Source organism: Sturnus vulgaris, chromosome 2 (assembly GCF_052056855.1).
Source record: "Sturnus vulgaris isolate bStuVul1 chromosome 2, bStuVul1.hap1, whole genome shotgun sequence".
In the NCBI taxonomy this organism is placed as follows: Eukaryota; Metazoa; Chordata; class Aves; order Passeriformes; family Sturnidae; genus Sturnus; species Sturnus vulgaris.
In genome coordinates, this window is record NC_142244.1 from 57,167,521 (window position 1) to 57,234,016 (window position 66,496).

Genomic DNA, 66,496 nt, shown 5'->3' on the forward strand with positions numbered 1-66,496 from the left:
AACTGAGATAATGAAGTATTTGTGAATTGCATCACAGTCCTCTATTATGCCAAAGTTCTGGGTTTTATTGCTGAAGAGAGCACCAGTAAAGGTGGCTTTAAACTGCTTTACGCTCCTACATTCTCTAAATCTGCTGAGGATGGAAAGCAGGGAGCAGCATTAAAGAATTTCAGGACTATTCAGCAACCAGCAAGGGAATTTACTTCTTCCCTCCTGCAATCTATCCTCAAACTGCTTTCTTTCTGTGTTTGAAGCAGCTTTTTGAGTCTTTGGGTTTCAGAGGTGTTTGGTTTGAGATTTTTTCACAGGAGAGTTTGCAATCTCCCTCATAAATTAGCAGCATAGGTAAGAGCCTGTTCTAGATTGAAGAAGATTCAAATCACTTATCCTGTTCAGAAAAATTTAAATATTCTTCCTCTTCTGAGGAGTGGTTACTGCATTCCTGAATTAGGATTGAACTTCAGGGCTTCCTCATGGTTCCTGGAGGATCTTTAATTTTTAGTTTAAGTAATTCTAGTCACTTAGAACATACAGATAACTTGCAGAGCAGTTATATTGTGATCCCATTATTTTATGCTTATTCAGGCATAAAGTAAGCCTGAGGAAAGCAACTACCTTTTGCTATGAATGTATCTCAGTTTCTTCTAGAATTGCGGGTTATTCTCTTTAGCTGTGAGCAATTGTCCAGAGCAGTGGACATTTTCAATCATAATTGACAGAATCCTAACTTCATCTCTAGGTTTTTTTTACGTTTACTGCAGGATTCTTTTAAAAACAGCACCTGGTCCTGGTGGTTTATAGTGTTCGAGTTTCCCAGGCTTTCATTAGGCTCTTCTTTAAAGACATAGAGGCCTGGAGAAACTACTATGAATCCCCATAAGACACATCCTTGAGATACGAATTTCTCTGTCACCCTTTATGTTTAAACCAAATAATTTATATTGAACTTTACCTGTGACCCTTTCTTTCATCTTCTTCTGGATATTACATAGAAAAAACGATAAAAATATCCTCCTGAATTCTAACATCTTTAAGAATACTTGTAATTCTTCTGTGTGTGTGTTGTGCATTGATACAGGGGCACTGCATGCAGCCATTGGTACCCATGAGTACCAGTAGAGCAGAACATTTTTCAGCAGCACCTGTGAAAGCAATAACTGCATTCCTTTGTGCAAGATTCAGATTACCAGTGGCTACAGAGAGCTTTTCATTAGCCAATGATAGTAATTTTATTTTTCAGTAATCTTCATTAGTTTTTTCTTACTTTACTTCCTTATTTGTTTATGTTAACACTTAAATAACTGTTAAGATGTGGTTTAGTTAAGAAACGATAGCATTTCTGGTTTGTTGGGTTTGGGTTTTTTTTGCTTTAGTTGGAGAAATTGCTTCAGCCTAGGACGAATTCCATGTCTGCGCATATCCCATGAATGAGCACGACCTCCCTAGCATTCAGACATTTACTGTGTAATGTAGTGGTGTCATTAAAGACTGTCTACATAAGATACACTTTGAGTTGATGAGCATCACATGAATCTTCTAAGAAGGCTGAGCAAGTGAAACATCTTGCCTCAAGATGTCACAAGTGATACAGGCACCTGGGCTCTGGTTCTAGTTTGCCTGAGCAGTAACACTTGAGAAAGACCAGAGCTCTTTTGCTTTTCTAACTTCTTGTCCTAGGCTGTCATCAAGTCTCCTAACATGGCTAGACCTTGATTAGATGGAGACAAGGAACAGAACATTTGCAAAACAGATCCTGATTTTATCCTACATAAATTCTTCTGGAGAAGTTAAGCACAGCTCAGACCTAGGAACACCAGGCACTCCAATGATACAGAGCTGGAATTTTCATGGCACAGTGGTTTACAGTTCTTAGATTCCTTGGAAGCTGTAATTCTAGAGAAACTATCAGTAACAATATGGTACCAAAATTAATTATAGCAAGGTTGAATCACTTTTGAATCCTTGAGCTTCTTCAGAGAAATCCAGCTCCTCAGTGTCAAATCAGGCTCAGAATCACCCCTCCATAAACTTCAGTGGATGTCTGGCCTTCAGTATTGATTCAAACATTCTCTACTCTGCTGGTACACAGAGAGAATTTTTCTGGCATCCTGTAGGTCTACAGTTCTATTGAGCTGGACATCCTACACCAGTAGAGTGGTAGGTGTGGTTCACACTAAGTCAGCTTATAGAGAGGTTATGTGAACTTCCTGTATTTTTCAGCATCCCACAGATTCAGAAGCATTAAGGTTGGAAAAGACCCCCAGGATCTCTAGTCCAACCATTAATCCAGCACCACCATGCTCACCACTAAGCCACATCCCTAAGTGCCACACCCACATGCCTTTTGAATTTTCTCAGGGATGATTTTCCCTGGGCAGCCTGTTCTGATGCCTAACCACCCTTTTCAGTGAAGAAAGTTTTCCTGCTATCCAGTCTAAACCTACATTAGCACAACTTGAGGACATTTCCTCTCATCTTGTCACTTGTTATCTGGGAGAAAAGACTGACACCCACCTTGCTACAGCATCCTTTTAGGTAATTGCAGAGCGCTTGTTTGTTCTTCCAGGTAACAAGCAATAGGATGAGAGGAAATAGCCTCAAACTGTACCAGGGAAGTTTACGTTGGACATTAAGAGGAATTTCTTCTCGGAGAGGGTGATTAGATATCGGAATGGGCTGCCCAGGGCAGTGGTAGAGTCATTATCCCTGGAGCTGTTTAAGAAAAGATTGGATGTGGCACTTGGTGTCATGGTCCAGTTGACAAGGCGTTCAGTTAGTCATAGGTTGGACTTGATCTCAGAGGTCTTTCCCAAGCTAATTGATTCTGTAAGAGTTACTTCCAATAACAGCAAATATTGACACCTAGAGCAAAAAGATGCTGAAGTTTTATCTCTGCTGCAGGAATAATTACCTTCTGAAAATGAGGGTCTCAGAGTATTATTACTTAATTTTGCAAGTGCTAATTTGAAATGGTAAGCATTGCCACACACATATAGAAAGGAATTTAGATATGGTGCAGTAGAGAGCCTTTATGGCAGTAGTGACATTTCCAGAGACAGACATCTTGATAAAAAGTATTTCTTTATGAGTTTTCTGAAGCACAAGGACCTATTCGATGCTTTGCATTTTCTTTATGTAGGGAGGGTTGTACACACTCTTCTTAGATTCCCAAGACATAAACACCAGTTGCCAAGTACAGGCATCACAAAACCATAGGCTTTCCAACCCTGCAGGCCTACAGGCCCTCCAGCAATGCAGCACAAGACTTAGAGAGGAAATAAAAAACTTCATTGTGTGTAGCAATTCACCTGCTTCTTTCATCTACATGGCAGTGGATGTCACGAGTGCAGGGCATCCAATGTTCTGGTGCCACCACACATGCACCAGAACATTTTGAATGTTTTAAAAGTTGTACCTCTTCCTTTCAAGCATTGAAATGGTTTTATAATGTGTTAAAGCCTACCAGCTGTCACAGAGATTTGTGTCTTCTATTTTAGTCACTCATTGACTCCTTTTGGTCACAAGGTATTTTATGAGAGCATGTTAGATCGTTAGTAACACTGCTTCTTTTCCTATGGAAAAGAGATCCCCTTTTTATCTCTTAAAAAGGGAAGGGGAAAGATGGTAGTGAGCCAATTCCAATTCCGGTATAGTATTCACTTTGGCTTTTCCAGATCTCAAGAAATGTAAATACATATAGCTGAAATATCAGATACAGAGAAATATTTTCAGCCAGTTTATCACTACCAAGTTAGAAAGCCCTGAGAGCTCTGAGCTTTCAAAACAATTATTTCCACACTGTTGCCCACTCTGCTTGAAGGAAGTGTGTGGTCTTTCTAGCAGGCATCATTGCCTCCAATATAAGACCTGCATGCTTGTCACTGCCTGTTTCAGAAGAACAAAACCTCACATATGCATGCATGTCCTGAATACTCTATAAGTGATCTAAGAACTGTCATTACATCCTTCACTCATAGCTTTGTCTTGGTCCTGAGGGTAGACAAAAAGTCAGCATAGATCCTTCCACAGAACAGAGATGATCCAAACCATAGCAGTCTGATGTTCCATTAGTCTTCTGTGACTTCACACAACATTCAGCTTTTCTATTAAATCTCAGAGCCTACTTCCGAAGCTCATTGAGAGCATGGATCATGGGTTAGAGGGTGGTGAGGCACTGGCACTGTGGAAACCCCATCCCTGGAATTGTTCAAGAGCAGGTTGAGCAGGGCTTGAAGCAATCTGGTGTAGTGGAAGGTGTCCATACCCATGGCAGAGGGGTTGGAACCAGACTGTCTTTTAAGGTTCCTTCCAACCCAAACCATTCTGTGATTCTAGGGGGCAGACTTTCAATAGCTTAGCACAAGACACTGTTACAGCACAGCTTATGAGGGCAAACTATAGCCAAAAGAGGAGTCGCTCAAGTGTTCCTGTGCCAGCTAGGGCATTTTCCAGCAGGGAGTCTCCAAAAGATCAATTTGGCAAAAAAGATGATCGTTTGCCCATCATTGTTCCATCCTTCACATGACCATATTTAAGGTATTCATATATTCTGGGAATCCACAGTTTACTGAGCCATCTTCAGAAGATAATGTTTTGAACAACTATAGGTAGCAAATTAATATTCTATGAATTAAGGATAGAATTGCGAATGGAGAGAACAAAAGATAAACCTGTCTGTTCCAGGAGATACTTCTCGAGTTTATAGAAAATTAGGAACTTACTGATAGGGTTAGTGCTCACCATAGTGCAACTGGCATTGAAACAAAGAGGACATACCCAGTAAGTATCTAGGAGGCTTATCACCCCAGCACTACCAAAACAGTGATGTTATTCTGATCTTCAAAGTTTATCTATTTGACCTCCAAAAGCTTAGCTTGTTTCCAGATGTGAGGTATCGACATGACTAATCCATCTGACATCTGGATCTTGCAATGTTGCACTTCACAGCACATATGCAGGAATTACCTCCTAAAGAGAATTTTTCTTCTTCAGGTATGCTAGCTATTATTGGAAGATATTCTATAGATGCCTTAGCCTAACACATTAGAAAAAAAAATAAAACATCAGTATAGTCTCATGAACATTTAAGTCTCCTGTCCATGTTATTCTGTGCCATTTCCGGGTTTGTATAGCAGCTATTACCCACTCATTTGTTCACCCCTGTGAGATCTGCTTTCTCTTGTCCAGTGGCATTGACATTTCTGGCAGTTCTGTCCTCTCTTCAATACAGTAAGTTGTGTCTCTTTGGTCCCACAAAGGCCATGACTCTTTCCAGCCTAATTTTATTCCTTTACTTCCTCTCCGTAATGGGAAAGAAGTGAGTTTGCTGCCTTCTGTGGATCTCTGCCTGCTCTTACCATGTAGCCCCTTCCTCTGTTCCACCAGGACCTGGCTGAGGAGGAGGCTGAAGACACAGTAAAAACAAAGATTAAAGGATGGAAGGATCAGCATGCCTTCTGTTTATTGTTGAATACAACATTGTAAATAAACCAGTATGTCAGCAATTATTTTATTAGTCAGTTTAGATATCACTGGGGAACAAAAACAAAAACCATAAACCAGCCTTGTCAGAAGGCCTTCAATGAAAGCTACAAACTGCCTTTGAAATTCAAAGAAAACTCAGTTCCTGACTCCAAAAGTACTAGTAAAACCCCAGACTTGATGTTTCCGATCTATTGCCTTTTTTTTTTCCAATGGAGAATCAGGATGGAACAATGTTGCAATGTTTAATTCCTCAGTTTCAGCAAGCACTCAGCTGACTGCTGTAACAGTAACTTGCTTAGAAAGCAAAGCCCTAAATTAATATTCTACAGCAGACTTGTACACATTACTGTTTCCAACCTTTAGGGCTACATTCATCATCCTTCTGACCAGAAAGAAGACACCAATTATTGAACCATTCCATTAGTATGAAAACAGAGTAGAAATGGAGGAAGGATTCTTGGAAAAATTTACACATCAGATCACACTTCAGGAGGTTATTTCACAAGAAACTACATGATAGTCTAAAAAGCTGACATGCTTTTTTAAATTATTTTTTTAATAGAAGTCAGATTTATTTGTATTTTATATGATGACTAGTGATTTACATCTCACCCACCCATTTGAGAATATTCAGGGCTCCAGGCATATCTCCAGCCAGAACCAGACTATTCAAATCATTGTTGGTCCATCCATTTACTAGTTATAACAAGATCTTCTGTGACTAATTATGGTCTAACTGCAGCAGGAAAGGCAGCTTCAAAGAATGGGAATCTTCAGACACACTAGCAGTTCCCTTGGTTCCCAAATTCGTTATTTATGTGGATTACATTGAGTTGACAGATTTAACTGGGCTGTTGAAGATATGGTCAAAGAAGCAGAGTCACTCCCTTCCCTTTTATTGTCTTCTGAAGACATAACAGTCATATGCATCTGTCACTAGAGAGAGGAAGTTCTCCATCACTGGACTTCATTTGGGATTTTATAGGCTGTTTCAGTAGCATTTGGGAATAGATCAATATAATATTTGGTAGGGAGTTGTATTTCTTCATGATGCACTGTAAATCTTTTATTGAAGATACTCCCACTGTTTATTGTTAGAAATCAATAAAAATAAACCTTGTAAAGTTAAAGCTTGGCAATGGTTCAGCACAAATCAGAGGGAAGGAGTAAAAGGCCAAGAGCCTCCCTCCCCTTCTTGGATAATTCCCAGCTTGTTTCTCAATGAATATTTAGTAACATTTTCCAGCAATCTAAGAACAAATTAAAAAAAAATTATTCAAAGTTATGAACGCTTCATTGTGAACTCAAGCAGGACTTTTGATCCACTCTGGTGGCTTTCTGGTACTGAATTAAGCTGTGGATCAAAACAAAATATCACCAGGTTGTGTTGGATGTACCTGAGACTTAGCCACGCAAGGGACTGACAAAAGCACATCAGCCTTGTTCGGGTCAGATTAAAGGAGTTATTTTTGAGTATTGTAAAGCTGGAAATCAAACAAAATAGATGTGAACTGGGAAGAGTTCACTGGGCAGAAAAGTTTCTCCAAAGTTAACAGAAGTTACAAACACTGGGCGTGATGTAGCTACTCCAGCATCATTGTTTTACCCTATGGCTATTACTTCTTCATATACAGCATTGTAGGGAAGATCTTCTACTACTTCCATGAAATTCAACTATGAAGGTAAATGAAAAATGGTTTGGAATTATTTAGTAAAGGGGAAAACTTCCCAGTACTATTGCCAATGCGAAGAGATTAGTCTTAGTCTAAACAGTATCTTAGTCTATTGTATAAATTTCTAGAGGTTTATTTAAGCATCTATTCTTAATCCTTTATACAATCACATGAGTGCTGACTGCAGAACCTATAAGAATGCAGTGATTGCACTTCCCAAAGAAACAAAAACCCTCATGAACTATCATTGAAATCAATAGCCAAAGAACAAGAAGGTATTTCAAAACAGACTGTCCTTCCTGGTCAGCAGAATACTGAACAATTCAAGTGGTAAATAAATGATATGTCCCTGAAAGGAATAAGATCAAGAGAAACTTCCCAGTGTGTGTAGAAGCAGGCAAAAGTTACTTAAAAGCACAAAAAATGTCACAAATCACTAGAAAAGGAAGTCAACATGGTGCAAGAACAGGGGGATGGAAAAAGTGTGTGGTACTTCTATCTTGTTGGGACATCCAACTGGCACCACAAGATTGTACCAGCAAAGTCCTTGACAGTCTTGAATAGAGAAACACAGGATGAAACCCAACTGTAAAGGAGGGGAAAGTGATTAAAATGAGAAAGTGTAAAGCAAATGAGGCATTTTTTCTGAATTATCTGCCTTTTGCAAGTCCTGCAAACTATAACCTCATTTTGGATGATCTCCTTCTGCCATGTAAACTGAGTCCCATGAGTGGGACAGGATGATGGTACTGCCTCACCATTCAGTTTCTCTTTCCCCTAGGGCTCTGTCTGCTTGCCTATTACAAAGCCACAGAGAGCTCACTGTGAGTGAGTGAGTGAGTGAGTGAGTGAGTGAGTGAGTGAGTGAGTGAGTGAGTGAGTGAGTGAGTGAGTGAGTGAGCTGCCCCAGCACTGTGGCAGTCCCTTTCTAGCATCACACAGTGGAACAGTTTGCACATTTCTGCTGAATCCAGTGAAGAATAAAAAGGCAAATACAGCAGTGAAGTTTACTGAAATCAGCAAATTTTGCATCTTCACAGGAAAAATAGGAATTCTCTTGAAAAAGGTGGCAATGACTTGAATAAATGGATTATGTCAGGGATAACAAATTACTTTATTGGAAAATAAAAGTCTAAATATCTCAAAAACCAATCCCTATTTAATCAAGAATAGAGCTAGATGTGAGAAATCAGAGTTTTTGGTTCTGTCATATATCAAAGCACAACCAAGTCACCTACAACACACTGCTAGCCCAGCAGAGATCGTGTTGTGAGATACCAGAGTTGAATTGCCTGCCAAGGTTTGGGTGGAAGTACTTACTTTAGCACATAATCTGGTTTTGACAAAGCAGCTTTTAAAATCACTCAGACTCATAGTTCCTATCAGCCAAATTCACTTGTACAGCTGTTCCCTTCTGTGTGAACTACTCTGCTGAGCACACACCACACAGCCTGCTCTCTGCTGCATCCTTGCTTTTTTGGGGCTTCAGAAGGGAAGATGCAGTGAAAACACTGGCCACTACTTCTAAATTCCTGCCTTGGTGCCTGCAGGTTACTCTGCATACCACTTCAAAGAGGGCACAGAAAAATTGCCATCCTGGCTCAGCAACACTTTACAGTTGTATAAATAACCTCGCAAAGTAGAGGCCAGCTGAAGATCCTCCTAGTAAATCAGCGCTATTTTTATATTAATTCATCTGCAAATGAACATAATTTCACCTGTTCCTCCATAATTACTGCTATTTAGTTGTAGCTTGGAGCTACACAACACCTGTAGCTCTACCATCACTGCTTCCTTTTTCTGTATAAAGAAATCCAGTATGGTGCTTTCCTTGAAGAACCAGCTTCAATTAAATTAATTTATTCAATCAATCTTCCATTAAAGTCAGGGGTATTTTACTGGCATCAGTCAGACACTTTCAACAAATTTCTATCAAGTTGTTCACACACATGCTGTCAAACTTATTTAAGGAACTACCAGTTAAAAAACAAAACAAAACGAAACAACAAAGTGAAAGCATTGTGTAAGAGCCTAGTCATGTTCTCTGCAGGAACACAAAATAACAGAAGGTGAGACTTCTCAGTTCAGAGCTAAGTAAGAATAAATGCTTGAAGAACTCTGGGAACCCAAGCTTGTTGATGGTCATGTGCTTTGCTTCCAAAAGAAGCACAGAGTCACAGCACACTGCTACCCAAGGGCAAGGTAAAGCACATATGGCTCTTTACATGACATCAACTTGCACTGGTATATTTTCCAGAGCCAAATATTGCATTCATAAAATGATGCTGGTGCTAAATAAAAATTAACCCATGAGGGGAACCAGAAAGTGTTCAGCCCATCATAAAGTGTTACTGGAACGGTTGTATCAAACATTCATTTTGCCGAAGACATGGAACATGGATGATGGCATAGGTTAAAACTTCAGGGCTCTTTAAAAATTGAAGTATTTTGTTTTTTCTTTCATTTTATTAAAAAAAAAAAAAAAAAAAAAAAAAAAGGTTGGAATCCAAACTTCGTTTTTCAAAGTTGCTGCTGAAGCAAGGAAAACCAAGTGCCTACTTTTGTGGCAGGTGAAATTGTTACTATGAGGGGTTCTGAAACTTGTCTCAGCTTACATCATTGCTATTGGTGATCATTTAGGGCATCATCTCTAAATACAGCCTCGAGTCTATTTTTTTAACTTTCCCTGTGTTAAGAAGTTGCTTTTTTTTTTTTTGTCTCATGCTTCACATTATTATTGGCTAGTCCCTCCACCTACAATATCCACAGTCAATGACTCACCCAATAATCAACATTATAGTTTCCAAACAAGGAGTGTTGTCTCCAGCAGAGCAACTTGTGGGGACAGTCATCCCACACAGCTTGTCTGCTCTATCACCCCACAGTGTCTGACCTCAGAGCCCACCACGATAGGCTTTCTAGCACAGACCTTCACAGAAGGTCTCCACGGAATCATGGAATAGGCCAAACTGGAAGGGAACTCAAAAGATCATCTGGTCCAGCCTTTCATGTGAAACAGAGCCTCCATTAAATCATTTAGCATCCTCTTCAAAACTTCTAACAATGGAGACTCCACCACATCTGTGGGGAGGTTGTTCAGTGAATGATGGTTCTCATTGTAAGAAATATTTTCTTGACAAATAGGAACATATTGACACTATTGACCAAAAAAATCCCATTTGAAGTGAAAGCATTCACTCTTACATGCCTATTTATTACATTACATAACCTGTAAACATCTTAGGAGATGTAGTCCCATAATCATATTCTCAACCTGAACAGCTCTAGAACAAGCAAAGAGGACCTCACTGTTTCTGCTAAGCTTCTGAACTTGGGTAAAGCTAAAATGCCCCAGAGCAGTAGCCAAAGAAAAGAGGTGTCCGACAGTGGCACCACCAGTCTGGGAAGATCCATTTCACTGAAACTCAGGGCAAGAAACATATGGCTGAGTCCCACCCCCATTATCAAGTGCTGCAAATAAAGTAATGTGTTCACATTTTAAAACTAATGAAAATCCAGATCTAATTGGTCAGCCAAGAAAGCCCAAAGTGGTTCTCCTGGGCTGTTTGAAGCCTTGAGAAGATGGTGTTTTACCAGCAACAAAATTGAGATGCAACTAATGAATCCCTGAAGTTATTGCTATCTTCTTTCCCTGCCTTGATGGAAGGACAAAAGATTCTCAACTTATAAAGCTTCATTAACTTACCTCTCTAAGTACCTGAGCTGCTTTTGGCATCTTTACAAAGCTTTGTACAGGACTAACATTCCCAAGGCTCTTAAAGCCACTTCTGCTAAGCCTTCCAACTGTGTTGTACTTAACAAGTGCTAAAAAATCCTTTGCACTATTTTGTTTGACACTGTACAAACTCTTTGATCTGAAGGGCTATTTATCACATTTTCATCCTTTTTATGGTGAAAGCACTAAAAATTAACTGACCTTCTGTTCACAAATATCTTTATCATTTAATTCTCAAACCGAAGAGCATCTTAATGTCACCAGAGTGGGAGGAGAGGACAGAGGAGTGTTCTGCAAGAGGCAGTCACATGTTATTTCACAAACCTCAGTGACAGCTTTCACAAAGCCACACAGCAGCACAGCTAGGGATGTTTGCCTTACACTGCTCTCAGCCAACTGCAAGAGAGTCAGTGAGTGGAAGCACTAATCAGTCATTGGGGTTTGCATTCCTCCTCCAGTCACTTCTCCAAACTGTTGGGATGACAGTTGCATCAAGATGTTATTTCTTCATGTATTACTATGTTTTTAAAATCTATTTGCAGATTAGCACAGAACATAAAAACAATTTTCTAGAAGAGATGGCTGATGCGTTGTGAGTCCTCATGTAACTTTTATCCACAGAGAAAAAACAAAAACAACTCTTGGAAATGCTGAAATCTGGTGGGCTTCTTTTACTTAAAGAGGGTGGAGCACTAAAAGGCAAGAAAGCCATTTTTCCCCCTAAATACTTGAAAGAAAACATGTTTATTACTTCCCTCAATAGCTGCAGTTTCAAACAAGCCAAAACAACAACAACAACAACAAAAAATGGCCACTAGTGCTGACACATGCCTCTTCTACATTCAAAAGATGGAAGAAAAAGCCTTTATTTCCCTTTCTGTATTTGGCTTCTCCTTGCCTGTGCTACCCCGGAGCTCCCTGCAGTTTGGTTCACCATGATGGCAAGGCCTGCTGCCTTCTTCATCCTTTCAAAAGTGTAGCATTCAACCTTCTCTTCACTGGCAACTGTCCTGGTGCTTATGAGGCGAAATCCATCTTTGAGTAAACTGTCAAGCAGCAGGCCTAGCACATTAGTACCATTAATCAGCTTTCTATTATCAGGCTTTATGGAAACATACCTAAAATCAGAAAAAAAAAAAAAAAAAAAAGGCAGTTACAACACACTTGACTACTTCTTGACAGTGTAGATCAGCACAGCTGCTCTGTGTTTACAGCAACCAAGGCTCCAGATATTTTTTTCCTCCTTTAAGGACAACTGGACTCTTTCCTTCATTAAGAGTAATTCTCAGTTCATCCAGTTATGTGCTGGGGAAGAAGCACTTCTCTTTCACACCCTCCCCCGCCACAAAACTTAATTTCTTAAGAAATATCTGTGACAACCCCCATCTTGTCTCACTTAAGGAAAGGGAGCAGCAGGCTCGGCAATGCTGCAACAATTTTTCAAGTGGGAGTAAATGATGGACAGCAGAGTCACGTTCACCCCAAGAATATCACTCTCCAACACACAGGATCTCTCTCTCTCCAAATAGTGACATTTATTACAAAGTTACCTTGTACAGCAGGTTGTGTGGTAACAAATATGAAAATCATTTTCACATGGCCTCAAAAGATTTTATTTGATATAAAGTACAGTGTAAGAATCTATCCAGATGTCTATACGAGACATTCTCAGGAGCAGAAGTCAGGTAAAAATACTATTACAAAATATATAAACTGATGGGTGAAACTGTTCCACAGTTCACAGGCAAGTACACCAAACATTCATGGAAAGCACAAGAAAGGCAAAAAAGTCCCATGTCACCACAAATATGAAGATGATAGAAATTCAGCAAGGCAACATAATCAAATTTGACTTGTTCCATTACTCAAGATAAGCTTCTCTATTGATCTGCAGAGGGAAATTTTTACCAAGTCTGAAGAAATGAATTAAAAAATCAGAAATATTTTCCCCACTACTTAAGTTGCCATAACCTACTCAACAAATTGCTAGTCCATTAAAATTAGTAGTATGTTACAAAGTTAAGGTTTGGCACACAAACATATCTATTGCTCCACAAATGCAAAGTAGTTTTTATTCTACTTGCCTAGCCAAAGAAAGCTGGAAGAGATATAAACTTTATTTTCTTTACAAAATAATCGAAAGACTGCTGTGTTGTTCCTTATATTCAAATAGAATAACACTTTTGGAAATATTTCAGCGAAATTTCCATAGAATTCCAGATGTTCTAACAGCCACAAAGGACAAATTAGGCTAACATTTTCTTATACAGTAAGAACATGTCTCCATGCAATAGAGACATCCAGCAAAAGATAGTTTAAAAAACCTAAGTAGTCATTAGAATATGATACTGGTATCACAAAGATTACTGATACGCAGTTACCTTAATAAAAACAGAACCTGGCTCTGAATTCAAAGAAAACCCATTGTGAAGCATATAGTTAATAATCTGTCTCTTCTCCCTCCCCCTAATAAAAAGCTCTACAAAAGCTTTCCAGCCCCTGAAATGGTGTCTCAGTTCCACTGGAGTTTTAAACCCTTCTTGCCATTCTCTGTTTCCTGCTTTCCATATGAAAGCCTTTTCACCATAAGCTAGTGGAGATTTTAGGCTTCCCCTCAGTACTTTACTTCTTTACTTTGTTTCCTTTGCTTCATTTTACTGTGTTTTTCATTCTGTCTAGAAGGTGATACTGTCAAATTCTAAAGTGGAAAGCAGAAAAAATGGCAGAGAGAGAGAAAAACCCAAGAGAGCTCATAAACAAACATCAAGAACAGTATTTTAGAAAGCTGAAGAACACACAAATCAGTGTAACAAATTAAGCTCTATGTTTCAGAACTAGAAAAAAATAACATTGAACAGAAAGAAGGAAACACATTTCTTTCAGTTTCTTTAAAATGAGGTTTGCTTGCACGTAGCGTGCACTTCATGAACTGGGAGTCACAAAGACATGTTAAGAAGTCACTCTATGGACAGTACCTGGCCACGACCTGGTCACCAGCAGAATACTCAGTACCACACAGAAAAACCATATCATGATGAGAGGGTCTTTCCAAAGGAAGTGGAACAAGTCGTTTCTGAGAAGAAAAGGGGCTGTTCCAGCCCTGTCCTGACTGCTGCCCTGTAAATACAGTGATCTGCTCAGCTAGTGCCTCAATGGTGGTACTGCAGGAACCAAAGATCCGGAAAAAGGCCTGCATTTCTTGAAGAGAAAAACGCACTTCCAAGATCTCCAGCCTCGGCTTCAGCAAATGTTCTTGGCTCAGGAGGTCGGCCAGGGGGTAAAGTCCATAGTATTCTGCTTCTCTCTGCAGCCTCTGATAGTCTGAGAAATCAGTTGGTAAGGACACCTGGAGAGTCCTCAAGAAGTCCATGATGTAACTAAACAAAGCTCCATCTCTGTCCACAAAAAACTCTCCATTCACCAGTTTAAATTCTGGGTCATCATCATTCACCATCCGTGCCAGCCTGGACTCAGGGAACTGCTGCAAGGTAGAAGCCCGGGTTACAAATCTCACACCTCCCACACTCAGAAAGACCAACTCCCGACTACTCATGGCTACCTCAGCCACTCAGGAATAGCAGCTCTCTGATCTACATGTCTGTGACTTGATCTTTCCTAAACTGCAAGGCAGCTGCAAGAACCATTGTGTGCATTTAGGAAGTGTTTGGAGTGAGGTGTGGAGCAGCAACGGGATTCCCAGGCAACAAAGGTGTAAATATCATGTACAATAGTTTTGTTTGCTGGGTTTGGTTGCTTGGAAACTTTGATTCTTGGGATTTAATGTTTTATTTTTGAAATGAACAGCTTGCAAGGGCTACCAGAATACAGTGAATTGAAACCTTGAGAGAGGAAAACAAATATTCCCAAAGTATGGCACACGTTATGTTTAATTTCTAGAAATATCAGTTCAACGTTTTCATTCTGTATGCTGCTGTTCACAGGACCACTGCAAAAAGAGGTTAGATGTGCTTCAGGCAAGACATTTCAGTACCATATGCTCCGAAAGAAGGGCACTTCAGAGAACTCAAGCTTAAGGTTCCCTTTAAATCACTGTTATCTAAGGCCATGTCAATACAACCAGAAAATTCAACTAGCTCCTGAAATGAGATACTCAAAAATACAGTAACAGCAGAAGAATCTATACAAGGTTCTTCAAAGACCACCAACATCCATATACCTGCTGCATCACAAAATCTCTTCCAGGAATCATCCCATCATTTTTCCTGGCTTTTGGAATTGCAATCTGCAGAGGCAGAGAGGGACAGGAGAGCAGCTGTTGTACCTGGCACTTCTGGAGGGCTAGAGCCCAGGCTGCCTTCCTGTCGCAGACCCCTGCATGCCTTTCACTGCACCAAGCACTTTATGTTAAAACCAGTTTTTAAGAAAGTATGGCTTCAGAGAAATATGGATCTAACAAAACAGCTGAGCTACCCCAACAATTTGATATTGGAAAAGTAAACTGCAAGGTATGAACTATCTTCAAAGCACATATCGTCTTGCAGCTTGTTCTTATCATTACCTCTAGAATTTATGCTTGCCCTGAAGATGCATTTTTTAATAGGACATGTAATCTGAATGCACAGGGTAATTACAACATTTGGTTATACAAAAAAAATAAGAACACAAAACCAAACCAAAACATACAGAGAGAACTAACATCATCAGATAGAAGCAGGTTCCAGAATGTGAATAATGCATGCTGCATTTTGCAGTGGAAGGGCAGTCCTCAGCAAACCTGTCAGCACAGTGCTCACCTCAATCACAACACTTCTTCCTCTTTCCAAACGATCTCCCAGTTAGAAATTTTTTTTAAACTACAATCTTTTTATCTTATTCTACAGTTACATCAACATCAAATTAAAGATAGTTTTGCTCTATAGTTTGATAAGAAAAATGATTTACAGTGAGTAATATTCCCATAATTGCCACTGAAAGAAGAATCTACAAAGTGTTTTTCAAAGCTCCATTTCATTTTCTGGTTTAGCAGTGCTCAAACTATGTGAACATTAGGAATGTTTTGGAATAATTTTGAATCTTTGTATGTTTTCACTGGAAGTCTGAAAAGACCAATTAATTTAAGAAGTTTCGTGTTTTCTTCCCCAGATCTCTCTTAGTTCTTATATTCCAGCAGACACTTCACAACAGTTTATATTTGCACACAAACTGTGCGACGTTATCCAGTACAACCAACGTATAGTTTTTACACTTTTCTCTTAAAAGTGAAGCTCCATCTGTCATCTGTTCCCAGTAAAAGACTGCATGATCTGCTATCTCCACGGTATCTGCCAAATAGGACAAGCTAATTGTAAGGAACTGAGATTTCCAGCACTGGAGATTGTCAATGACCGACTCCACAAAGGACATTCTGGTGACAGCAAGAATGAGCAAGAAAATAAGGGAGTTCACTATAAATCTGCGTGAAAAGACTGAGGGAATCTTGAATTTAAAAGTGTTGCTTTCCTGAGGCAAGGAAAGTTTGTCCACATCAACAAGTTTTATTCCATTCCACTGGCTGGTATCAAAGCTCTTCATTGTGGGACTGATGTCCACTGTGGAACAAGGTAAAGGGGTCTCTTTGAGCACCTTGATTTTTTCCCTGAACTCCTGCATCTGCTGCAGAAATATAATGGGTTCAGACACATCTTTGAAGGCCTCTGCAATGTTAAAAGCCATCCGCTGCTCCTGCAGAATCGTGTTCAGTTTATTGATTTCCGGATCATAGGCCTGCATCACTGCAAGCTTCATGGTCTCAAAGTCAGACAGAATCTCATTTCGCTTCTGCTCCAGTGTGTGCTGCAGCTTCTCAAAGAACTCCTTCACTTTGTCAGAATCTTTTGTGAGCATCTGCAGAGCTTTTCTCTTACTGGTCTCTAAAGTATCCAGCCGTGAGAGGGCATCTCCACAACGCCAAGTTTCAAAGCCCTGAAACAAGGTTTCAAAAGCCCGCTTCTCCTGGGAATAAGCTTCTTCAATGGAACAGAAAACATGCTTTGTGTGGTCACCACGGGTGGCACAAACCCCACAGATCAGCTGCATGTCTGTCCGGCAAAAAATATTAAGGGGTTGCCCACTGTGCACTTTGCACACAGGCATTTTTGGAGTCACTTTAATTTTGTTGTACTTCTCCACGATACCTTTCAGGGAATAGTTGACCTGCAAGCTGTTGACTCCAGTGACAGGAGTCTCCTTCCTGCATGTGGGGCACTTGAAAGGGGATGGCCTCCAAAGCACATTCCGCACATTTCCCTCAAGAATTCCTTCCAGACACTTTCTGCAGAAATTGTGTGAACAGGGCAGGACACGAGGATCATCAAACAGGCTACAGCAAATGGGACAGGTCAGATCTTCCTCTAGGAGCTCCATCATATCCTAGGAAAGAGTAAAAATACAGTAACAGAACTTACAAAACTCATTTCTCCCTCAAGGAGACCATACAAAAGTCAATCTCCATCTGAGACACATCTCGGTGAGAAAAGGATGTATTTTTTCCTCCAGTATCCTTAAGACAGAGCCTCAGCTGGGTTTTTTGCTGCCAGTCCCCCTTGGCTGTGGTATCTGGCCAGCAAATGGCAGGCACAAGAATGGTGTAATGCTCAGGCAGAGCCTTTTTTTTGGACTCTCAACTAGAAATGCTGGAAAAGAAAGCTTGCCAATTCCAGCAAGGATTCTGAAAGAAAATAACTCATGTACTCATAATAACAGTGCAAGACTTATATCTTTCCTTGCTGATGCAATACATAGAAAAAGGATTTGCACAAAAGATACCCAGCCAATACATCCTGCTGAGATTTGATTACTTTCTACTTGCTCCACTCATCCAAAGCTTCCAGTTTCAAACCCCACGCACTGGTACTGTAGACAATACTAAAAATGACTGAAAAAGCCCAGCTGCAGTATTTCTGCTGCTACAGAGCACATGATGTGTCTTTTTGCTCTATTTGCAAGGCCAAAGGAGAGTCACCACTCACTTTAAGAATTACCTTTTCTCTTCCTCCTGCAATATTTTTAAATAACCAGCTGAATGTGTTACTATTCAGCTATTCAGCACAAAGTTAAAATACTTTAAATAACAGCTACCCATAATCCTTGATAATTCATCATGAAACAAAACTGTTAAACATTTTTATTCATCAATTTCTATTTCCAATTCCATTCTCACAGCATTCATGCCTCAGTAATTCCTTTCTGTGGAGAGAACCTACAGGAAGAATATTTATCATGTAATCCTTCCTACTGGAAAGTCTCAGTGAAAGGACCCAGCACACTACCCTCCCCCTGCCTCTAACTAAAGCCCAGTTCTCAGATGCAGACACCTTGTAACTTACAGCATGCTCTAAGAAAACAAATAGCTAATAAAGACCAAAATAGGTGACAATCTATATCATTCAAAGCTCTCATACACTTAGTTTTGAGCTATAATTGGAAAGACGCTTCCCTTGCATAAATTCCTTCCAAATTATACAACATATATCCATATATATGTAATAAAATTCCTTTTATAAATTGAAAGACATCACAAGAAAGTGCATCAAAGTACTGCTGTGGCATCAAGGCATGTGAATGAGCTTCTAATTAATGTAATTTCTAAGGTTTTTGTCTCCTCAAAGAAATATGAAATGGAAAACGTGGGAGCCAAGAAGAGAGCTGCAAGGGAAGATCCACGCTGCACAGGACAAGAAGAGCAATAAAATCAATACCACTGATCCAAGGAAAGAAAAGTTCACTATCAGGAAGAAAGGTGAGGTCAGTCCTGACTTTCCTTCACAAAAGGGCCAATAGACCCAGTGAGACTTCACAGTAAAAGCCATTCTTGGGAAGTGTAAGCAAACCTCCCATGCTTCTCAAGTGGAGGGGTTGTCACAACCTGGAAATTCAGTAGAAATTAGCCACCTTAACTCTGACAGCTATCCCACTATTTATTTGCTGAAGTGTTGGCTAGCAAGCTCTTAACTTTTACAAAGAACTTTACCAAGCTCCCAACTCTCCCAGCAAACTTCGGCACAGAGCAAGGGGTAAGATCCAATTGCCGCCCTTGCTGGGATAGAACAAGAGAGAAGAGAGCAACGATGGAAAATAGAGAAAGTGAAGGAAAAAGACCACCAGTCCTTAGATGCCAAATGGTCCTGCCACTGTGTACAGTCGAGATCTGGGATCAACAAAAGCCCCGGCCTGACCCACTCCCTTTTAGTTCCCCTCATTTTTTGCGCCCTTTGCTGCTGCTTTTGCTGCCCTTAGAGCCCTTCAGGAAATGAGTGGGGGCTGGGGCCTGTGGTGGGCTGGTAGCCCCCTTCAGTGAGGTGCCCGGGGCTTGACCCTTCTCTTTCCACAGTCACACTAAATGCGAGCCTCCAGGCTGACTTACAAGCCCAGCAGTGAAAGGGAAGCTGGCTCACAAAAGCGCTGCCCTGCCCCAGCAGGACCCGCCCTTCCAATCCCAACTTTCCTGTCACAGCAGAATGTTTGAGACAAGCATGCTTATGTGCTTATGCTCCTCCACATTCTCTGTGCCTGTTGGAAAAAAGAGACTTTGGAAAAGTTGCCAGCTTTTTTTACTCAGAACTAAAGTCAGGAGGCAGAAGAAGCCACTACTACAACTGGGGACAAAGTCCCAGAGAAAAGGCCTAATAACTCTAACTAATGGGTTTCCCATACGCCCACAGATCCCATTCAGATACCTCATTTTCTGCAAGGAGAATGTAGTTTTGAAGCACCTTTCATGCTCTCAAAGCAACGTTTCTCTTCCGTCTTTTTCCTAGTGCTAAAAATAATGGGATGACAGGAAGATGATAATTTCATCCCTCCACTCGAGTCTTCCTCTTTGTGAGCAGCTCTCTCTTTCCAACTTGTACTCATAGCTTTTAGCCACTGTAGCAGCACAAAGATCAGTTTTGCTCATGTGTCAAGAGGATAATAAGTACAAAACTAAAATGACAGTTTTCCATCTCTTAGTAAATGGAAATGCACAGAGCAGAAAATATTTGCTCTGGTCCATCTCCTTTACCAGGGAGGATTTTACTTCCCAGTTAGGGAGCTGGAAAAACAGCTTTGCATGCCTGACAGCAAGAACTGCAAGCCAATGCAGAAAATGCTTACTATAACACTTTCCATCAAAATTGCAGGACAAACATTGAAGATTTTCACACTCTTAAAAATACAAAAAACATACACAAAAAGGCTTCATGATCCAACTAAAACTGTCCTGTTGCATTCCAACCCCACTTACGGAATTACATAATTACGCTTTATAAATATAACTGAATTTCAAAACCTTTGTACAACATCATTTAAAACATTGGATTTTTAAAAAAATTAATGGGCAGGTCTACAAACTTCCTCCCTCCCCCTCTTACAACACCAGAAATGCCAAACCAAAAATACTGAAGACTTGTATGACTGGTTGGACAGATTAACTTCTGTCTTCTTTAGGATATTTATTTCAGACAGTAAATCATTTGTGGATTGAAACACTCTTTAGCAACCTGGTATTTGAATGATGAGCTACAGCGACATTTCAACTTTTCCACTGGGAATTTCTCTGTGTTACTTCTGACCCACGTTTGGGTGGCTCTGGAACTACTTGTAGCACACAGAGCAAAAGCATCTCTGGGTACAAACCCAACATATGTCACCCATCAGCAATAGCAACTTGCATAATTTTATCATTAGGAAGAAGAACGGCAAACAACATCAAACCATAAAAGCAAAAAGAACCACAGTAGCTTTTTCCCACACTCCAGAAATAAATTCATTTAGCATGCTTCTCAGCACAGAAGTTGGGTTTATCAGCCAGCAGCATGCTGAAAGCAAAATTAGAATTTCACCAGGCTTCAAACAAAACAAAAAGGTAACTCCTGAAGTGCAAGTTTCCTGCAATGACGTGTAATTATTCTTAATGAGACTTGACCAAGTTCAAGGTACATTTCTACAAGTAGTTGAGATAGTCAGGAGAGATCTCATCACCCTTTCTTGGCAAGTATGTGTCAGGACCCCCTATGAGCAATTTCACCAGCCTTCTGTCAGACTGGTGTGTTGAATCCACCCTAAAACGAGTCCCACACAGAGGGGAAGTGAGATGGAAGACCCTCCTTCCAGCAGCAATGATCTTAACCCTGCTCATCCCACTGAGAGAAACTCTTACCTAATGGAAGGCCATTGTATACATTTTAATTTGGAACAACTGACCTCCATGAGCATAGGTAATATAGGATCATAGAATGTTAAGGGGTTGAAAAGGACTTTGAAGATTATCTTGTCCCAACTCCCCCTGCCATGGGTAAGGACTCCAACCACTAGACCAGGTTACCCAAGGCCTAACCTAACCTGCCTTGAACACTACCAGGATTCAGGCATCCACAGTCTCCCTCGGCAACCTCGCCACCCTCACAGTAAAGAATTTCTTCCCAATAACGAAACAAAACCTCTCCTCTTTCAGTTTGTACCCATTACTCCTTGTCCTGTCATTATAGTTCCTGATGAAAAGTCCCTCTCTGGCTTCCCTGTAGGCCCCTTTCAGCTCCTGAAAGGCTGCTATCCAGACAACCAAAAAAGACCTGGGTAAATTGCCCATGCTTTAATCCTGGTATTTCATGGCCAGAAGTTTTTCCAGGAGCACCAGGCAGATCCAACCCGTTCAGACTCTAGAAAGGCAGGAAGGCCTGTAGAAATAAGCAATTTGTGCTCAGTGCATTCGCAGCCCCACGAGCACCATTTCACCCCCAGCCCCAGGGTCTGTCGAGCGCAGGGGCTGCCCCAACGCTGGCCCCCGCGCTCACAGCCATTGTCCCTTGACCTGGCAGAGGTTCCCTGGCCGCTCCTGGTTACAATCCCCCTCTCCAATTCCACCGGGGAATCGCCCCTAAGCGATGGCACTACAGCCAGCCGCCGGCCCTGGCCTCCGCGGGGGTCACGGCGCTCCGCGGGGCACCGCAGCCCGTGGCAGGGAGGCCCCGCTGGTCCGCCCGGGCCCCGCGAAGCACAGCGGGGCTCACGGCGGATGGCAGCTGACAGCGGAACAGGCACCTCCGGCCGCGGCGTCCCCTGGGCCGGCGCTGCCGCCGCCTCTCACAAAGCCGCGGCCTGCGCTCGCCCGGCCGCGCCCGCCCGTCCTGCCGCCCCCGGGCCCCGCCACTCACCATGGCAGGCCGGGGCCGCGGGGAGGACCCGCCGCCTCTGTCACTCGCACGGCTCCGCTCGGCTCCGCTCCCGCCCCGGCCGCCGCCCGCCTTCCGGGCCCGCCACCCGGCCCCGGCCCCGGCCCCGGCCCGATCGACAGGGAGCTGCTGCCCCGCCGTCCCACCCACCTTGGCCCGCGGCCCCCGATCCAGCCCCAGGGCAGGAGCTGCTGCGGCTCTTCCCTTCCTCCGCTTGCCTGTGAGCGGCCAGGAAAGCCTCCGGAGCTGCCGGGAGAGAGGGCGGGCGGTGGATGCTGCTGGCCTAAGGCGGCGGCCGAGGCTGCAGACTGTGCCTCCGCCGAGATATATGCGGGTTTCTGTTGTTTGTTAACTCTGTTAAATTACACTTGAGCCTGCAGCTTACAGGCGCACGTTGAACAGCCTAAGGAGGGGCGCTGCTGGGTGGCAATCCTGCTGGGCATCTGCCACCTTCCGAAAGCACTTACGAGGAAAAATAACATAATTTGAGACAGACAGCCTTGTGTGCTTCATAAAAGAATAGCGACTCATTCTTATTTGCTTGAACACACTAGTTATACTATTTCCAGCTGGTGAGTCTCTTAGCGAGTTAACGTGGCCTGTAAAACGTGCAAGTTTTCCACAATAACACTGACTAGTCCCAGGGAGATGGAGCAGAACAGATCCCATGTCCACTTGAAAGAACATTCTAGTTACAGGTCTATAAAACTGAGTCTGGAAGTGCTGAGACGTCAGAAGACATTTATATTTTGCAGTTGTTAGTTCTCAGTCAATAGAACAGGTCTCACATCAAACTGAGCTTTTTTTTCAAGTCAGACTTTGTGAAATACTACATCACAAGTCCTTCACAAATGTACATACTCTGCCTCCTGCATCCCTTCACTCCCCTACTCTGCACCCACTGCAGTCACATCATTCACCAGCACAGGGGAGACTCTACACCTCCAGGACTACCTACACAAGGAACCTCACAAATCAGACTGTATTTCTAAAAAATGAAGCGTCCTCACGCATCTGACATATTTCTTAGTATTATTCAGGAATCTGGATCTTAAAAGTCATTCAATAACATGCCAAGGTTATGCTTCCCCGATTTACTGCAGTCAGTTACTCCTCACTTTCTCTCCTTGCTGCCCCACCCAAGCTGGCCTGCCTGCTCAGCTGAACTCAATGGGAACAGTCTGACCAAGGACAAGCATTTTTGAAAATCCCTTTCAGAGTTCCTACACACTGAGGCAATTCTTCCACTATCCACTGGAGAATAGCCCCAGGAGGTAGAGTTGCTGCACAAAAGCAACTGAGACCTTTGGATGTATTTCAACATCCTGCTTGTTTCTTCTTAATTGTCCAGCATCTTGTTTGCTGTTTACTAAAAACAAGTAATTCCAGGTAGTTTCCCTCAGCCACCTAAACTGCTTTCAAGTGATACCCCAATGCTTGTGCATTTACATTTACTGAGTACTCCTTGTCTACACTTTCCCAACAGTCACCTTTATAACAAGCATTTCTGGGTCCTATTGATCTTCTCTGTAATTTTATGGTTAAAGATTAACAACAACATGGCACTTTAGATTTCTCATAACATTTTTCCTTGATATATTTTTATTGTATGTTTTATTCTCTATTAATTCTTCAGGCTGGTCCAACTCTGTCTCCTTATAAATGAAGAAGGAGCTGAATGGGTGGAAGAGTGGTTGCCTGCCCACCTGGGATAATGCCTCTTTATTAGGTCCACTTGTCCCTCCTTGCCTTTGATTTCTTCTGTCAAAGAGGAAAGTTTAAACTTCTGGGCAAACACACAGCACGATTTCTGTGCTTGGTGGATAGAAACACTGCCCAGCCAGCACCCTACTTAAGTGTCCCACAGCTGTCCTGACCATGATCAAACAGAATTTGGACACTCTTCTACTTCTTATCTGACTGATAGAGTCGCACACAACCGTTCTGCACACATACAAGTCCATCTTTCTATACTTTTTAACTCTGGTTCAGTAACAGCACTTTCAGTAGCAGTTTGTTTATGAGCTTGCATTCCTGCATCCGAGAGCACAGTGTCTTCCCAAGGCAGCATCAAAGGCTAGTTGTGGAAACTTCAGAAAAAAGCTCTGTCTGATGTAAAAGAACATTTGTAGATCTGTAGAGTCATAGATGAACAAAGCCAAGGGAAATCTAGGCTTAAAGGAGAGGTCCAGCTTGAAAGGAGGTGTAAGAATAAATGCCACTTATTTATGGGAGGGTTGAAAACACAGGGGTAGAAATTTGGAAGGAATTATACGATAGTAGCAATTTCCAGAATTTCAAGACAAGCACCATATTTGTTTTAAGAGAAAGGGCAATTGTCTACTGTCATCTTTAAACTACAGAGAGAACCCAGATCATGGCTCTTCCAATAAGCACTATGCCCGGAGACTGGAGCACTGTTTCTGAAATTGAAGCTCTGTATTGTGGTTCAGTCAGCAACCTCAGAGCTGACAGCTACTACTCCCCTTGCCCATCCCAGCTCTGCCAGCCTCTGCAGATGCTTTTCCAAGCTGATTCCACCCACTCAGCCAGCAGAACACTATTCCCTTTTCTTTGTCGAGGTGAGTTTTGTGCTGATTCAACAAGTTAAATCAGTTCAATGCAAGATTAGACAATCACCAGGTCTAATATCAGAAGAGCGAGGAAAAGAGGAACAAGATTTTTCTCATTCAGTGGAAGCAAGCCATTAATGTGACTCAAGCTGTAACAGGTAACTCTACCCTGACAGTCAGATTCTCAGGGGGTTAAGCCAAGACGAGACTGTGCTACTGGCAAAAGTCATCATTCCATCCTTTCCCCTTTCCTTAGTCATGCTTTCCTGATGCCTCCTCTCTGCTGGCTCAACACTTCATGCAGCCACACGTTAAGCCAGATCAGCTTGCCAACAGAGCTGAAAGCTAATCCAGTTTACAAAAAAAAAAAAAAAAGTTTCCAGCAGGATCAATTTTGGCAGCCAGCTGATCCTGCAGCCGAACAAACACCAGTGCCAGGATGAGCCAGTGAGAGGGCCTGTTTCAGTGGCAGCCTGCACACACGTCAGCATAAACCAGAAGTGCCCCCACAGGCCATAATTTCACAAATGCTTCCAGCCAGCTATTGCCAGCACTGCTGCCAAAAGTAACACAGCCTTGCCCTCGGCCACACCAGCTGCTCATTCCAGGCTCCAGGCACCCGCTGTGCTTTGCTGGAGAAGAACTGATTGATAAATATAGCTGGAGTTAAAAGCAGCATTTTTTTTCCTCCCAAATTTGTATTCCACATCAGTAAAGCACCTCTGAACCAAAGACCTGTTGGATTGTAATTGTCTCCTGGGGCGAAGCTCCAAGGAAAAGAGGTGAGTTGAGGGCATTTTACAGTCTTATCCTTGGCTGCAAACCTGCCTTCCCACTAAGGCTAAGGCTTCCCGTCCCGTTACAGAGGTGTCAGAGCACACACAGAGTACACTCCAGCTTCAGGACAGAGACTTCTTGAAGGACTCTGCTTTATTCAGCTGTACTGGGGTGGATAATGTTGTCACTGTGGGGACCGAAATACGGACAAAAATCTGTAAGAGCTTAGAGCAGCTTGATAAGAAGACACCGTAAGGTAACACAAATAAATAAATAAATTCAAAACAGCTCCAGGTATCAAACACCTTACTGATGTATAGATGTTTCACAACTATATTGTATCTGACTACATTTCTTTTCAACAGATACATCTGGACTATATTAAACACTCGAAACAAGGGATCAGAGAAACCCGTTTCTTGTTATTGTTCCATAAAAGCTACTTTTAATATGGACTGTAGAAATACCAGGCATTAAAAATCCATGAAGGATCATCTGCGATTGAAATTATCAACTCCTGTTTTGAGGTCTGAATTTCAGAAACTGCCTTGGTATCTGCAGGTTCTCTTTAGCAATACTGAAAAGCTCTGTAGTTTTGCATACAGAACTTTGACCCATAGAGCTAACTAATATTCAACACTTTGCCAGACTTTTCTGCGGTGGGACATGGGGGGGAATCGATGATGAATTCAGTCAGCTCCTTAGCGAAATCCTATTTATTTACAAAGAATGTACAGCCACGTCCCATTTCCTTGCACGCAGAGGAAGCAAATGGGAGGGAGAACTGAACAGCAGTCCAAGTTTGCTGCTCCAGCCAGGATGCTTGCCCAGAAGAAGCTGTCCCTTGGCTTTTTCTCAGGGCCGTACACCACTGCTTCTCCCACTGTCTGCTGGCTCTTGCGTGGTGTTTCCGGTCCCGGACATGCACACAGGCAAACACAGCTGCAACCAATCTGTGCTCTTGCTGCTGCGCTCACAAGCAGTCCCTAGAAAAGTCTCCCTGACTTTCCTCAAATTAGTGCTTGTTCATACAAGTTAGCTCATCTTAGCACTTGGCCATGCACCCTGCACCATGGGCAGCAGTTTCTCGGTTTTAGCTATCTTATGCCATAAAAGAACTTAATTGCTCCTTCCTGAACAAAGCATGGCCACTGTGCCTGTCAGTTTTAATGAGGTTTGGGATTGTCTATAGATCAAAGTTCTGCTCCAGTGGGTTTTGCTTGTATTGCATAAAGAGGAGAGGAGAAGTGACTCCAAAGCAAAGAGAACAACAATGAACAAAATTAATTTCCATATGTAATTTCTTCTATGATTTGGCAAGTGCCAGAATAACTGTGTAAAACAGACGACTTCCTACAGAATATAAGTCCTCACAAGAACTACATTATGCTGAAGATTTCGAAAGTACAAGCACAACCTGTTTTTCATCTGAGACCTTGTCTGTATCATCTTCCAAACCACAGGCCTGACCCTGGGAGTGGAAGGACTGCTTTCAATAAACAAACCTTGATTTTCCAGTCCTGCAGCATCATTTACTTTTGTGCAAGCTGCATAGAGACATTACTAAATCCATTCCAACATACATAATAACTACTTTTTTTCATTGGTTTTCACAGGTGTAAATGCCTCCACAAAGCATGTGGCAGTGGAGAAGCAAGTCCGATTGGTTTTGATTTGCAGGACAAAGAGGAATTCTTTTTCTGAGAATGGATTACTCATCTATTACATTGTTGTAATGTGTGCTGCCACAACAGGAGAGAGCTGCCCTCTCCTGCAAATTTGGCATATCAAGGAACCTTTCTGAAACATACATGTCTGAAGCCAGTAGATGTACTTTGCAGGACTAATGGGAGACAGTTGTATTTTGTGAAAGAAGCTCTAAGCCAGAGAATGAAACAAGTCAATAACCATCATTTTCCTTCTGCAGGTCCTCCAAATAAATCTGTATTTGTGAAATGGATGGGAGTGGTTGAGTTCTACTAGCATGGTTCCCAGACAAAATGTCTCTGCTGCTACTGTTCAAAGAAATAAAGTTAAAATGCTCCAAGCAGCAAACATGTCTAGGCATGCTAAGCATAATTTTGCATCCAGTGTGGGAGGGTCCAAAATACTTGGCCTCCCCAAGTGAGAGAAATGAACATTCAAGTAAGGCAGAAGCTGAATTAACCCTTGATTACCAAGAACAATTATGCTTTTAAATATTGAAGGCAAGATCTTTTTTTCTTTGGGGCAGTTCTTTGTACACTGTAAAGTTTTTGGCATTCACACACTCTATAAACAGGCCGACAAGCACATTTACAAATACAGTGCTATCCTGCTGCAGTTGTTCACCTCATCCTTAAAGAAAGGCATAGAGTAAGCCACATTTCTTACCAGCTGACTTTTGCCTTACTTCCACCACACCAGTGAATGTTCTGCTTGACTGTGTCCGGTGCCAGAGCCTTCACTCAGGGCACACAAACATCTCTGCTGCCGTTCCTGCTCACCGTGACACCAACCTGCGCCAGCTGCTGCCAGGGTGCTCAGAAGCTGGGCTCTGCATCTGCAGGGACACCGGATGGGTGCAAGGAGGAGTTGGTCCCCGAGGCTCCCTGCCTGCCAAGCACACGGGAGCTGGAATCAACGTGCTCCAAAGCAGCACCGGCAACTTTTCCAAGCTGCGGCGTGTGCTTTGCCACACGAGGGCTGCAGTCTGCTGGCCTGTAAAACCAGCCTCTCCAGTTAACAGAGAAGTGGAGCAGGAAACTGGCAGCGAGGCACAGCCAGACACTGCTCCCCAAAGCTTCAGCCCCTTGAGTCCCACAGATTTGGCAATGCTGACTTCGTGTGGTGAGATGTATTTGTATTCCCCGTGCTCATTTTGGAGAAGAAAGGACGAGGATGTAGTGGGGCAGAGAAAAACATGGGATAGGGAGTCATTTAGAGCATAAGTCTCTATCTACATGTTTTTTGTTTGTTTTTTTTTTTTCTTTTTAAAACTATATTAACATTTATCTTTTAGCATTTACAGTAACAAACCCACAGGCAATAAAAATCCCACAGTGACTTAAATGAGACTAAATTTGTGAACAACAAGCTACCAATAAGAATCCCGATGCCCTCCATATGAAATAAATAAACATCAGTTTCCACCTAATATTTACTTCTTGGGAGTTCAAGACTAATGCCATTTGGCATATTTTAAGGAAGTGAGCTCTTGACCCCAAATGTTTATGGGCTATAACAGTAAGTCCAATAAAAAAAAAAGGAAGCACATTTAAAAGCTGCTCTTAAAATCAGATTGGTTTTAGGCACAATTTTGAGAAAGACAGCACTTCACCTCATGTTTCAAGTAAAAGGGGGTAAGTGTGACTGATACAGCCCATCCAGACCAGTATGATATTTGTGGATATGAAAGTTTATTTTAACAAGGATTTCTGAACATCTGTATTAAGCCCCTGGCCCCCATAAGACAGATAACATAATACCACATGGGTTACATTACTTACATCATACTTCATACTGTAATAAAATGTTAAGGGAGCCTTCTAGGTGAAATACCACAAAATAATACACCAACTGAAATAATGAGAAACAACAGTTTCATCCCAAACTGATTTGGAGACAAATAAGCCTTCAGATGCAAGTAATCAAATTACCTGCTGTCTGCAAACATTCTACATCAGCAGTTCATGGCACAACATTATTTTAATATTTTTCTGTAGATAAATTAAAATGTGAAGTGGGCACAGGGAGGCTTCTATAGTCATGTTATCAATATTTACTGTGTTTGTTGGAGCCCAGTTTGTGGGTCCTGCTCTGGATGCTGTATGTGCTGTAGGAATGCAGAGGCAGACATAGAAATGCTTGTACAACTCAGAGACCACAAGTCATGTTACAGCTTTTATAATTACGTGTATTCTGCCTCTGTGAAAGGGACGCAGAGCTGGCCCCAAACTGTTGTTTTGCACAACAAAATGGTAAGTGCAATGATAGCACACTGTAGCAGTCCTTGCAGTTGAATTCAACGGAGTAAATTAGGAAAGGTTTTGAACACATGGAGAAGTACTCTAGAAGCAAAGAGTACTTCTTCAAACACTCAGGGTTAAGGCTCAGAGATGGACTGGTCTGCAAAATAAGGAGAAAGAGCAACTCACAGGTGCACTTGGCTGGCCTGGCTGTGTGAACCTTTCATTTCAGTGAGCCACGTCTGAGTTTTCCAAGAATTACAAAAGAGAAAGGTGGAGGGGGAAAAAAAAGAAAAGGAAATAAAATAGACGGGGTTCTTGTTACTTGGCGCCAGGAATAACTGAGCAGTAAATTTCCATGAAGCAGTCCCTTGTCACGTGTGAAGTTCCTTGATGCCATACGTACCACCTGCCCATAATAATCAGTGTCCTCTTTTTTTATATATGCATATATACATGAATTATTCTTTACATGCATGTACGTACGTACAACACGTCCTTTAGGAGGCTGCGCCCGTCGCCTCACACCACGGCCACAACTGCGGAAAAAGAGCAGCAGGGACTGCAGTCGTCGTCCACTAGATTTTAATTTCCAGAGGAAAGATGGGGCGTTAATACTGATTTTTTTTTTCCTTTCATTTTTTTTTTAAATTTAACTTTCTTTCACTTCAGCCCGCGCTCCCCGCCCGCCATGTCGCGGCGGGGCAGGGCCGTGCGGCGGCGGCCGTTGCGCCTGCGCGGTGCGGGGGTGCGGCCGGCCATGGCCGCCTCCGTGTTCTGCTGCTTCTCCTGGTGCCGGGATGGCGGCGCCGGGCACATCCCGCTCAAGGAGATGCCGGCCGTGCACCTGGACACTCAGCGCATGGGTGAGCGGGGCAGGGCCGCTGCCGCCGGCGGCCGGCTCCCCGGCGGGCAGGGCCGCAGCTCCGGGGCGCGGCACTGGGTAACCGCTGGGAAAGTCGCTTTGGGGCTACTTTAGCAGGATTTGGGGCTATTCTTTAGCAGGAATTGGCAGTTTTCAGGGAAAAAAAAAATAAGGAAGTTTGGTTTAAAAAGTGGTTTAAAGCAGTTTGGGTTGAACTGGAGCTGATCGGCACAATGAGTGTGTGAGGTGCCCGAGGGGGGCAGGCTGCCCGGCGGGGGCCATCTGGTCACGGTGGGCACGGTGGTTCGGAGCCGAGGGGCTCAGTTCACAGAAACACACAATCTGTGAGGGTGGAAAAGACTTCTGAGGTCATCGAGTCCAACCTGTGACCCAACACCACCGTGTCAGCCAGATCAGGGCACTTAATGCCACGTCCAGCCTTCCCTTCAACATCTCCAGGGACGACGGAGACTCCACCTGCAGTTCGGCAGTGGAGATTAAAAGGGAGCCAGGCCGTGCAGTCTGGTCCCTGCTGCTCTTTTGAGGATCACCTTTAGCATGAGCTATCCACAGAGCCATGCCCAGGCTGTGTTGAGGAGAGAAGGGATCAGGCCCAGCAGCAGCAGAGCAGGGGAGAGAGCTGGGGAGGAATGGGTACGGTCCAGTGCTCGGGTACAATTGTGAGTCACAGCCTCCCATGTGCTTGGCTATGGCAACAGTGCCTAAAGATGAAGTAGTCCAATGGAGAAGGAAAATTTAGCAGAAGATTTTCTTTCTCTCTGTATTGGCAGGCACATTTGTAATCGAAGGACTATTTCAGAGACTAACTAAACACCTTGCAATTCCATCTATCATTTCTACCCGATATGCTTTTCCTTCTTGTTGCAGAATGCTTTTTCTCCGATGTTAGAGAACAGAGTACAGGGCTTTGGTCTCACAGTGAACCCTTTCTGACTAAATTGTAAGTTATGTTTCTGATGTGGCTAAGCAAAGGTTGTAATCAGCATGGTGCCATAAAGCCCAAGAGGTGAAAATTAGATCAGCTTATAGATTTTAAATAAATAAACCCTAACGGAAAGATGAACTAGCCTGTAAACAACCTTCCTTCTCTTGCTTCAAAGCATGGCCCATCATATTTCTCACAGACTAATGAAGTTTTTACTTAGGGCAGAAGTGTTTAGGGCTTTTGAGGGCTGCTTTCACATTTCTGAAACTGTTTTGAAGTTCTGTGGGTTTTTTTTCTTGCAGGAACAGATGTCGTCATTGTTAAAAATGGCAGAAGAATATGTGGCACGGGAGGCTGCTTAGCCAATGCACCTTTGCATCAGAACAAGAGCTATTTCGAGTTTAAAATCCAGTCCACAGGTTAGTCAGCAAAAAATAGGCAACTTTAAGCTTGGGAGGTATGTTACATTGATTGCTGGTGGCAATATCACAAATGCTCAGCACACACATATTTCTAATTGCATCCTTGAACTTGTGAACATTAGAGAGATTTATAAGTTACTGTGTGAAAGGAAATGTTTTTCTTTCTTTTTTTAATTTTGACTCTAAAATATTAAAAAATAAGTGCAAATACTAAGGCCCCATTTTGTTTTGTATGCTGTTATAGGCATGTTTTTCAGGTGGCGTATTTTAGAAATTATTTTTTGCTCAATAAATGCTTATAACCACATAAAACACTATAGCTGTGAAGTATTTTTAAGGAGTGCAGTTTATCCAGTGAGATTTTTATCTATTTGTCTACCCTTATTTGCTCTAAGCAGGCACTGTTTGCCCAATCAAGGGTAACAATCCTTGTGCTACCCTTTGCTCTTCAGATCAAGTGTGTAGCACTTATTCTGACACTGCCTTATCCATAGGAGCCTTTCAGCACCTTGTTCCTTTATTTGCTCCTACAGATATGGTCAGCTTCACTAGTTCAGGGAGCACTCCAGGCTTGCCTGTATTCTAGCATGAAAAATCAACTTATTTATGTATTATGTATTTATGTATTTTTAAAAGCTGCTAGCAGATGCTCTGAAAATGAAGCTGTGCTTTCCCTAAGTGTCTGTGGGGAGGGAAGAAAAAGGGAAGTGTTAGTCCAGAGGCAGGCCTTATGTGCCTGCTGGAACTTGATTCCGAAACTTTTTGGGTAAGAGCTGTTTGCCTTCAGGTGTGTCAGAGTGCAGGCAGCATGAACACAGATTTGCCTACAGCACCTTGCCATCCAACTAGTTGGTTAGTTTTAAGCTACATGTGAGGCCGTATCCATCTTAACTTGGCAATTTTATGATCCTTTATGTTGGGAAGAATCCATTGCAGGTGTTGTTCATACATGGTCATTATTCACACAGATAGTGTATCTACATTCTTACACTTGAGAAACACGGGAAATAAACTCTCCTGGTCCCAGTGAGCCTTTTTTCCTCTATTCCTGTGCCCCAAGGCAGGAGAACTGTAGATTTACTCAAAGTAAATCTTTGATTCCCAGAAGTGTCCCTGCACAGTCAATTAGAGGTTATCTGTGGGGTCATCCTGACTATTGTAGAGTTTTCTGAAGTTCAATCACACTTGTCCTTTTCATTCTTGGCGTTAGAAAAAATTATTCTACAGTTTCATCTTTTGAAAATAAGTTTCTTAAATTTTTGCCTCATTTTAGTCTTCTCTAGACTAAATAGTTCTGATTTGTTGGGGTTTTTTTCATTGTCTCCTTATAAATGAAACTTTTACACTTTTGATTGGTTTTGTTGTTTCTTCTACAATATCTCTAGTCAGCCTGATTTGTCTTAAAGTACAGCTTAAAATGGAAGCTCTGCTTCAGCTGCAGCAGCAGTAGATGACTTCATCTGTTTTAATACATGCCACACATCCAGAAGTTTTCCACAGCAGTAGTGCACACTCACATTCAGCAAGTGGTCTGTGATCTGGCTACCAAGCCACTACTTTAGTTGTGCCACTTACTGTTCCTACTTATATGCTGTTCTTCATAACTTGGTATAAACAGATGCACTTTCTTTATTTCTAACCAATTAGTCAGGATCACCTTAAATTTGAAGGGCCTCTCAAGAGCTTGCAGTCCTGTCAGATTGGGATTGGCAGCACGTTTAATCAACACATCATCATGTTATTCAAGTAATTGATGGAAATACAGAAAAGTATCTGACCTTGTGCATTCAATGCAAAACCTCAAACTCCCTTGAGTCATCTTTTTTGATTTGACAGGGTGCTACTGATGAGTAATCCTGGAATAGTTTTCTAACCGCTCATGCCTTCATATTGCTGTAGCTGTCTAGACCATGTTTTCATCATTTGACAATTTTAGTGTTGTATGAGTTTCAAAAATATTACCAAATCAAGGTCTATAATATTAACACTTTCTTTTTTTCCATAAGACTAGTCTAACTAGCTGAAAAAGGAAAATGTGTTGTTTACAAGTCCATGCTAGTTGGATTTATTTTTTGTATCCTCCTATAGTCTCAGAGTTTGTTTTCAATATTTTTCTGGGAATAAAAGTTAAGCTGAGTGGTTGCAGTTCTCTTTTTCAGAGAACCTTCTTTTTCAAGATAGATGCTATTTCTCTTCAGTCTCCTGTGGCTGTTTATGCTGGGTCTGATCAGGATGAAGTCAATTATCTTCATAGCAGCTGCTATGGTTCTGTGTTTTAGATTTGTGACCAAAGCAATACTCATAACTAAACAATACTGGTAACACACCAGTATTTTAGGTATTGCTGAGCAGGGCTTGCACAGCATCAAAACCTCCTCTGTTTCTTGCTCTGCCCCTCCAGTGAATATGATTAGGGTTGCATAAGAGCTTGTGAGGGGACATAATCAGGTGGACGACCCAAACTGGCCAAAGAGATATTCCATACCCATACCACCTGTCTTGTTCAGGAATGAATGGGACAGGAGGGGATTTAGGGAGATTAGCCATCTTTTGCTTGGGAATTGGCTGGGCATCAGTCTACCCATGAGAGGTGGTGAGTGATTGCCGTGGCAGCACTTTGTTTTATTGTCTCCTTCACTTCTGCTTTACTTACTAAACAATTTTTATCTTTAGCCTCAAGTTTTCTTGAATCTTCCTTTCCTCTTCCTCTGTTCCATGGGGGCTGAGGGGAGGGAAGATAATGACTGGCTGGATAGTGCTTAGTTGCCAGAGCTACCAGAGCTAACCTACAATAGTTTTGGTATTTCCAGGAGATGCTTACTGGTACTACCATCATGGCATTAGTTAAAAAACAAATTCTTTATGCTGTCCTGCTTCAGTCAGTCTTCAAAACAACGTTTTATTTTTTTCTTACTGTGTTAATGTCACATTTTAGGGATTTGGGGTATTGGAGTTGCAACCCAGAAAGCAAACTTGAATCAAATTCCGCTTGGTCGAGATGTCCACAGCCTGGTGATGAGAAATGATGGAGCTCTCTACTATAACAATGAGGAGAAAAATAGGCTACCAGCAAACAACCTTCCTCAGGAGGGCGATGTGGTGGTGAGTTTCTTAAGGCTTTCTTGCTTCCTCATGTGTTCCTAAATGCTTCTTATTTACAGCTCTGTGGTCAAACTGACTGTTTTAAGTCAAATTGTTCAGTTTGCATTTCCCAGTTTGGAAAGTGCTGGGATATGAATTCCTCTTGTCTTTGAATGTATCAGCAGGCTGGATATGGGTGGACTTCATTCTTGGTATTGATAGATTCCTAATGAGGGATGGACTTGGCCAGAGTTTGAGAAATAGTTTCTGATACTCTGTTGCAGTATCTACCTGACTGATAACTCCCATCACAAGGATCTTACAAGGATTGTTTGAGTTGGGATCTGCCTGAACAAATAATGTGTTGGAATTATTACATGGCTATGCACCATGCCTAGCTGAACTCAAGATCCCTTAGCTAACTGGTTAATGATTAGAAGGACAAGGGGGAGCAGAGATGCTTCCTTAGTGATAAATTAATTGTATTTTGTAGTTTGTGGGGCTATTAAGTGAGGAGGGCAGTAATGTTCACTGGAAAAACGATTGAGAGTAAATTTTATTCTTTTGTACCTTACTATTTCAGGCTTCTCAAAACATCCTTAACTGACTTTGTTCAAGGTGTTCTTTTTTCAGTTACTGTCATTTTCTCCATGTCCTTTCAAAAATACATGAGAGCAATGCAATGAAATTGAGACCATTTATCACCTCTACTTTTTCATGCTGGGTAACTTGCCTCTCTATAGCCATAGTTAGAAATGCCATCTTTAGAAGCCCCAAAGAGCTAAGGGTGACATCTCCACTCTTCACCCTCAGACACAATGCTGTTCTTTTAATCCCCTTCTGAAACTGTTTTTTTAGGGGTTGCAGACTTTTTCAGGGTTTTGGTGAACTAATGTGGTCTGAACAGCTTCAATTAATCACAAAAAAACCTGATTTGTTACTGCTAACTCCCCCATATCCATAAATATCAAGCTACTTTGTTCTGTCATGGAAACAAATTTTTGAAGTCCTGCATGAGCACACAAATTGTCACACTCAGACATACCAAAGCAGTGGTATGCTAGTGGTGTCTGTTTAGCTAACAGATAAGTAAGTTACTATCTTCTTAGTGTTTGCTTTCTGCTCTGTGGTCAGCATATTTATAGCGTTGTGTGTGAAACCATAGTCTGTTGCTGCCAGCAGAGTAAATGGACTGAGAGAGGTTTCCATATGGAGGCATGGAAGGGTGAACTTGGTTCATAGCATCATTATTAAAGTTATTTCCGTGAGAAGATACAAACAAGAAGATTGCAAACCACCTCATAGGCAAAATCTTGAACATCTTGTGTTTCTTTAAGGTAGTGAAGTTTGGAAATTTGTTCTGTAAACTCAGTAAGATGCAAAGTGTATTGTGCAGTACTGAGCTGCATCCCAGTTGAACGGGCTGTTAAGGAGTATTTGAGAATACAGATGTTACTGGTCATTTACTGACTTCTAATCCTTGGCAGAAATATGTCAAGTGAGATCTTCTAGGATGCTGTGGTTTGCATAATGGTGTTAAAATCTGCCTATGGCTAAGAAAGCTAAGTAGCAGTCTTATGTGTATAAACTTGTTGATGCTTTTTTTTTTTTTTTTGTTAATTTTCTGTACTTTGTAGGGCATTACATATGACCATGTAGAATTAAATGTGTATTTAAACGGAAAGAACATGCATTGTCCAGCTTCAGGAATCAGGGGGACTGTCTATCCAGTGGTCTATGGTAAGTCAGAGATTTTCAAACTATTTCACGTTATGGAAAATATTTTCATTCCAGTTCTGTTGTGTGAGCTGTGTGTTCTTCTCACCTAAATGGAACACACATCAATCATCTATTCTTGGCAACTACAATTAATTACATGAAAAAGCAAACCTAGGAAATTGCAAAAGAGTATTTTCACCTCAGTTTTAATCCTGCTTAATAGGAAAAAGGGCACTGCTTACAATGTCCACCTCCAGCAAGCTGGAGAGTTGCTGCACTCTGTGTAAAAGTTGCCAGGTAAAAAAAATATGAAGCAAATGGCAGACTTGTGGGTTAATCTGATTTATCTATGAAGTTTGATATTTGTGCCTTTTAATTTCACATGCTTCGTAAATGCCTTCAGTGTTGCATAGCAATAGAATTGTTTGTATTTTCTTGAACTTCCTGTTCAGTTTCTGCCCATTGCTGTTTGTCCTTTTGCTCAGCACCACCAAGCGGTGCCTAGATCCACCCTCCCTTCAGATAATTGTAGATATTGATGAGGTCCCTTCTCAGTCATCTCTTCTCAAGACTGAACAGTCAGCCTTTTCTCATAGGAGAGATGCTCCAGTCCCCTCATCATCTTTGTCACCATCCTCTGGACCTGCTCCAGGAGCTCCATCAGTTTATCTGAGTCTCATCCAAGTAGTAGCCAAAATAATTTTGGTCTTAAGGATAACCCATAGCTACATGACGGGGATAAATTTTAATTTCTTGGTAGGTTCCTAATGAACTTTTGGCATATTCCCAATTATATCTTGATACATTTTGATTGATACAGAATTTTATGAGTAGGAAGAAAATACTGCAGGTATGTTGTAGAGTCTTTGAAGTCTATAAATGTATCTGAATTACTTGCTTCCAAGCCCTAAGGGTGGAATCGTTTTATGTGGCCAAGGTGTGAAGTGTCCTGCAGCCACGTGATGGCGCTGCTAAAATGCGGTGGCAGCTCCGCGGGATCTCCGCGTGCAAAATCTTCACGAGCAGCTGCAGAAGAGTTACTGCGCGGTAACTGCATCTGCCCTATATTTTGGAAGGTGTCTTACACCCCATGAAGAATGAAGGTTGCTTTCAGAAAATACTTGGTGGCATGTTAGCCTACTGTTAATCTTTTTTCTCTGACTGAAGAAGTTCTATGCCTGGGGAATGCAGTGACTTTTTATTGCCAGGCTCTTTTTGTCTTCTTCCACAAGTGGGCATAATTTCATCATAATTATCATGTCTCCTACATATAACTATAACTTGAAGCCTGCAGGTTGTTTTGTACACTATTTACTTGGTATAAACTTCAACTATAAGTGTCCTTAATTTAATGTGCACTTCTAGTTCTGCGGAAGGATTTGGCCATACAGAAGAGAGTTTCTCAAACATTTACTCTATTCAGACTAGAACTGTAGATATCTTTTTAAAAGGAGCTTGATAGATCAGGCAAACACAGTGTCACGCTTGAGAAGATAAAACAAAAACATGGATTTAAAGATTAGTCCTTACCGTAGCTGTACTCAGGCACTTTAATGGAAGCAAAACATAAACACTGCGTGAGTACTAGAAAACTGTACAAACACACTGATAGGAGTTTTCACAAAGCCTAGGAAGGAAAGATTTCGACCTTGTCTTTGAGATTGCTAAATTCCAAAGTATGGAAATGAAGCTTTTCTTGTTTGAACTAATGTTGATAGTCTGCCAGGTTCATCTCAGAAGTTGTCTTTGAAAGAGACCTTGCTTTTCTGACTGGGGTGTGGGTGTTTCAGTTTGCTAGTGAAGTACACGAAAGTGTTGCTGTGAAAATACTCAGCAGTTTCTTTTTTATATTCTACATTGAAAATACTATTGCAGGTGGATAGGTTTTGCAGGGGTCAAAACCCGGGAGAAGTTCTGTAAAAAAAACATGTTAACTTCCAGCTTCAAGGAGAAGTCAAAGGAGCTCTTTGCTTCTTTGCTAAAACTGATGGTTTGATACCAACCACTGCAGCCATGTGAAACCTTGTAAACCTCCAAAAATCCACTGTAGACAGTTGAAACTCCAGCAGAATTAGGAACAGAAAAACATGCACATGAAGAGGTGACATCCCTCCAGCAAGGTTTATCTGGTAGCATCCTTAATTTGTAGATTTCTGGAGAAATTGAATTGAAAATTTGTAATCAATAGCCTGAAGCTCTTCTAACGCTCACAGTGAAATTAGACATTCTCATTAGACTCTCAGCAGAAAAGAGAGATGGTTTGCTCTCCTGGCATAAGGCCTTACCAAGTTCATTGAAGAGATTTCTTTTAATTTTGTATATGTAATGGATATATTGAAGAAATTCTTTGTGGTGTGAGCACAGTCTGCAATCTATTAAGATGGTGTAAAAAGAGGATCAAACTGTAAGTGTTCCTTCTCTAATTCCTTCTTTTTGGTTCTCTTCTGCAGTTGATGACAGTGCCATTCTGGATTGTCAGTTCAGTGAATTTTATCATACACCTCCACCCGGGTTTGAAAAGATCCTCTTTGAGCAACAAATCTTCTGAATGTCTTCATACTGAGAATTTGCACCCTGCACTGTTACAAAAGCTTTGTCATCTTGAAGTCTCACTTTACTTTTAGGAAACATATCTGTATTTTTAGTAAGTACTTGTGTCTATTGTCTGCAGAATAAATTTGTTAACTGCAACACCAGGTAAATGTGTTGCAAATAAGAGTTTTCTGGCATTGTTTCGTGGTTGAAAATGAGTGTTTTGGAGCAGGGTTTTTCTCTGATTTGTATTTGATGCATAAGGAGACTAAGGCATATTGCTTTTGTCAGTATTACATTCAGTATTTTGAATAAACTGGAGCTCTGTAAGGCAAACAGTTCTTACACATACAATAGCTATGGAGATGGGTAGTTCTCATGATTTTTTTCCCCCAGCCTTTTTCTCATAGAAATTACATAATTTCTTTAAAGGATGCACTGTGTTTCTAGTCTGTGATTTGGAGTTGTAGTGTCCCAGTTGTCCACAATGACTTACTTACAATGGCATAACTAGCAGCTGCTTTTGTTTTGGCAAGGTGTAGGTTAATCCATTCCCTCAATCTTAGACTAACAAATACAACTTACCTGTTTCTTCTAGCTTTTCATTTGCTTTTATTGTGACCAAAAAAAAATATATTTTCTAGTAATACTTTTTGTTGTACCTTAAAAAGTAAAGCTGAACACTACCTGTGTGTTTGAGGACCACCATGCTCTGTTACTTCGGTAAGAGAGCAAGTACAGATCACTCAGCTTGGGTAAGCAAAGGTCCAGGTGAAGGGTATGAGATGTTATGGTGAAGCCTTACATCTAAACTGTAAATTAGATTATTCTCTTATGGAATAGCATATTTAATTTCTTCGTGAATCATTTATAAACGGCTAAGACATTGTTCTAAAATGTGATGCCCTTGAATATACATTGTGAGATCCTATTTTTCCCCTCTTGTCATATTTAATATACTTCTTAGAAGAATTTTTATTGTAAAAAAATCATACTGAATGTTTGTGGTTTTGTTTTGGCTTTTCCTGGGTTCATGTGTTTGCATAAATGATTTTATTTAAATATTTTTAGAAATTACCTTATTCTGAAATTTTCAAATACAAACAGCTTTCTCAAAGCCTTTCACCTTAGGATTTACTGCACCTGTCTTAATTCTGTAGTCCATCTTTTTCTTCCTTTTAGCCTTGCTGTCATGTGACAGTATTGGGTAGAACTTTTCAACCTTGTCGGCGTTATGGTATAAACCTCAGGAGATTAGAGTGCAATTTTATCATTTTCTTTTGAAATCTGCTCAGATCAGAGTAGGGTAATGAGAAATAACCCCTAAATCCTAAAACACCTTCCCCCACCCCTCCCTTCTTTTTGGGCTTAAACTTTCTCCCTATTTGCTCTGCCTCGTTCCCCCAGCAGCACAGAGGGACAAGGAATGGGGGCTGTGGTCAGTTCCTCACATGTTGTCTCTGCTGCTCCTTTTTCCTCAAGGGAAGGACTCCTCACATCTTGCCCTGCTCCAGCATGGGTCCCTCCCTTGGGAGGCAGTTCTACAGAACTTCTTCACTGTGAGTCCTTTGCATAGGCTGCAGTTCTTCATGACCTGCTCTAGTATGGATCCCTTACAATGGGTGTAGTCCTTCAGGAACAGACAGCTCCAGCATGGGTCCCCATGGGACCTGTTCTGGGTCACAGCCTCCTTTGGGCATCCATGTGCTCTGGGTGAGGTCCTTCACAGGCTGCAGGTGGATGTTTGCTCCCCCGTGGATCCCCAAGGGCTGCAAGGGCACAGCTGCCTCACCATGGGCTGCTCCAGGGACTGCAGGGGAATCTCTGCTCCAGTGCCAGGAGCACCTCCTGCTCCTCCACTGACCTTGGTGTCTTTGGGGCTGTTTCTCTCATGTTCTCACCCCTCACTCTGGCTGAAATGCAGTTTTTCCCCCTACCCCTTCTTAATCTGTTATCCTAGGGGCTCTGCCACTGTCTCTGCTGGGCTCAGCCTTGGCCGGCAGTGAGTCCGCCTTGGACCCAGCTGGCGTTGGATCTGTCAGAAATGGGGGAAGCTTCTGGCATCTTCCCATGGAAGCAGCTCCTGTAGCCCCCTGTTACCAGAACCTTGCCATGCAAGCCAAATACAGCATCCACACAGCCTGGGCTGCAGATGCCCAGTGCAGTCCTCCAAGTCCCAGGTTGCAGGGATTGCCTGTGACCTTTTTCTGAGGCCAAGACAAATAGCCCTCCGTCCTTCCAGAGCTGTGCTGGCAGCTGGATGAGTTGAGGAGGCAGTGAGCAGGTGGCACACCAGAGAACCTGAAAGGGAGACAGACAGGATCTTCTCTGGGTCTTAACAGCTTGAAGAGCCTCGGACCCCATCTGTAACAGGGAAGATGGCAGTGTCTACCTTGCACTACCAAGGTAAGCAAAACCTCTGGAGAAAAGGATGGATGGAAGCTGGTGACTTCCTGGTACCAAGAGGAATGTTCTTGCCACACCTATGGGTTTACAGCTGCAAAACAGGTTTATTGCCCTCTTAGTTAAGAGAAGCTAGACGAGCATTGGGGGTCAGGTGGACGATTCTTTGCTGGTGAGAGGAAAGGGAGTGAGAAGGCACTAATAGGACAAGTCAGTAATTAACTGTAGATCTAGTGTTGGGAACATCCCGTAAGCTCCTAATAGACAGGTTGTGGTAAGAGCAGACAGTGAGGACTGAAAACTGGATGAATGGCCAGGCCCAGAGGGAGGTCAGTGGCACAGAGTTTACTGGGGGCTAGTAACCAGCACTGTACTCCAGGGTCAATACTCCAATTCTCTTCAACATCCTCATTAATGTTCTGGATGATGGTGCAGAGTGTACCTTTAGCAGTTTGCAGCTGACACAAACTTGAAAGGATTGGCTGATATGCCAGAGGGCTGTGCTCCCCTCCAGGAGGAATACAATGAGTTGGAGAAACAGGCGGATGGGAAACTTGTGAAGTTCAACAAGGAGAAATGCAAAGTCTTGCAGTTGGGAAGAAGCAACCCCATCTATCTGAACAGGCTGAGGGCTATCCATCTAGGAAGCAGCTTGGCAGAAAGGAACCTGCGGGTGCTGGCTCAGTTCGCCTTGGACAACAAGATGAACTGAGCCAATAATGTTCCCTTGCAGCAAAGAAGCATTTTGGCTGCATTAGCCAAAATATTGCAAGCTGGTTAATGAAGGTGATTCTTTTCCTTTATTCAGCCCTGATGGGGCTACGCTTGAACTGCTGTGTCCAGCCCTGGACTCCTTGGTACAAAAGAAGCAGAGACACACTGGAGAAAGACTGAAGAAGGGCCACAAAGATGATTAAGATTAAACATCTTCCCTATGAGGCAAGGCTAGGAAAGCTCAGACTGTTCAGCCTGGAGAAGAGAAGGCTCAGGGAGATTTGATCAGTGCATATAAGACACCTGAAAGGAGGGTGAAAGGAATGCAGAGCCAGGCTCTTTGCAGTGGATCACAGTGACAGGTGTAAAGGCAGAAACATATGCAGGTGACTTCCTCTTGAACATCAGGAAGCATGTTTTACTGTCAGGATGACTGAGCACTGGCATAGCTTGGCTAGACTGGTTGTGGAGTCATCGTCCTCGGAGAAACTCAATAGCCAACTGGACATGGTTTTGGATACCTGGGTCTAGGTGGCCCTGTGTGAGCAGAAGGGTTGGACCAGATAACTTCTGGAGATCGTTCCCCAGCTCATCCATTCTGTGTTCATTCAAATGTTTCACCTGGAATTATATTTCTCATGTTCAGGGGTAAAGGAGGAAGTATTTAAAGAAATTCTCATCATTGTATCTAACTGCATCCAGCAAACAACTCTCAAGGCTGTTATGATTAAGAATATATAACAGTAGAAGCTGTTACCTTGAGCTTAATGTAGACTTGCTTTAAAATAGAGAGGAGGCTGTCTTCATCAAAGCTGGTGTTTAAAATGGAAAACATTTTGGTAAATATAAAATGCTCAAATTAGCTGCTACATTCACCAAAAATATGGAAAGAGCCTGCTTTTGTGGCTTAAATTTGCTCATTTCTCATCTTAAACAGAATAAGATGCATTTGTAATACTGTACAATGTAAATGCATCTCTTCTGTGAAAGTCAGAAAATTTATAATTGGTGACACAGGAAAACTCCACCAAAAAAAAGTTAATAAAATCTTGTTATAATCTATTCATCAAAATGGAAAGACTAATTTTCACCTGAAAATAAGTTTTGTGATGAGAGTTCTTAAAAGAAGCAAGGCTAAATTTAACTCCATTGGCCACAGAAATAGAATGTGAGTAAACCTGTCTCAGCCTGTCATTTCAGCAACTGACCATGAATCCAGATGTTTTCCCAGAATTGTTCCCAGTCTCAGCTTTGCCTAAAGAAATGGGATGCAATACCCATTTCTAAAAGTTGCATTTCAGTATAAAGTAAATTTCAGTTAAGATTTAGCAATGTATTTACTAGCAGCAAATTTATTTTAACAAGAATGAATCATACTTCCCAGTGAAATGGTTGAGGTATTTCCACTAATTGTTTATACCCAAAATGTTTTCTTAATCTTTGAATGTTACAATTTTGACACCCTGCCTCTTTGAGTACAAAACTTAGTATTAACTAATGTTTCCTGGGTCATTTTGACATTATACTGTGGCAGCAAGATATGAAGACTGAAGACGACTTTATTTTCACATCCACAAATCAATAGAAATGACAGGACACATAATACAGATTACATATAGATCAGAGGAGATGTTATTTTTATAATGCTGGAACTGCCTGTGGTGCTTCAGGGGTAGATAAAATCAAGTAGTACTATTCCAACAAGATTAAAATCCTAATTAGATACTAGATGGTTAGAAACACCTGTCAAGGATTTCCTGAAAAGGTGCTTTTCCACAAAAAATCAGTATCCAGTACCATGAATTCTCTGCAAAGAGAAACTTCATGCTGTGCATTGGGTCTCTTAAATGCCATTCAGCACAGTTCTAATCCCACACTCTAAAAGAGCATTCAGAGATGGCAGGACATGGTATTCAGGTGCAAATGTTCATGAGAATACAGACCTCCATGAATATTCAGGCTGTTTTTCCTTTCCTCAAGCTTTCTTGGGAGTGCACTGCCATTAATACAACTGTGTGCAAAAACAACAGAAGGAACCAGGTTCTATAGTGGGAATTTCTTTTCTTCATCTGAGTTATTAGATTATTTTTGTGTACTCACTCATCTTTCTTACCAGTATGCGTTGATGTTGCCTTGCATACTGGCAACCAGTCAAGCTCATGGCTGAGATAAGGTTCCACAAAGGTACCCAAGTAAATCAGTAAAACATCGTTTCTCTCTGAATACAGGCTTTAAGGCCCAAGGATCCAGCCCCCCAAGTAACCTGTGGTGTTCAAAACCTCTGTTGCTTCTGGCAATGGAATACCTCTTGCTTTAGTGAAGAACTGCTTGCATAAATGTGTCCAAAACTGAGCCACTAAGGTACTTACAGGAAGCCTGTGACACAAGGTTTGGAACAAATTTAAGTGCCTCTTCACTCCTCTTCACAGTTCTTTCTCTTACCCAGTTCTGCAATAAAATGGTTTTCAGTATAAATATCTTGGACTTGATAAAATTATAGAATCACTTAGGTTGGAGGAGACTTCTAAGATAACTCAAGTCCTACCATTAACCCAGCACTGCCAAGTCCACCACTAAACCTTGTCCCCATGTGCCACATCTACATGTTCTACCTGCAGGAATGGGGACTCCACAACTTCCTTAGTCAGTCTGTTCCAAAGGTTGACAGCCTTTTCAGGGAAGAAATTTTTCCTAGTGTCCAATCTAAACCTCCCCTGATACAGCTGGAGGACATTTCTACTTCTATCACTTGTTACCTGGGGGAAGAGACTGACGTCCACGTGGCTCCACCCTCCTTTCAGGCAGAGAGTGGCAAGGTCCCCCCGAGCCTCCTTTTCTCAGCTGAACACCCCCAGCTCCCTCAGATTGCTCAAAAGACTTGTGCTCCGGATCCTTCAACAGCTGTGTTGCCCTTCTTTGGATACTCCATCACCTCAATGATACAGATTTCTAGACAAAAGTGCAAAGGATTAGGGAGAGCTCTCAGGTGTACAGTGCTTTGTACCTTTGCTTTCCTTGAGTGCTTCATGTGTAAGCTCTCTGTTGAGGCAAACTTGGTGGCTCAAATATTGAATTTTTGTTCGTTGAATATTTCTAAGAACAAAGATTTGGAAGTACCATTTTCCACCTCACCTGGCTTGTGCAAGAGCCCTTTTATATTTTCTTTATTGTAGTTTCCCCTTCCAGACATTTCAGCTTTTCCTAGTTCATTTTCTAGCTCTGTGTTGGAGCTAAGAAAGCTGACCTGATCTGGCTGCCAAGATGAGTCAGCAGAAGAGCTCTTTGTCCCTCCACACAGTCCTAACGTCTGACACTTCCTGGGAAGAAGAATAATTTCTTAGACACTGGAATTTCCTTTGCTGCAGTCAAGAGAGGTGGGCTGGGGATTAAATGAGATTGAAGAAACATTCTTATGGGGAGTCAACTGCTAAAATGCCAGAAATTCAGTGTGAAGTGCATAAATAAAACTAAGGTCACTATTCCGTAATTCCAGAGCATGCCAAGAATAGAGTTTATATCTTGTGTATATGTATTTAGGTTGCATTGTGCCTGCAGTTTAATTCAACATAATATAGGGAGAGCAAAAATTGAAGCCAAGTCACATCCATAGAAAACTCTGGCATGTTTAGTAGACAAGACACTTCCTAGCTTCAAACGTGAAAACCTGAGTCATTTTTCTTGGATGTGCTCATTATATTGGCAAGCAGTACATGTTAAAATCCCCATTGTTAAGAAATCTAAATTCTCTTTTCCCTTAAAATATCTGTACTCAGTATAGGAGGGCTTATGACCTTTTCATAAGTGAACAAGTATTATACTGAATAATGGTTGCAGTAGTTCAGTGAGGTTTTTCTGTGAAAAAAGTGCTGCTCTTGGCCAAAGTAAATGCTGGCAAAATCGAGATAAGCTGGTGGAAGAGGCGTTTTCCATGCAAGTTGGTAGCTTGCTCCAGACAAAGTCATCTTTTCCTGTGTGTAGGATGGAAATATAGTGCTTCCCTCTCAGAGGGATGTCAGGAGAACACATTGAAGGAAGGTGAGGCAGCCAAGGCCATGTTAAGACTGCTTGTACCCTAATGCCTGTCACAACTTCATCTCTCCATTGTCTGAGAAATCAAGTCTGAGCAGTCTGAGTCACTCATGACTAATTTGAATGTAGTAGTTATAACTCCTAAATTAAGCTCCCCGAGTAGGGAGTGTGAACACACCTTCAGATGTTACAGTAGAGCCATCTAATTATCTTGAGTCTGTACTTTCCCAGAGATTTCTTTAGGAAAGGATTGGGTTGCTTGTAGTCCATTTCTTCAGTTCTCTCTCAATTAATAATCTTTTTTTCATCTGCTCTAGAAGCCCGTTTTCCCATTAATGTTAAAATAAGTGATACACCAGCCATTTATTTGGTTTAGGCTACAGTTCCCAAATTCTGGGAAACTTCGTCTCTATTCAAAAAAGTGATGGTCAACATAATCCTGTCAGCTAAAGTTCCTGTGGGAGATGCATGTCACGCAGCAAAAGATCTCTGCTGATGCTGCTTGAATTATTTCCTCAGACAGAGTGAGCAGTAGTGACAGATGGCCTTTTTTCCTATTCTCCATGTATTGCTGGAGGTTTGCCTTGCAGAGCCACGCTGGTTGGGATAAGGAAGCAAACAGAGCTGCCTCGAGGCTTCTTAACAGCATAAGCACATTGAAAGTTGGGGCTCTGGGGAGAGGAGCCAGAGCTGGACCAAATGGTGAGGACAAAACCAAAATCCTCAGCATTTCCTGTGTTTGCTGCTGCTGCTGTCACGGTGGGGTGGGAAAGAGGAGGTGGTGACTATAGCTGGTGTGAAAGCACACCTTACCCACGCCAGCAAGGCTCCGGTAAAATTCTACCTTAAGTATTTTGTCCCAGATCACACAGAAGCTCTCAATCAGGTGAAGCAGGCCAGCTCTGTCGGTGAGGAGAAGGAAGAGCTGATATCCTCAGCTAACACAGCCCTGCAAGTGGGAAGGAGCTTCTGAGCTAGTGAGTGTTAAACTGTCAAAAACGTTGCTTGTAGCTGCATCACTGCAGGAGGGTGTTACACTGCTAAAAAAAAAAAACCAACAAAACAACAACAACAAAAAAAAAAAAAAAAACAAAAAAAAACAAAAAAAAAAAAAAAACAAAAAAAAAAAAAAAACCAAAAAAAAAAAAAAAACCAACCCCAGCTTTACTGAAATAGTTCTGTCCTCGCTAGACATGCTTTTCAGGATAGCATTCCGGAGCTGATAAGGCCACCCTGTCGTGCAGATAGCCTTGACAATGCTGCTATTCGTTCTCCTCTGTGGAATGGCAGTCATAATATTTCACCCTTTGTCTTCATCCTAAGAGCCAGGGATGTCAGATCCATCCTGGGGAAACAGCCAGATCCCCCAGGTTTGGCTGTCAATTCAGCTATGCATCCGTCGCTCCACAATGAGCCTCCCACTGCGGGCGGTTGTGGGGGAAGGTAAACTGTGACCTTGTGTAGCAATGAACTGCATAGCTGTGCCTTGTTGTCAGTGCCTGGTTGTTGCTTTCAGGATTGGTCTGTAAGAGAGTTCCCTTTTAGAGCCATCTCTGTTTCTGCCCTTTGTTTCTCTTCCTTTCTTGTTTTCCTGTGTCTGAATCTAGCGACGCACATGATTTATACCAGTGCAAACCCTGTTGCATTGATGTGGAAGGATCTGCAGCTGCTGGTGTTAGCTTGACTGGTGAATTGCTCAGTGGCTTGGACTCCTCCTAGAGCCTGGAGTCATTCTGCAACTCGACTAAGTTAAGCTTCAGTGACCGCTGCCCAGTTCCTCTCTTGGGCTGCATGATCTTGTCCTTGTATGATGTTGTGCTGGCCTGCAGCCAGACTGCACTTCTTTGTGTCCATATGCTCCAGAAAACATATCTAACACATTCCCTTAGTTAGCTGGATGCCCTACCTAGGCCCAGTGCTTACTTGCACCTGGCTCTGTTTTCTTTATCCTCTGAGGAGAGGAATAAGCACAAATCCTGATCTCTCACCAAGTTGCTTTGGCCACCTACAAAGATATCCAGACCAGTCCCAGTAAAATCATAGAAAATATTATTCTGGGTGGTATTGAAAAACACCTGGATGACACAGACATTGGTCGTAGCCAGCATGGTTTCATGAGGGGCAAGTCCTGCTTATTAAACCTAATCAAATCAAATGTCCTTCTACAACAGGGTAACCCACCCAGTTGTCTCGAAAAGCCAGTGGATGTAACCTTGGGCTTCAGCAAAGCTTTTGATACTGTGTCTCACAGTATCCTTTAGGATAAAATGTCTGGCACACAGTTAGATAAACACGCCTTGCAATGGATGAGCAACTGGCTCATGTGTCAGGTACACAGGGTTATAGTGAATGAGGTGACATCAGAGTGGGAACATGTCTCTAGTGAGGTTCGACAGGGCTCCATCCTCAGCCTTGTGCTCTTCATCATCTTCATTAATTACTCGGACACAGGACTAGAAGGGATACTAAGTTTGCTGACAATAAATTGGGAGGAGCTGTTGACTGCCTTGAGGATTGAGAGGCCCAGCAGAGAAACCTTGACAAATCAGAGGTTTGGGCAGGCACCAATCATGTGAATTTCAACAAGGGCAGGTGCTGGATTCTGCAGCTGGGATGGGGCAACCCTGGATGTACTGACAGAATGGGGATTGAGAGGCTGGAGAGCAGCACTGAGGAAAGGGACCTGGGAGTCCTACTCAGTGAGAAGCTGAACATGGGCCAGCAGTGCCCTGGCAGCCAGGAGGGCCAACCCTGTCCTGGGGTGCATCAGGCACAGCATCACAGCCAGGCAAAGGAAGGGATTGTCCTGCTCTGCTCTGAGCTGGGGCGGCCTCACCTCGAGTGCTGGGGGCAATTTGGGGCGTCACAATATAAATAAGACATTAAGCTATTAGCACTGTCCAAAGGAAGTCTACAAATGTAGTGACGGGTCTTGAGGGGAAACCGTGTGAGGAGTGGCTGAGGGCACTTGGTCTGTTCAGCCTGGAGGAGACTGAGGGGAGCCCTCACTGCAGTCACAGCTTCCTCCTGAGGGGAGAAGGAGGGGCAGGCACTGATTGCTTCTGTGACCAGTGGCAGGAACTAAGGGGATGGCACTCCTGTGTCAGTGGAGGTTTATTGGATATCAGGAAGAGGTTTTTCACCCAGACTTTGTTTGGGCACTGGAACAGCTCCCCAGGGAAGTGGTCACAGCACCAGCCTGACAGAGTTCAAAAAGCATTTGGACAATGCTCTCAGGCACATGGTGTGACTCTTGGGGTGTCCTGTGCAGGGCTCAGTGATCTTTGTGGGTCCCTTCCAACTCCATACTCTGTGATTCTATGATTCTATTATTTGTTGTAGGTAAAAGCTTGTTAAAACTTGGAAAGGAAACTGTACATTTTTTCAGTACCATCTGAGCACCGTGGCTATGCAGGATATGTGATAATTGAGCTTTGTGGACCATCTTCAGTCCTGTAGCTAGAAAAGAGCTAATTTTGGTAATGATTTTCTGGAGCCAACAGTCACCTGTACAGTGACACCAAGTCTTTTTCCTGCAGTGCAGGCAGAGGCCAGCCTGGGAGTTATCTGAAAGTACAATTCTTCGTGCCAGCTTCACAAGTGGATGGTGAGTGACAGCAACAAGCAGGGACTTGCTTCTTCTCCAGCACTTTGCTATTACATGAGGCTACAGCAGCCAAATAGCATAAGGCCCAAGGTTCATCTATTCTCCAGGCAGTGCTCCTCCCAGGCACGCCTTCCTCTGTGGCATCTCCTTGTGGGGCCACAGTAACATGCCCTACCCATAATAAAGGCATTATTCTAAATAATATTTAGTAGTCATAAATGTTATTGCATATGGGTTCTTTATGCTATTTGGATATGTTACTGTTGAAATATTTTCTAATGCCCTTAATTATATTAATTAAGAAAAAGCCCTCTCTTTTTGGTTTTCTTAATTGCAGGAAACAAATAGCAATCCTGCTGCTTTCAGGTAGGTTGTAATAACTACAAAATTAGCTTCTAGCAACACTCTTTGCATTTGCAAAAGGCATTCCTGCCTTTTTTTCTTCATTATATTCCAGTGAATTTTTTTTAATAATTGCAACCCCTTCATAAGTATCCCACAGCATGGTAGTGGCATTTTGGTCAGCAAGCTTTGGTGGGAGGTATTCTGGGGAATAGGCTGCTTTGGAACAGGGTGACCTTCACAACCACATTTTTACATGACCCTTGTGAAAATGGTTTTTAAAACCTGTGCAAATTAAATGAGCTAATGTAGCAGTCTGCAGGAGACGATGGACTTACAGTCAGATGGGAACAAAGGCCACATGAGAGGAAATTCAACTTAGAGGACGCTAATTCACACCTATAAACTACTGTGCACAAAAGCAGTTTGGATTAAATTCCCCGCTCCTCTTTGGACATGACAAAAAATTTGTAGCAATAATGGTTTAATCACCCTTCAAGAAAGGCTCTTGGGGAAACTGAACAGGGGCAGGGAGAGAAGAGGAAAGTCAGGTTTAAGTTCAGCAGCAGCACCAAGGAGTCTGGCTGTAGATGCCCAGAAAGGTGCTACTGCCCCTGCTTCTGCTCCCACCAGTACTATGGCAGTGCAGCTGCTGGTAGTGGCAGAGTCTGCTTCTGCTCCAGTGATGAAATGGAACATTTGAGGAAGTGAGCAGTGAGGAATCTTGCTAAAATTCCAGATCATTATTATTATTATTATTATTATTATTATTATTATTATTATTATTATTATTATTATCAGTAGTAGTAGTAGTAGTAGTAGTAGTAGTAGTAGTAGTAGTAACTCTGCTAAAACATAAGTATGCCAGGCTTTCCAGTGAGCAAGCCCAGTGAATGCAGTTGATGTTAATCTTAAGTGATACATTCCTGGGTGTGCTTCAGTCTCCACACCAGCATTTAGCTTGGAAAGGAGCAGGGTGCTTTAGAGGGGGTCAAGCTGCAGCCTGTCCCAACCCCTCACAAAGCTCAGAGGACTTGTGGTACAGGGGTGCTTACCAGTGACCTGTAGATTGGCTCAACAGCTCCTCATCCCTCCTAAAATCTCATTCATCCAATCCATCCTTTCCATTTTTCCTTGAGAGATTCCCTGTAACTGCTTCAGATCTTCGATGCAAACACCTTTGTTTGAAACACAAAATGACAGCAGCAGATGCCTTCATAGACAGCAAAAAGCTTGGAGAAGGACAGAGTAAATAAACAGCAAAAATTAAATATATAGTATTGCCACACAGAGAGGAGCTTTCTCTTCAAAATGAAGCAATTAACATGTACGGACTCATTCTGCCGGGCTGGGAGGAAGCAGGAGGCACATTATTTAAACAAATTGCCATGTAGCCCGTGATTATCATTAGGATTCATTCAAACCCAGGCATTCAGTAAAGCTTCTGCTCTGCGGCTGGCTCTGTGCTGCCTCTCTATCAGTACCTATTGTTTCATAATCTCACCATACTCGACGCTTTTTTTATCCCACCCAAGTCTGCCTTGTTTATTACCCTCCCCACTGACTAAGCTGGAGCACATTAACAATGCAGGGTTTCATTCGGCTCTTTTTCTCCTGTTAGCTGAAAGAGGGATGTCTTCTCCCCTAATTGCAGAGGATCTCTTCAGCTTTGCAATTTCTGCATTGAAGATTGTTTAGGGGAAGGCGTGGGGCTATACATAAACCTGAGAACTCACTGGCAGGACAGATAATTGCTCTTTCCCTCCAAGCATGGCAGAGCCCTCCTAAACAGCTCTGCACAGCCAAGCTTCTGCATGGCAGACGGGAACCTCACACGTGGCACAGCAGCCACGGGCTCTCTCCCTCCATCCCAGCCAGATGGCTTCCCTCTGCTCACAGCAGCACAGCTCACGTGGGCTATCCAGAACCAGATCTGGCCCTTCCTAGCCATGCTGTGCACACCCCATCTGGGGTGTGAAGCTGAGCGGGACAAGGACGTACTGCCAAGTGTGCCTCTTGCCCAGGCACCACCACGGCATGCTTCCCACTGGGCAGGGAATCACCTCCCTTGCAAGAACAGGGGGCTTGTCACAAATATTTCCAGGTTTTTAATTTTTTTGCTCCCTCTGTTCTGATCTAGAACAAAACCAACACCTTTTTATTGCTTTAGGAGTATTGACCTGACTGAGGAGGAATCTTGCTTCCTAGATGCCAGGGGGAGCAGCCTGGTCATCTCCAAGGAGCCCCAAACTTTGCATGGACACTTTCTCCATGGCACATCTGCCATGTCCCCAGTGTGCACAATGTCCTCTGGAGATGAGTTGTTTCACCAGGAATCCATCCCTGCCCAAGCCTCAGCAGCTCAAACCTCCCTAGGCATCTTCCTTCACCCTTTCTCCTCCTTATGGGCACTTGTGTCTCCCAGTGTGGGTCGAGCACATCCAGGACCCCACTGCACGGACATGCAGACTCACCATCGCTCCCTTCTCTCCTTCTGCCAGGAGCACATTGCAAAACCACCAGTCCCTTCTGCAAGAAAGTGGCCCCCTCTTCCACAAACTTCTGCCTCCCTCCTATAGAAACCTCAAATCGATGTTTACAGGAGGAATTTGGAGCATTACTTAGGGTGGATTAATCCAATCGGAACTGGGCTGTGTTTCCCTTTCTGCATGCTGAGTTTCAAAGATGCACCCAGTCCAGCATCAAAGCCTCTCCCCCCACAACTGAAGGGAAAATGCAACACTAGGTACATAAAATGCAAAAGCTACCATACCAAGTACGTATTTTGCATATAATGTGTCCATATAAACAAAATTTATAAAGATTATATAAATATATATATATATATACATGTAGAATATTTATATATGAAACAGATATCAATAGTACATAATGAACACAAATCTATATTTCTATTCTGTGCATTCATTTACATTTATAAAGATATATTGTGGCTACACAACGTACTTGAGCCACTGGTTTTAGCTCAAATAAGACGTTTTTCAGACTAACATTTTCACATACGTCTAAGAAGAGAAGGCTGTGTCCAGAGGCAGATGCCTGTGGTTCAGGTACTGCAGATGGGGATGGAGAAGGGGTCTCAGAGAAACTTCAGTATAATGAGCCAGGAGACCTTTAGCAAACTCAGGCTCAGGGCTTTTCTTTAAATTGCAGCCCTTTTGTGAGGGGAGAAGGTGCTTCCTCAGCTCACCCCCTCTTGCTGCTGTCTGAAGCTGTTCCTCTGCAGTTTAGAGTAACTCTCTGGTAGCCCAGGCCATGACAGGAGGAGGACCACATTCAGTGGGACCAGAAGCTGTGCTCAGCACAGTGAACCATCACCCAAAGCAGGTCTTCAGCAGCACCCCTGCAGGGAGGGCTTGGCTGGGCTGCAGGTCACTGGCTCCTGATGCCTCTGCTTTCTGTGTGTGATGTGCATTGAGGCCACATCCCCAAGTCTGAACCCTCTCCAAGCTTCAGCAGCAGCTCGCACAGGATTTTGAGGTTCACATTTCTGGATTTAGGCTCAGGAACTGTGGACTGAGCTAACCACAGCCACTAAATCCCCTTCTGGATCTGCGCCTTGGTGTGGTGCAGCCTAAAATGCACATTTCCCCTGCAAAAAAATGACTGGCTGCTATGGGACCCTGAAGGGACCTGGGCCTGTGCATGGCATGGCACCTGGAGAAAAGGAAGCTCAGGGGGGACCTTATCACTCTCTACAACTGCCTGAAAGGAGGGTGTAGCCAGGTGGGGGTTAGCCTCTTCTCCCAAGCAACTACTGAAGGACAAAGAGGAAATGGCCTCAAGTTGCACCAGGGGATGTTTAGATGGGATACTAGGAAAAATTTCTTTCCTGAAAACATTGTCAGGCATTGGAACAGGCTGCCTAGGGAAGTGGTGAAGTCCCCATTCCTGGAGGTATTTAAAAGATGTGCAGATGTGGCAAAGTGGGGACATGGTTTAGTGGTGTACTTGGTAGAACTGGATTAACAGTTAATCTTAGAGGTCTTTTCTAAGACAAACAATTCTGTCATTCTATGCACTCACCAGTGCTAAATCAGCAAAAATGCTGAGCTGTAAGAAGCAAGACTAAATCCAGGTATCTAAGAAGGGTTTTTTCCTTCTCTTTGAGCCTTGAGAGGGCAGGGAGCTGTGCCAAACTAACCTTCCCATCCTAGGGCTGCTCAAGATAGTACAGGCAGATGAAGCCCCTAAACAGAGTGAGAGAGGAAAATGTATGAATCAAACCAGAAGTGTTTCACAATTTCTGCTTTCTGAAGCACGCAGACATACTAATAAGGACATCTAAAGTCTGTACTCAGTCCAGAATAGAAAGTCACTATAAAATACTAACAAAAGTGTCTTATCATCACTAAACGATGATTTGTCCACTCCACATTTTCTTATCTTTATCCCTTGTTAATTTTGAAGTTAATTTCCGTATTTTCTGAAATTTCTGTGCATCATCTGCAACTGAATTTCATAGCAATTAACTCCTCAGGATGTATCAATTGTGTAAGGGAAGCTGGAGAAATAAGCTCAGGGCATTCCTGAAGATGAACATTGAACAGCTAAAGATTAATCATAATACGTGCAATAATGAGGATGGCGATGGCCATTTGAAGACTAACATGACAAATGATAGTGTAAATATTCTTCACTCAACCTTTTTGCTTTTTGTCTTGAAACTTGTTTTGCTTCTTGGAATGTTAATATTGAGAAAGAATTAACTAACAGTTTAAATTACAACTCCATCAGTGCAAAAGTATTGTGTTCCTGCAATGTGGATGTGAAAAAGATACAAATAACTTCCTAGCTAGTTATTTTAAAATGTTTAAAGTAAAATAGTAAACAGGTATTAAATCAAGCACTCCAGTACTGATTGATGTTAGGTTATCCACGCTCAAAGAGGTTTTTCTTCCTCAGACGAAATGAGCACTGCAGTGTGGTGTTGCTGAAATGAGGGCTGGCTGCAGTTCCTTTGGCACTACTGATTCCATCTGAGTTTAGCTTTCAGCTTCCCAAATAACTTGTGCAATCTCAGCTCACACAAGGGATTAACCTGCCACTCCATAGCTCAACATCTTGCTTGGAGCTGGCTCTTAGCATGAAACCCACAGCCTCACACAAGCAGTGATGCTCCTCATACCTGCACAAACCTGTCAGAGCTCCTGACGTCTAAGGACCTGGCATGACCCATCACATCATTTCAGGAATCCATGTTTTCCCATAAGGAATCTCATGTTTGCCCATCATCTCCCTTTGCAGCAGGCCACAGCAGTGCCCTTTGGGGACAGCTATGTGGCACATGACACAGCCCAGGCTACCATGTTGGCCCAAAACTGGCCACCCCAGAGGGTTGGCCCTCTTCCCTAGCACACTTGAGAGGACCAGACAGTATTGTAAATCCTTGGGGTGGAGGTTGCCAGCTCTGGGGCAATGCTCTAGCACATCCAAATTACTGTGATTTGGACAGGATAGGGGGATTGGCCATGAGAACAAGCAAGGCTGTTCAGGGCAGTAGCTGCCACCCCAGCAAGTACTGGGTGTCTGCTGTAAATATCAGCCAGGCAGGAATTGCTCCAGGCTCCCTGTGATGGCAGGGGCTTTGGAAACCTTCCTCCAGCTTAAACCAGAGTCACCTTCTTCAGCACAAGCCTAATGGGATTGTAAGCATTTAAATCCCTGTGACTTTCTCAGATGGTGTAATTTTACACAGCCTTGCCCCCTCCTCCTTTCTACACTATAGCCTTAAGATCATACAGTTTTCTTTCATTTCAACTTGTGTTTACTCAAAAGAAAAACAATTACTCTCTAACCAGTTTAAACAACTGTCAAATAACCTGCTGTGACCAGGCAGAGAGAAAAAGTGTGAGGGAAAAATACCCTGCCTTCCCCTGCCAAGTGGCCTTCCAAAGCAGCATCTGCTCCTCCAGCCGATTATAGGTGTCAGGCTGCCTCAGGATCTCTTGGAGATTTTATAGTGATCCATCAAGGAAACACATTACACAACTCTGAGCTGATAGGTTTATGCAGACAGCTCAGAGATACATGCATGCAGAGACACAGCCCAGGCCATGGCCCCCTTCTGATGGCAGGGAGACTTTGCTGGGGACCTGGAATGGGCTCCATGGTCCATGTCCTGCCTGATGATCTGGGCAGTTGGAGCCATTGCCTGGGCAGAGCCACCAGCACTCATGGGGAGAAAACTTGAGAGGAGAAGGTAACCCTTTCTAGGGCAGCATCTGAAGAAGGACGTTAATTCATGGCAATGTGGAAACCTGGAGAAGATCCTTTTCTTTTGTATAAACCACAAATTCTCAGCTTATTGAAGTTAAGATAGCACACAGTTATTAAACTAGGGTAAACCAGTGTGATTTTTGTATAACACTGGTTTTTGTCACCCAAAGAAGAGGTGAAAACATAATGTAGCTTTTCCTGCTTTCTGTCCCAGACATGCTGATGTTTGCTGTGTGCCAGAAACAAGACCTGCTTTCCAGTGTCTTCCCTGAGATGAGCTCAGCAGGTTGAAGCATGGCATAATAACTCCAAGGCTGTGCGTGTGACCCCCATATGGCTCACTCTCTTAAGAGCGGACTCGATGATCCTTGTGGGCACCTTCCTGCTCAGAATATTCTGTGATCCTGTAACTCTTTGAGCTCACCTCAAATCTGACCTGGTCAGCAGTTTGCCGTGTCTGTCACCAGGAGACACGTGAGCACCGAGGCAGTGGTGCTGTTGTGAAGCTCCTTTGGTGCATAATTCAGCTCCTTTCACCTTTTCATTCTGTGTTGCACCAAGAGCTATGGAGAATTTTAAGAGGATGACTCGCGTTCCTCAGCAATTTCCAAGGACGCTTGTCTTTCAAATAATGGGTTTGTGATTCATGGCCAATAATTTCGTGGTTTATGTGTGCTTTTCTGCTGGGTCGAGGATATTTAAAAAGTCTTTGACTCCAGAGTGTGTGTCCATGTTAAGAGGATGAAGGTGATGGGTGCCACCCATAACACCCAGGCTCCTTGCTCAGGCAGGCTGGCAGTGGCTAAAAGAGACCATTTAATCTTTAATCTTCCTACTTTCACCCCAGTTTAAATCAATACCAAAAGCAGAGGGGATACGCTTGTGATTTGGCTTAAATCTGCTTCTGATCTGGGTAAGCTGGGTTGAGATTAGACATTTTTATGCCAAAGTATATGATTTCTTACATATAGCCCCCATAATTTCAAGAAGTTGGAGAAAGGAAAGATATGTGAAGGAAAGGCAGCAATCCAGTAGTGGCAAAGCCATTCCAGTATTTCCTGGGGAAAATTGCTATGGGTCCATTACCGGGGTCCATTAAAAACCCCACGCCAGCCAAACACACCATGAAGTGACCCAAGTGGAACTAAACTGGTTGCCCATGCCCTTTACAAAGCCTGATAAATCTAAAGACAAAAGAAGATGTTTGGAAAATTAATTACTTGTTCCCTAATTAGATTCTTTGCACTTCCCTGTGTTGGCTCCTTGAGAAGAAATTTGTAGGACTGGTTTGTTGAATCCTGCAAAAAAAACATTGTAGATGAGAATGGTGAGTGTGTGGGGTCTGCCAAGGTGACAAAAAAGGGTCCCTGGTGGCACCAAGTTCATGGCAGATCAAGGAGCAGAGCAGACACTGTGCCTTCAGAGACAAACTGTAATTAAAACCCATGGGGCAGCGTTCAGAAAGGGACTGACACAGCATTACCCATTATTTTGAAGGGTATGTACGAAAGGAAAGCCAGCAGCCAATTTAGGTCTGAAGCAGTCCAACTTGTGGCCCCTGCTTCGTTAGCAGCAAGCATCTACTGTGGTTCTCCTCCACATTTTTTAGCTTCTCACAGGTGAGTTAAAAAGCTGTTCTTTGGGCCATGGGCACGGCTGGCACTTTGAAAAATCACTGCTGCAATGGACTGGTTTGGACCTGTGCTTGTGACAGTTATCCAGGTTGCTGCTGATGTTTCACATGCCCATCACTGTGACATCTTTCATCACCATGACTGCCCTTTGCAGAGGTCTCCTGCCAATCTGCCAGAAATGCAACCTGGGTAGCAATTAAGGACCCTTGATGAAAAGCATCTGCCCTTTAATTCATTGTTTCATTTCTTGGCAGCTTCTTGAAGAGTGAACAGAAATATAGATGCTAAATAATATTCGCTATGAGGGATTTATTACTTTTTTAATGCTATAAGTAACATCCAAAAACTATAGCTCCAAATAACATGTATATTGGTCAAATATGTCTAAGAGATGAAGTTTTATTAACTGCATTTGTTGTCCTGCACTGCATTTCTACTAAAATTTTAAAATGTAATCATGTTTTGCTCTGGTCCCTACCAATACAGGTTTCTAATGATCTGCACAGAAATCTTAAAATTTCTCCCTTAACTGTTAAATGCAAAAGTTAAATGTAAAAGGAAGATGAAAAGTGAATGGTCTTCTTTCCTCCTCATAATCTGCAAAGATTTCCCCTCCAGCTTTAGGAGGCAAATGTATCTCCCAGTGTTTGATACTACTAAAAAATGCAACTGTAATTATTAGCAAACCACCACCAGCACCTAGTGAGAGTTGAACAGGACCCCAAATGTATTATCTACCAAACAAAGTATTTACATCTGACTGCATCTCAGTCTTCTGAGATTCTGTGGTAAGGAAAAGATGCTTATTCTGGCACTTTCCCCAAAGCAACCTACCAGGTTTCAGATATTACAGCCATCAGTCAATGCAGGTTGAGCATATTTGCAGCAGAGACCCCCTGCACTGCTGTCACGGCTGTAAGATTAAATTAAACAGCACAGTTATCTTTTGTAGCCTGGAGCACTGTTATCTCTTCAAACACAAGGAAGCCCTATTCCTTTTACACTGACAGAGCAATGCCAGGGACTCATCAAGTATGCTCTATGCAACACTTTAAAAAAATTAGAATCTGTGGTGCTGAGATAATTATCTGAACTCTCACTTATTATGTGGAAGAAATCTGGCGGGAATTTTGGTAGATCTGGCACTGATTTTCTGCCAGGGAAGGAATTCCCCATAGCCAGCAGGGAGGCTTTCAGTTTCTCATCCACTTGGCCTCCCTCTTGTTTTAATATGAGCTTGCTGAGTGCTGACAAGGGACACGGTGATGTGCAGCTCAGCATTTCATAAAGCGAGCAGGGCTCTGGCCGAGGGGCAGGAGAGAGCACATGGGTCTGCCAAGGGGGTCCCTGAGGGGCCCCACCCAGTATTCCCCCCAAACAGAGTCCCCTGTGTCTACCATCTTTCTAAGTGAATGAAGGAGGCTTGCAGGGTTTTGAGGTTTATCACTGTTGTTTTCCCTCACTGCTTGTATTGACCTTGGCAGCTGGGGAAATACTGATCCGTGTTGCTGAGGGTTTGCTGGAGGGTTTCTGGGAGGCTCTCACTTAGTAGTTTCTCACTTAGTAGCTAGCTGAGGGCAGGATAAACAGCCTGGGAAAAGAAAAAGGACCACCACAGACACCTCTCTCCCTTTTTCTCTTTTTCCCATGGATCAGTTTTCTGACCTGGTTCATGACAAGCCTGCCAACCACCCATACTGGCACTGGCAGGGGCCTCAGGGAGCAGAACCAGCCCTTGTGCCTGGGGCTGGCAGGAAGGATGCCAGCCCAAAAGGCAGTACCCCTCTCCTCACCTAAAACAATTGGTGTAAAATACCGATTTCAGATACATTTTAGTAGCCACACCAGGCTGGCTGATACCCAGTTCAACTGAGCCAGATTTTACATCAACTGTGTTGAATCATTGTAAAACTATCTGCAAATGATTGCTTACAAAAGGCTCCCTTCTCTCTCAATTAGTCCACACTCAAATGTTTTGCTCCTGCTATGCTGTCATCGTCATCTTTTAGCTTAGACAGAGCACTGCCAATACTCATACTGCTTGAGGTTGCACTTTAAATCCACTGTTTAAGGCAAGCAGTGAAGTAGGAATTACAGCACTCACTAGTTTTCTTTTGCCCCTATTCCCCTCTCCTCTCCTCTCCTCTCCTCTCCTCTCCTCTCCTCTCCTCTCCTCTCCTCTCCTCTCCTCTCCTCTCCTCTCCTCTCCTCTCCTCTCCTCTCCTCTCCTCTCCTCTCCTCTCCTCTCCTCTCCTCTCCTCTCCTCTCCTCTCCTCTCCTCTCCTCTCCTCTCCTCTCCATTATTGCCTTTTATTTTCCTGCCTTTTCGTGCCTCTGCCTGCTTTTTCTTTTGTCTTGACTTTCATTCCTTGCTTGCCCCTTACTTCTCCCTTTTCCTTGCACTGCTGAAGAAAGCTTAAAAATCCCTCCTGGGCTCACCTGAAAACAAAGCCAAACTCAGAACTGGCTTAGCTCAATCCCTGCTGCTGGAAAACAGCAGCTGGTGAATGTGTTTTACCCGTGGGTTGGATGTCCCTGCCCAGGATGACAGCATCCATTGGTGGATGCTGGAGACAGGAATGGCAGTCATCTGCAGTGATGTGTCCCCGCTGCAGCCAGATGCCCCATGCTGAGCTTGGAGTTAATGGACCCCAATCTCCTCCAGCAGGGTCCTGGCAAGTGCAGTGCAGCACCTGGCATTGCCCCATCCTGGTCTGTGAGCTATGAGGCCTCAGTCACCTCATCCAAGTCCCATGGGATGCTCGGGATGCCCTTGTTCCAGCTGGCCTGTGAGAGCCAAGCAAGGGGATGAGGACACTTGCCTGTAACCAAGCTCGCTCGCAGCTGGCGAGATGTCATCGTAGCGAGGAGTTGTCATCACCCGCTCTGCTGGTTGTGATAATAAAAAGAGACAATTTAGAGTTGTACAGCTCCAAATGGGAGTGTTTCCCAGCTGTGTGTGCTTCTCAGCCACGCCACAGCTTTGCTCTGGGTTGAGCAAAGCTTGAAGTGCCTCAGCCTGTGTGACATGAAAAGCTCCTGTCTGGAGCTCTGCAGGCTTCTCACTGCTCCCTGCCATGCTGCTGGGATGTCTTCGACCCCCACGCAACCCATGTTGGTTTTGTCTTATTGCCACAGCCCTGCACCTGCAAGCCCTGTTATGACAGTCTGACATGAAAAGTAATGGCCACCAGCATCAGAATCACCTTCCTTTCTCTTCTCTCTTCCTATTCCTGGGCTGTTGCTCTCAACTTACAGAACACAACAAAATCTTAGAATCATATAACCATTTATAGAAACAGAAAATCATTTAGATTGGAAAAGACCTCTAAGATCATTGAGTCCAACCAGCAGTAAGTTTGAGTGGGTCCAAAAAAACCCCTAAATCCCCTATATACTTACCATGGGAAATTTGTCTGCAGAGGGATTACAGATATCAATAGAGAGGATGCTTAGGGGAGGACTCTCCTCTGAAGACCTCCTGTACCTTCTCCTCCCAGGTGGTCGTGGGAGTGAGCTTTCCTTTCCCTTCTGCTTCTCTCCTTTCGTTTTTTTACCTTTCCCAAAGAGTAGCTATTACCTCTGAAGTTAATACACTTTGCCAGCTACAGAACCTGTGAATAAAACTTTGTGTGGGTCCAGCTGTCCCAGCATCATCCTCTCAACAGCCTGGGCGAGGCTACAAGCAGCTGAATGCCAGCCAACAGGTGAGCACCAATGGTAAATAGTGCCCAGCTTCCTGAGGGACTCTGTGCCTGCTAGCTCCTGGCATTCTTGCATAGGGATCACACAGGAGGCAGGCTCCAGAAGTGATTCAGAGTTGGGCAACCAGGAGAGAAAGTCCATGTGTTACCTGGTGGCTGTGAACACACACATTTAGAGAGCTAGGGAATTACAGCTTGGAAATTCTTTTCAGGCCTGGATTTCTCCTGACTCTCAGGTCCATTCCCAGGCTGACAAGCTGACTACAGCTTCAGTTAGGGAGGAAGTCTCCCAGGGTGATAATATGGTGAAAAAAAGAGTGGAATTCATAATAAAGATTAACACCTGGTATCTTTCCCGTGGGATACATCCTGAAGTACTGTCCCGAGGATGTTTCTCCCAATTGTCTAGTGAACTACTGTCCTGTCCTAGCTGCACGTAACACACCTTAAATACGGGCTGTCTGTACAATAAAGTTGGCCTTTTTTCCCCAAAGGGGTCCGTGTGTGTTGCTGTCCTTTCGCTCTCTTTGCAGCGCAGTAACCACAGGTGGCCTGCAGGGAGAGATTAATTCAGTCACAGTCCTGCTGGAACACTCTCAAAGGACTAAATGAAGGTCCTTCAGGATGGCAGAAAGCAATTCTTCACTCACAGTGAGTAAAGAAACTTACCGTGTAGTTGATTTTTCCTTCATAGCACATTATCTTCCGACACCTAAGGCAGCTCCAAAGATAAAAACAGATTTCTATTCTTAACCAAAACAACTCATAAGGCTTCCCATTTTGATTAACAGCTCCGGTTCAAAGGGGGAGCATATGATTATCCAAAATTAAGTTAGAATATATTTTTCTCCCTCTCCTCTTCCATGGCACCATTCCAGCAGTTCTCTGGGAAGAGTGATGGGTTCCCAGTGCACGTATGCCACATCAGGTATCATTAGAAAGCCATTCAAAGGGAGGAACGCAGATCTGGATTAAAAAGTGACAATATAAAAGTGTCACTCCCTCACTCGACACATCTGACCAAGCAGAGCATATCTTTATGTCGACTTGGAAAATTGCTGTTTACTTTCTGAAACAAAACCCTCACCCCACAAGCACACACTTATGCATACGTGGCTTCTGGTTTATTCAGTCAAAATAGCTGTGCACATTGTTATTTTCAGGCTTTGAGAAGCTATTGCCATGGGGACTGAAGATCCAAATAGATCCTGAGATCAGATCACAGGAGGTTTTAAAATAAAATTGAGCACTTTTGCCAATAATCATGTGAAACTAGCTTCAATGTGTAAGCACAGAGAGTCAGCACCTTGGTGACTCCTTACAAATCATAGTTACTGAAACAAGAAGGATATTCTATATTGTTCATAGCAGCCTGGTACCAAATGTATTCTCAGGATTTAAATATACAGAATGTCTCAAAGTAGAAGGAGATGGTGGTATCCAGCTGTAGAGGGTTTATGTACCATAACCATGACTCCAGCTGAATTTTCTTCCATCAAGGAACAAAAAGGCAAATATCTCTTGTTCCAGATTCACACAGAACTGCACTTGTGACTTCCTTATCTCTGCAGGAAGACAAGCTATTACACAGAGAGAGAAAGAATAAATAAAAATAAAAAAATAAATACAAAACTGTGCATAAAAATATATTTATTAACTTATATTGGAGCAGAAACTAAAACTTGTTTTGCAGAGCAGAAGTCACTGGAATCTGCCTCTACTTCTGTGTAATCTCTGCAGTGAAGCAATCTCAAGCTGTGCTATCAGGCTCTGGCAAATGAAGCGATGTCAGGGCAGGTTAATACTTGGATATGAGAACGTGAAAGAAAATCCGCCTTTCTAAGGATGCTGTAATCAGAGCTGCATTAACCAGGGACAGAAACAGGCTGCTCTGGCTGGGTGCAGGGGGGCACTGGTTGCACAACATGCACACAGTGTGCAAATGGATGTTGTGATGCTGATCCCCTGATGCTGGGGTCAAGGGAAGAGGGTTGGGGGCAGGGTGGAACCAGAAGCCCCCCAGATCCACCTCAGTGAATCTTTGCCTTTTTTGTCATAATAATTGTCATTAAATTGCCTTTGCTTACACACAAAAAAATTCCTAGTCTGAGTTAATGAAATCAGATCAAATCCAAGTGAAGGCTTTGGTGTCACTGCAATTCCACTTTGAGATACTTCTGCCTTTTTTCTGCAGTGCAGATGCAAGTCCTTCAGCTCTCAGCAACTGTGTTTAGAGGAAAGAGTGTATTGCTAACCTGCACCAAAATCTGAAACAGGTCATCATGTTTTGTGATGGTGTAGTGGGTTGACCTTGGCTGGACCCCCAGTGCCCACCAAGTCACTTTATTACTCTCCTTTCTCAGCAGGATATGGGGAGAAAAACAGGACAAACCCTCATAGGTTGAATTAAGGACAGGGAGGGATCGCTCACCAATTACTGTCGTGGGCAAACCAGACTCAACTCAGAGAAACTAACTTATTGCAAATCAAATCAGAGCAATGAGAAATAAACCCAAATCTTTGAACACCTTCTCCCCACCCTGCCCTTGTCTGTCGGGTCCATCTTGGAGCCAGCTGGCATTAGCTCTGTAGGACACAGGGGAAGCTTCTGGCAGCTTCTCACAGCAGGCACCTCTGTAGCCCCCCTGCTGCCAAAATCTTGCCATCGAAGCCCAGCACAGATGGTAATGTTCTGGCTCTTCACATCTGTACTAGCTAAACACAGCTGTCTATGGTTGATCAAACTGCTCTCTCCTATCCCTGGGTCAGCTATTGTGTATCATTTATCACCTCTTCAAAGAATCAGTGTCCCAGGACCGTGGTGTTTAGGAAGCTGTCAGTATGGCTTCTCATTATTTTTCTGGAGCTGATGAAATTCACCCCAACCACAGAGCTCCAAACCTGCAGTTAGGTTATTTCAGAAGTGATCCTCCAGTGCCACCAAATCAGAGGCTACAAAAGAAAACCCATCCTTTTCCCTTGTGCTGCCAAAATACAAGACCTTGTCTGCTATGCAGGGCCAAGAGTTGGACTTGATGATACTTGTGGATCTGTTCCAACTCAGGATATTCTATGGTTCTATGAAACTTCTCATTGCTTGGGGTTGTCAGCATGAGGGAGTTTGCAAGTTGAATTTGACCTCGCAGTCTACCAGCACTCCAGAGACTTTTTATGTGTTCACTAAAACAACGCTGTTCTGTCTGGATCCTCTTTGAGAGACCAGCCAGAGCCAACCAAGGCTCTTCTGTGTTTCATGGTTCAACTGCAGCCCTGAGGTGGGTGTGCAGGCTGGTTTGCAGAAGCTTCAATAGTTCTGGGGAGCAGAGGCCATGGGCATGTGTCCTGCCAGTTGTCAGCAGTGGGCTGTGACAACAGAGCTGCCTGTCCCTGCTGAACCTCACCAACACCAGGCCTGGGCAGCACACCCAGCTCTGAACTGTCTATCTGGTGCACACACTGTGACCACACACACATGTACAACACCAGCACTCTGCTGCAAGTGATGCTGACATTGTCTCCATGATCCCAGCAGCCACCTCCCCTGGATAGATGGAGAGCAGTAACCTTCACCTGGCCCATGGCTCTTCCAGGATGCAGTACAGGGGCTTTGGGTAGGTGATGTGAGTCCCAAGACAGGGTCCCAAGACAGGCTTTCCCTCAAACACTGTGACATTCTCCACTTGCCACAGTCTCCATAACTTGCATGAAGACTTTGAGGAGCCCTTCTGCCTAGAAGATTCAGTGAGGCCAGGAATAGGAAGACAGATGGCAAAAGACAGTGATTCTCACACTGGTGGCCACCATGTCTCATGGGAGAACATCATAGCAGGGCTTGCAGGTGCAAGGCCATGACAATAAGACAAAACTCCCAATTATGCCAATTGAATTAGCCACTTTGAAATATAAATTAAGAGTCATCCTGCAGACAGTCGCTCCCAGGTCCTCAGGGACCTTTCCTGTAAATTGCATTCCTTTAATATCTCCTTCAGCTACAACATTACCTGTGCCAGAGATTTCCTGGCTCTTTTTGGCTCTGGGACTGGACTTCAACCAGTGCATTTCCGAGCTACCTGTGCCAAAGGCTCTGGGCCATGGGGAAGACCGCCCAGAGCCATTTCTACAAAATGTTTTTACAGAAAAAACAGTGAGCCCATCAGGCTTTGCTGTTTGTAGCACAGCCCAGCTCAGCCCAACCCAGCCTCTTGAGCACCTGCATCTCAAGGCAAAGCCAAGAGGGTGGTGGGTCCATGGTTCTGCAAGCAGTATTTCAGAAGCTCTGGGCAGAATGACATTCTGGCTCCTGATCATCATCTACCTTAAATTTGGAAAAGCTGGTGGGAATATCCATGACCTCTCAAGTTTTGGTGGCTGCCTGGAGCTCGGGCATCAGGAGAAAGGGATGTCTTCAGCTCCAGGTGGGTGCCCTGGCCCTCAGCACATCCCCCTCCTCCTGGGCTGCCTGGGCCCAGGGCCAGCTTTGACAGTGCAGCTGCCTGGCCTTGAATCAAAGAGCTGTTTGAGAACAAGCTGTGAGGAGCCTTGGCAAGGACTCACTCTCCTTATCTCAGGCACTGTTTTTAAGTAGGGCTTTTGCCCTTGGTCTCTGCCCAAGCTACATTGCAGCTATCCCTGTACCTGGCCATGTAACTCCTTGGTCTGGACCCGGACATGACCTGGGACCTGCCTCAGCTCTTCTTGCTTGGGTACCATAGCAGGAGATCCTTCCCCATGAAGCCCCTGTTTCATGCCCACGTTGCTGTCACCCCCAACAACAGCTCACCAGCTCTTGTGTGGAGCTGCCTAAAAACAGGAAACAACAGAAGATGAGGAAATACTGCATATTCTGGGATTTCCTCTGAGAATAGCAGAGAAGGAAAGTGATGCTCTGAACCAGAAGGAGCAGAACCTAATTCTCCCA

General features: G+C 43.1%; 3 protein-coding genes across 7 annotated transcripts; 1 reads left to right on the forward strand and 2 right to left on the reverse strand.

Moving 5' to 3' along the window:
* Window positions 1–9,001: 9,001 nt before the first annotated feature.
* Window positions 9,002–14,446, reverse strand: KCNRG (potassium channel regulator). Its single transcript, XM_014868841.2, has 2 exons — window positions 13,869–14,446; window positions 9,002–12,011 (listed from the first exon to the last, which is right to left on the reverse strand). The coding sequence occupies exons 1-2, from the start codon at window positions 14,444–14,446 to the stop codon at window positions 11,759–11,761; spliced, it is 831 nt and encodes a 276-aa protein (XP_014724327.1). The 3' UTR covers window positions 9,002–11,758.
* TRIM13 (tripartite motif containing 13) lies at window positions 12,406–29,965 on the reverse strand. Of its 5 annotated transcripts, none has more exons than XM_088159652.1 (2): window positions 29,827–29,965; window positions 12,406–17,262 (listed from the first exon to the last, which is right to left on the reverse strand). In XM_088159652.1, the coding sequence occupies exon 2, from the start codon at window positions 17,257–17,259 to the stop codon at window positions 16,030–16,032; it is 1,230 nt and encodes a 409-aa protein (XP_088015778.1). In that variant the 5' UTR covers window positions 17,260–17,262; window positions 29,827–29,965; the 3' UTR covers window positions 12,406–16,029. The 5 variants fall into 5 exon arrangements, with proteins under 5 accessions (XP_088015778.1, XP_088015777.1, XP_014724326.1 ...); XM_088159651.1 differs by having other exon boundaries at window positions 29,831–29,936; XM_014868840.2 differs by lacking the exon at window positions 29,827–29,965 and adding an exon at window positions 22,194–22,449.
* A 25-nt stretch (window positions 29,966–29,990) lies between these two features.
* Window positions 29,991–40,035, forward strand: SPRYD7 (SPRY domain containing 7). Its single transcript, XM_014868838.2, has 5 exons — window positions 29,991–30,206; window positions 31,454–31,570; window positions 34,509–34,675; window positions 36,292–36,394; window positions 38,824–40,035. Exons 1-5 carry the CDS (start codon window positions 30,032–30,034, stop codon window positions 38,919–38,921), a joined length of 660 nt encoding a protein of 219 aa, XP_014724324.2. The 5' UTR covers window positions 29,991–30,031; the 3' UTR covers window positions 38,922–40,035.
* Window positions 40,036–66,496: the final 26,461 nt, after the last annotated feature.

Excerpts from the sequence above, each read along its gene's own strand:
- KCNRG (XM_014868841.2), bottom strand. The coding sequence starts at position 14,446 with ATGAGTAGTCGGGAGTTGGTCTTTCTGAGTGTGGGAGGTGTGAGATTT. Across the intron at positions 12,012-13,868 it reads GGTGACCAGGTCGTGGCCAG|GTATGTTTCCATAAAGCCTG; the intron begins GTACTGTCCATA and ends TTCTGATTTTAG.
- SPRYD7 (XM_014868838.2), top strand. The coding sequence starts at position 30,032 with ATGTCGCGGCGGGGCAGGGCCGTGCGGCGGCGGCCGTTGCGCCTGCGC. Across the intron at positions 31,571-34,508 it reads GTTTAAAATCCAGTCCACAG|GGATTTGGGGTATTGGAGTT; the intron begins GTTAGTCAGCAA and ends GTCACATTTTAG. Across the intron at positions 34,676-36,291 it reads CTCAGGAGGGCGATGTGGTG|GGCATTACATATGACCATGT; the intron begins GTGAGTTTCTTA and ends TGTACTTTGTAG.